A 72,089-nucleotide genomic window follows, 5' to 3' on the forward strand; every position below is an offset into this window, starting at 1 on the left:
GTCTTCTTTTTCTCCCAAGAATCCATTTGTAGCATACCCTGTCAATTTGGGCCCTGATGGGGATGAAAGACCTTGAATTCCCACCCCTCTCCCAGACCAAGCCCTCCTTAGGAAGGCAGAATAGGTTTAGTCCCACCAGCACCATTTTATCCTATAATGACAGCGATTTATGCCTGTTTAAAGGGAGTTCTGACAGAGAATTTAAATTTTACTCTCTTGGACTATAGAAGAAAGTGAAACAAAACCTGTAGTTCCCCCCACCCCCCCTCCTGGGGAAAATGTCAGAGAAAATCCAGCACAGATAGTAAAAGATAACCTTGCTCCAGCTACTCTTCTTGGTTCTCTGCAAGTAACTGGAGAACAGAGCATTCCTAAGCAATCTTGGCAGAGGAAATCTGTCCCATGGCATTCCTAATGCCCCCACCCCACCCTATCTGAAACAAAAGAGTGAACCAACAGCTCCACTTAGTGGAAAAGGAAAACCCCAAAGGGATGTGGCTGGTGTGGAGGAAATAACCCTAACCAGCCCAACAGCCCAAGGCATGTCACAGTGAGTAGTATGATATAGCAGCCCCATTCCTCAAAAGTACTGGGAGATAATGTTTCATGATTTTCTGCATCCAAGCCTGACCTGATTCCCAATCAGGAAAAAGGGTTAAAAAGCCCTAGGCAATTTCCCCCACCTGGCCTTGCTGAAGCCTGCACTGGAATGTAGACTGCAGCAGTTTCAGTGAGGGATCAACCTGAGACTGAAGAAAAAGAACTGTCCATTTTAAACTTCTCCTGGGCTTCGACACAGAACTAACTCACTGTCCCTCTCCCTCTCCGTCCCTATCACCCCTTCTCTTTGCCTTCCTCTTTCTCACTCTCTCATGCTATAATTAATGTTCATTATCATTTTTTCTTCTAGGATTCTTATTTTGTTTTGTTTTTCTTGAATGCTATATTTTTTGAGCTCACAATTTTGATCCTACATACCTAGGTTAATGATTTGTTCATCAGTGCTATTTTTTTATTCAACTCTAGAGTTATTTTTGTACATCTGTTACATTGCAATGGAGATAAACGTTACAAGGCCTTTGCTTTTGTGTTATATGTATATCATGTTGTCTGATGTCATGTTGTCTCTCTATGTACATCTAAATATCACGTACATGATATCAAAATTAAGAACACATAAAATTAAAATTAAGAAAATAGATCCAAATACTTTTAATTCACGTGATTTAAAAAGGTTCAGTATAAATTGGGTATAGTAATGAAAGTAAATGCCTTTAAAATTAACTCACAAGTCTCTAGGTGGTCAAACTAATAAAATGTTGATGTTTATAAGTGTCTAATATCAATTGTTTCTAGGACTTTTCTTCAACAGGAAAGAGCCAGCAGATACTATTCAATACACTTGTCTAATATCTTGGTTTTACAGTAAAATAAATAAATTAGACTTAACATATATAAGATTACTCAAATGTGTTTCTTAGAGGCATCTGATTAATTTGCAAAGTTAAAATGCTAATTATTAAATAACATTGAGTACTCTTAACTCCTTAAATTCCAGGGGGTAACATACTTAAATGTTATTGGTGTTTTCATAGATTGGTGAATAAAAAGGGTTTAAAATTGCTTTGTGTTATCACTAAAAACAAGGTAACTAAGAGTTAAGTCCTAACAGGTACAATTCTACATACAAAGGGCTCCAAAAGTTTCAACTGTGTTTCAATTAGAGTACTATAAACAACAAAATATTTAATCTTGTTAAAATGGAGTAATTTATCTAAATTCAGATATTTCATAAGAGTTATTTCAGGATGTGAACAACAAGGGGTCAACAGATAGGAAAGAAAAAATAAAAGGTTCTACATATGGAAATAAATTTGATGAAAAAAATGTTTCTGGGTAAGAAAATGCTTATGTGGTAAACATGAGGGTCTAAGTAAGTGCTAAGACAAAGTGTGTGTAAGTAAAGGGCAAATTTCAACAAGTTTTTGTGTAACTAAGTGGTTATATGTATGTGAGACAATCAGTTAAAGCTATTTAAGATTTTTCCTAAATTCAAATACTAATATACTGATATAAAGCAAAGTTTAATCTATATGTTAAAATGAAAGGATTTCTTAGAAACACTAATTTACTCTTGACATCATGTCTGTTAAGTTTTATTCTTTAGAACAATTACTCTTAAAAATTGGGGTTTATACAATTATGATTAAACAACAACTGTTAGAGTATTGTACTATGTTACAGAGTCTAAAGTTGTCTTTAAAAACTAAATTTGGTTAATATAAAAGTATCAAGGTAATTGGAATGGTCATTATTTGTATATTAAATATGTTCATTTCTTCCAGGTATACAAGTCTTTAAAGCAGAAATTTATCAATTCTATTCTCCAAATTAAACTTGTCTGTAATGGTAATTTTAAACTTATAAAGAGTAAATTTTATTGGGTATTTGTTTCTATCATTTAATGTGCTATTACGGGACCTGATATCACTAGACAATATGTAAAATTTGTTACTATTACACTGAGATAAAAAATTTTAAATGTAAATGCATTTCTAAAAGTGAGAGTCTGAGCAAATGGCACTAAAGGAACTAAGAAGCTGCACTCAAATTACCCATGAGTGACCCCTGTGGGAACTCAGCTGACTCTTAACAAGACAGGAACAAGTCAATTTGACCAGCTTGATCTTAAACATCTAACAAAACAGTTAAAACCAAAACATAGCCATTCTTGGGCATTTAAAAGAAACAATAGTTAAATGTAACTTAAAATATACACTTGTGTTAGCCCACTAGAATAAAGACTGGAAGCTACAAAAGAGAGATTCTTAGGCAAATGTGCCTGATAACTATCAAGAGAAACTGCCAGAGTCAGAAGTTTTTAGTCAGTTTAAGGCCTACACACCTTCCTAAGCTACACAGTTAGGCTTAATTTATGTCCACTAGTGTGATTATCTAGCCCTAAGTAACTGAAATATAGAGATCTCTACTAAACATTGGTTATACCAATAAAAGGATATTTTACAAAATCAGTTGACATTAAGTAGCTTAGTTATATTTTCTGGGGACATCAATGACATTAAGAGTTAAATGATGTATTTACATTACTGATAACATGGACAATGTTAAGGTTCCCAAATAAAGGCCTTGTTCTCTCCAGCCTTTATTAGGCCTTGTTATGGGAACAACTTCTCAGTTCTTCCACCTCCTGGTGAGGAATTATTGATTTTTGTCATCTTCATGACATGTCCCAGATGCTGCAACATTTATTTTGTATTAATCTCATTTAAATACTCATGTCTTTTTGTTTCTCTCTCATAGAAGCACCCACCCCCAGATGACTTTACAACCTGCTCTTCCGCAACTAGTCTTCTACCATGGACTATTCCAATGACCTGATTTCTAAAAGTAAACTCCAAACTGCTTGCCCCATGCTGCCCTCTTCCAGCTCAAAGCAGCCAGAGCGGTCACTGTCCCCTTTCCTTACAGCAGTAAAGAGTTCCTAAAGGAAAAGGGGGGAATGAAGCCAGAATTGGGGACAGGCACTTAGTGTGAAAATAGAGGATTGGGTCAAATGGAGGCCATGAAAACCATCTGCCTCTGGAAGTTGGAGACTTCCTTTAGGAGAATGGAATGTCAAGGATCTGCAGAGCCCATTATTACCATATTTACCTGCTCTTATCAAGGACTGCAGAAAAGGAGCTGCTAATTAATGCCCCCCTGGGCCCTTACCTGGCTGAATCACTTTGGCCCTTCCCCTGCCCATTTGCTTCTCACTTTATGCATCTCACCTGCAAAACCAGGCCTAGTCACATAGTCAGGAAGTAGAGATAAGTGGGTAGAGAACTGGAGAACAAAAGAGAACTTAACTTATAAAAGATGTATTGTATGCTCACCCCTTGGGACTTTAGAACATCAGCTGTGGCCCCCTTCTCCCTCCCTGGAGAAGTCTGTGTTATTACCTTTAAATAGAACTTGCTTAATATGCTAAAACCTACTATCATGTTAGGATTAGCCTGTATACACTTTCTTATAATACTTGAAATTCTTAAATGTTTGTGGTCCTTTTTCAACAAAAAAATCAAAGGGTTCAGGTCAATCAACTCCTCCTGAAGGAATCCCTTGTCCAAATTAATAAAAATGGGGGAAATGTTTGGAGAAATCCTGGTTCTTGGCTGGCAACAGTGAATGTCTCAAGTGTGTAAGGAAAACTTGTGGGGAGGAGCATTCTGCTTGGGATACCTAGGAAAGTACACAACTCCCCCAAATTGACTCAGTGTTACCAAGGGAGCCTGTACAGTTACCTGGTGGTCTGATCCCCAGTGGCACACTGTGATTGTGCAAGAAACCTATAAAATGTATAGCTATTCCCACAATAAACAAATTTGCAGGCTACTCACCACAAGCCTACTTCCATCCAACTCCCAGAGTCTGGGTCGTGACTCTGCGTCCTCACCCTCCATATGAGCTAGCCTGGCACAAGAGAACTTACAAAGCAGTCTAATTTTGAAACTACATGAGCTCTATGATGAAAATCTCCCACAATGGGTCCCTGTTTAGCATGTGTCCACCAGGGGAAGACTTCTGGTTTGGATCCCAGAAAGCATTTTTTTAATTTATTTTTATTGTAAATGAACGGGATACATGTTGTTTCTGAATGTGCATGGAGTAAGCGCATACCATTTGCATAATCATACACTTACATAGGGTAATGATGTTTGATTCATTCTGTTATTTTTTTCCTTCCCCCCCACCCCTCCCACCTCTTTTCCCTCTATACAGTCCCTCCTTCCCCCATTCTTCCCCCCTCCCTAACCCCCCATTACATGTCATCATCCGCTTATCAGTGAGATCATTCGTCTTTTGTATTTTAAAGACTGGCTTATCTCACTTAGCATGATATTCTCCAATTTCATCCATTTGCCTACAAATGCCATAATTTTATTATTCTTTATAGCTGAGTAATATTCCATTGTGTGTGTATGTATACACACACACACACACACACACACACACACACAAATATATATATATATATATATACACCACAGTTTCTTTATCCATTCATCAATTGAAGGTCATCTAGGTTGGTTCCACAGTCTGGCTATTATGAATTGAGCACCTATGAACATTGATGTGGCTGTATCTCTGTAGTATGCTGATTTTAAGTCCTTTGGGTATAGGCTGATGAGTAGGATAGCTGGGTCAAATGGTAGGTCCATTCCAAGTTTTCTAAGGAATCTCCACACTGCTTTCCAGAGTGCCCGCGCTAATTTGCAGCCCCACCAGCAATGTATGAGTGTACCTTTTTCCCCACATCCTCTCCAACACCTATTGTTGCTTGTATTCTTGATAATTGCCATTCTAATTGGGGTGAGATGGAATCTTAGTGTAGTTTTGATTTGCATTTCTCTTATTACTAAAGATGATGAACATTTTTTCATATGTTAGTTGATTGCTTGTAGATCTTCTTCTGTCAAGTGTCTGTTCATATCCTTAGACCATTTGTTGATTGAGTTATTTGTATTCTTGGGGTAGAGTTTCTTGAGTTCTTTATAGATTCTGGAAATTAGTGCTCTATCTGATGTATGAGTGGCAAAGATACTCTCCCACTCTGTAGGCTCTCTCTTCGCATTGCTGATAGTTTCCTTTGCTGAGAGAAAGCTTTTTAGTTTGAATCTATCCCAGTTATTGATTCTTGCATTTATTTCTTGTGCTATAGGAGTCCTGTTAAGGAAGTCTGATCCTAAGCCAACAAGGTGAAGATTTGGACCTACATTTTCTTCTATAAGATGCAAGGTCTCTGGTCTGATTTCAAGGTCCTTGATCCATTGTGAGTTGATTTTTGTGCAGGGTGAGAGATAGGGGTTTAGTTTCATTCTGTTGCATATGGATTTCCAATTCTCCCAGCACTATTTGTTGAAGAGGCTATCATTTCTCCATTGCATATTTTTGGCACCTTTGTCTAGTATCAGAAAATTGTATTTATTTGGGTTTGTGTCCATGTCCTCTATTCTATACCATTGATCTACCTGTCTATTTTGGTGCCAATACCTTGCTGTTTTTGTTACTATTGCTTTGTAGTTGAAATTCTGGTATTGCGATACGCCCTGTTTCATTCTTCCTGCTAAGGATTATTTTAGCTATGCGGAGTTTCTTATTTTTCCAGATGAATTTCATGATTGCTTGCTCTATTTCTGTAAGTTACATCATTGGGATTTTAATTGGAATTGCATTGAATCTGTATAGCACTTTTGGTAGTATGGCCAGTTTGACAATATTAATTCTGCCTATCCAAGTACATGGGAAATCTTTCCACCTTCTAAGGTCTTCCTCAATTTCTTTCTTCAATGTTTTGTAGTTTTCATTGTAGAGCTCTTTTACCTCTTTGGTTAGATTGATGCCCAAGTATTTTATTTTTTTTGAGGCTATTGCTAATGGAGTTGTTTTCCTCATTTACCTTTCAGCTGTTTTGTCACTTGAGTATAAAAATGCTTTAGATTTATGCGTGTTGATTTTATAGCCTGCTATTTTGCTGAATTCATTGATGAGCTCTAGAAGTTTTCTGGAGGAGTTTTTTTGATCCTCTAAATATAGAATCATGTCATCAGTAAATAATGATACCTTAAGTTCCTCTTTTCCTATTCATATCCCTTTAATTTCTTTAGTCTGCCTAATTGCTCTGGCTAGAGTTTCAAGGACAATGTTGAATAGAAGTGGAGAAAGAGGAGATCCCTGTCTTGTTACCATTTTTAAAGGGAATGGTTTCAGTTGTTCTCCATTAAGAATGATGTTGGGGGCTGGGTAGATAGCTCAGATGTGCTTGCCTCACAAGCACAAGGCCCTGAGTTCGATCCCCAGTAACACACACACACAAAAAAAAATGATGTTGGCCATGAACTAAGCATAAATAGCCTTTCCAATATTCAGGTATGTTCCTACTATCCCTATTTTTTCTAGTGTTTTGAGCATGAAGGGGTGTTGTATTTTGTCAAATGCTTTTTCTGCGTCAATTGAAATAACCATATGATTCTTATCGTTAAGCCTATTGACATGATGGATTATGTTTATTGATTTAAAAATGTTAAACCATCCTTGCATTCCAGGGATGAACCCCACTTGATCGTGGTGCACGATTTTCTTAATATGTTTTTGGATACAGTTTGCCAATATTTTGTTAAGGATCTTTGCATCTATATTCATCAAGGATATTGGTCTAAAATTTTCTTTCCTTGATGTGTCTTTTCCTGGTTTGGGTATGAGGGCGATATTAGCTTCATAGAATGAGTTTGGTAGGGTACCCTCCTTTTCTATTTCCTGGAATACTTTGAGAAGTATGGAATGAGTTCTTCTTTGAAGGTTTTGTAGAACTCGGCAGAGAATCCATCTGGTCCTGGGCTTTTCTTGGATGGTAGATTTTTAATGGCTTCTTCTATTTCATTGCTTGATATTGATCTGTTTAAATTGTGTATGTCCTCCTGGTTCAGTTTGGGAGGAGCATATGTCTCTAGAAATTTGTCAATGTCTTCGGTAGATTCTATGTTTTTGGAATACAGATTTTCAAAGTAGCTTCTCATTATGTTCTGTATCTCAGTGGTGTGCGTCATGATATTTCCTTTTTCATCATGAATTTTAGTAATTTGAGTCTTCTCTCTCCTTCTCTTTGTTAGTGTGGCTAAGGGTTTGTCTATTTTGTTTACTTTCTCAAAGAACCAACTTTTTGTTTTGTCAATTTTTTGAATAGTTTCTTTTGTTTCAATTTCATTGATTTCAGCTCTGATTTTAATTATTTCCTGTCTTCTACTACTTTTGCTGTTATTCTGTTTTTCTTTTCTAGGGCTTTCAGCTGTAATGTTAGGTCATTTAGTTGTAGACTTTTCATTCTTTTCTGGAATGTGCTCCATGCAATGAATTTTCCTCTTAGTAACACTTTCATAGTGCTATGTTGTATCATCATTCTCATTGATCTCTAAGAATTTTTTTATCTACTCAGTGATATTTTTGTTATCCATGATAGCATATTATTTAGTCTCCAAGTGTTGGAGTAATTTCCTTTTTATAGTTTGTCATTGATTTCTACTCTCAGTCCATTATGATCTGATAGAACGTAAGGCAGTATCTCTATTTTTTTGCATTTCCTAAGGGCTGCTTTGTGGCATAACATATGGTCTATTTTCCAGAAGGTTCCATGTGCTGCTGAGAAGAAAGTGAATCCACTCGTTGATCGATGGAATATTCTATATATGTCTATTAAGTCTAGTATATTGATTGTGTTATTGAGTTCTATGGTTTCTTTGGTTGGATTTTGTTTGGAAGATCTATCTAGTGGTGACAGCGGTGCATTAAAGTCACCCAGAATTATTGTGTTGTGGTTTATGTGATTCCTGAAATTGAGAAGGATTTGTTTGATGTACAGGGATGCACCATTGTTTGGGGCATAAATATTTACTATCGTTATGTCTTCCTGATTTATGGTTCCCTTAAGCAGTATGAAATGTCCTTCTTTATCCCTTCTGACTAACTTTGGCTTGAAGTCCACTTTATCTGATATAAGAATGGAAACCCCCGCTATTTTACTGAGTCCATGTGCGTGGTATGTTTTTTCCCACCCTTTCACCTTTAGTCTGTGGATGTCTTTTTCTATGAGATGAGTCTCTTGCAGGCAGCATATTGTTGGGTCTTTCTTTTTAATCCATTCTGCCAGTCTATGTCTTTTGATTGATGAGTTTAGGCCATTAATGTTCAGGGTTATTATTGAGATATGATTTGTATTCCCAGTCATTTAGCTTATTTTTGGTTTTTAACTTGGCTTGGTTTCTCCTTTGAGTGGTTTTTCTCTAAGGTAGTTCCTCCCTTTGCTGACCTCTATTGTTGTTTTTCATTTCCTCCTCATGGAGTATTTTGTTGAGAACATTCTGTAGCACAGGCTTTCTATTTGTAAATTCTTTTAACTTTTGTTTATCATGGAAGGATTTTATTTCATCTTCAAATATGAAGGTAAGTTTTGCTGGGTATAGGATTCTTGGTTGGCAACCATGTTCTTTCAGAGCTTGAAATATGTTGGTCCAGGCCCTTCTAGCTTTTAGAGTCTGGGTTGAGAAGTCCGCTGCTATCCGTATTGGTCTCCCCCTATGTGTAATCTGATTCTTTTCTCTCGTGGCCTTCAAAATCCTATCTTTATTTTGAATGTTAGGCATTTTCATTATAATGTGCCTTGGTGCGGATCTGTTGTGATTTTGTGCATTTGGTGTTCTGTAAGCCTCTTGAATTTGATTTTCCATTTAATTCTTCAGGTTTGGGAAATTTTCTGATATTATTTCATTGAATAGGTTTTTCATTTCTTTGGTTTGTATCTCTGTGCCTTCCTCAATCCCAATAATTCTTAAATTTGGTCTTTTCATGATGTCCCATAGTTCTTGGAGATTCTGTTCATGATTTCTTACCATCTTCTCTGTTTGGGCAACTTTATTTTCAAGATTCAAAATTTTGTCTTCATTGTCTGAGGTTCTGTCTTCTAAGTGGTCTAGTCTTTTGGTGATGCTTTCCATTGAGTTTTTTATTTGGTTTATTCCCAGAAAGCATTTTGAAAGCCTAGCATTCTCTAGATACTTTATTTAGGCACTTGAGAGAGAGAGAAGATGAAAGAATGGAGGTTCAGTAGGACATAAAGAGAAATAGAGAGTAACCAGAGTATCAAGGTATACATGTGGAAGAAGCATCTTTGCAGAGAAGGAGAGAGACTCCTTGGCTCATGCTCCAGAGATTAACGGGTCACCTCTTTCTCAAAGACCTCAGATCAGACTAAGATTTCATTTCAGGATCCAGGGTTCATCATGTGAGGGTGCCTTCCCACACTGGGCTACGTCAGCCTGAAACAGAAAGACAGTGGTTGATCTTTGATATCCCTAAAGGCTGTCAGTGTCATACTCAGGACATGAGACCTTCATGCAGCACCAGGGAGTTGCCCTGGTCTTTGTGTTCAATTCTTTCAAGCCTTCCTATCTTCCATGCACCACTTCTGTCCCACAGAAGGGAAATAGAAACAAGTCAGGATCAATGCTTGCAATACCTATGTGAAGGGGATTGGCTTACCTGTGTAGCAAGCTGTTACCTTAGTCTTAAGAATGTCAGCTGTGCTAAACATTTCTAACTGGAAGAGAGGAGCCTAGTATGTAAACACAGTTTTTCCAATAAGAAAGAGCACAGAAAAGAGAAATAAGAGCTCCTTTGTTCATATTACTTACCTTTCTGTGAATCCTGGACAAGCCCCTATAAATGTAACACAGAACACAGATGAGTGGTTTGTCTCATGAATATAAAGAAAGAAATCCATGGACACAAGGGTGAGAGCAAAGTAACAGGATTTATTAAAGTAATAGAAAAAAGAAAGCAGAGTTCCTGAAGGGAAGGTGACCCAAGAGAGGGGTGCCAACAGGTATTTTTGTCTAGGGGTTTTTATGGGCTTGGTATGTACCTATAGTTGATTGGTGGCCTGATTCAGAAACTGGCCAATCAACTTTCTCTACTTCATTCTAAATGGTGAAAAACTGAAAGCATTCCCCCTGAAAACTGGAGCAAGACAGGGATGCCCTCTTTCACCACTTCTATTCAACATCGTTCTTGAGACTCTAGCCAGAGCAATTAGACAAACCAAAGAAATTAAAGGGATACGAATTGGAAAAGAGTAACTCAAACTATCCCTGTTCGCTGATGACAGGATTATATATTTAGAGGAACCTGGAAATTCCACCAGAAAACTCTTAGAACTCATAAGTGAATTCAGTAAAGTAGCAGGTTACAAGATCAATGCTCATAAATCCAATGCATTTTTATACATAAGTGATGAATCTTCAGAAAGAGAAATTAGGAAAACTACACCATTCACAATAGCATCGAAAAAAAAATACTTGGGAATCAATCTCACAAAAGAGGTGAAAGACCTCTACAATGAGAACTACAGAACACTAAAGAAAGAAATTAAAGAAAACCTTAGAAGATGGAAAGATCTTCCATGTTCTTGGATAGGCAGAATTAATATTGTCAAAATGGCCATACTACCAAAAGTGCTATATAGATTCAATGCAATTCCATTTAAAATCCCAATGACATACCTTACAGAAATAGAGCAAGCAATTATGAAATTCATCTGGAAGAATAAGAAACCCAGAATAGCTCAAGCAATCCTCAGTAGAAAGAGTGAAGCACGGGGTATCGCAATATCAGTTCTTCAACTCTATTACAAAGCAATAGTAACAAAAACGGCATGGTATTGGTACCAAAATAGACAGGTAGATCAATGGTACAGAATGGACACAAACCCAAATAAATACAATTTTCTCATACTAGACAAAGGTGCCAAAAATATGCAATGGAGAAAAGATAGCCTTTTCAACAAATGGTGCTGGGAAAACTGGAAAGCCATATGCAACAGAATGAAACTAAATCCCTATCTCTCACCCTGTACAAAACTCAACTCAAAATGGATCAAGGACCTCAGAATCAGACCAGAGACCCTGCATCTTATAGAAGAAAAAGTAGGTCCAAACCTTCAACTTGTTGGTTTAGGATCAGACTTCCTTAACAGGACTCCCATAGCACAAGAAATAAAAGCTAGAATCAACCACTGGGATAGATTCAAACTGAAAAGCTTTCTCTCAGCAAAGGAAACTATCAGCAATGTGAAGAGAGAGCCTACAGAGTGGGAGAATATCTTTGCCACTCATACTTCAGATAGAGCGCTAATTTCCAGAATCTATAAAGAACTCAAAAAACTCTACTCCAAGAATACAAATAATCCAATCAACAAATGGGCTAAGGGAATGAACAGACACTTCATAGAAGATGTACAAGCAATCAACAGATATATGAAAAAATGTTCAACATCTCTAGTAATAAGAGAAATGCAAATCAAAACTACCCTAAGATTCTCACCCCAATTAGAATGGCAATTATCAAGAACACAAGAAACAGTAGGTGTTGGCGAGGATGTGGGGAAAAAGGTACACTCATATATTGCTGGTGGGGTTGCAAATTAGTGCAGCCACTCTGGAAAGCAGTATGGAGATTCCTCAGAAAGCTTGGAATGAAACCACACCATTTGATCCAGCTATCCCATTCCTTGGCCTATACCCAAAGGACTTAAAATCAGCATACTACAGAGATATAGCCACATCAATGTTCATAGCTGCTCAATTCACTATAGCCAGATTGTGGAACCAACCTAGATGCCCTTCAGTTGATGAGTGGATAAAGAAACTGTGGTATATATGTACAATGGAATATTACTCCACCATGAATAATGATAAAATTATGGCATTTGCAGGCAAATGGATGAAATTGGAGGATATCATGCTAAGTGAGTTAAGCCAATCTCAAAAAACTAAAGGACGAATGATCTCGCTGATAACTTGATGAGGACACATAAGGGGGTGTAGGAGGGGTGAGTGTTAGGGTTAGGGTTAGGTTTAGGGTTAGGGATAGGGAGGGTGGTAAGAATGGAGGAAGGAAGGACTGTATAGAGGGAAAAGAGGGTTGGGAGGGGTGGGGGGAAGGGGAAAAAGTAACAGAATGAATCAAACAACATTGTGCTATGTAAATTTATGATTTTTAATTAAAATAAATTTAAAAAATGCTATACATCTGCAATTGAGATTAGTGCTACTTCTGGCTCCCCTACACACTACACATCCCTAAGAGGGCCTGAAAGTGATTAGAACACTTTGAGATCACATATTGCAGATCCTGCTGCTGAGAAAAGTAACAGGACTTATTAGAATAGCCAAGCAACAGTGAATCTCACCCCACACATGAGCTAATGCCACCTGAGCCTAAACATTACTTCAACTCATAGAATTGTGGAAGAAAAACACCAATACCAGGCCCCAAGCAGAAACAGAGGGGAACTTCTTGTCCTACAGCTTGACATCTACTCATATACCAAAAACAGAAAAGTCCTAGAATAAAAAATAACTACATATGTAAGTATATGCATATAAAAGAGGAAGGTGAATTCATATCAATTGATGCACAAATCCAGCACCTCTGAATACATGAGGAAGCAGGCAAACAAATCCTCCCCAAAATTCACAATCCTTCAACAAATTACCCCACAGATATAGAAGAGGATGAAATTCCAGAGGAAGATTACAAAAAACTAATCATTAAAATGTTCAATGAATGAAAAGAATTACGAAGGAATGAGTTAAAACAGCAAATACAGAAGATGAAAAACTACTTCAATAAAGAGATACTGATAATAAATAAATCAGAATTCCTATAAATTTTATGCTAAATGAAAAATAAGGGTTGAATGTTTTCTCTCATATGTGGAAGCTAAAGCAAAATAAGGGAAAGAAGTCAGTGGGGGAGGGGATGTGATAACACAAATATATAGGGAAGATCAGTGGAATAGAAGAGAGGAAAATGGGAGTGAGGGAGAAAGGAAGGAAGAGGGTAAGAAATATGGAATGAATCTAACAGAATATATATCTCAAAGGGAATATTTCCTTTATGCATATGTAGAAAGTACCAAACAAAAATAAATGAAAGTGTGGAAGGAAGGTAAGTAGGAGGGTGAATAGGGAGAGGGAAGATGGAAGGAAAGGGGGGAAAATGGGGATTGAAATCAAATTTCTTATGTGTATAATTATGTCAAAGGAACCCAAATAAATAGATGTATATATATGGTTGGGAATATAGTTCAGTGGTAAATTGTCCCTGGGTTAAATCCCCAGTACCAAAATAAATAAATAAGCACACACACACACACGCACGCACGCACGCACACACACAAACAAAACACATGACCCAATTAAAAACAGATAATAGATAGAAATGACATTTCTCAAAAGAATACATTCAAATAGCCAACAGGTACATGAAAAAATGCTCAACATCACTAATCTCAGGAAAATGCTAATCAAGACCAAAATGAGATATCAGTCTATCCCAATAAGAATGAATAGCATAAAAAAGACTAAAGATAACAATTGCTGGTGAGACTGTGGAAGAAAGGAATCCCTTCCATGCTGTCCATGGAAATGTATATTAATGCAATTACAGAAAATAGTATGAAGTTTCCTTAAAAATTAAAACTAAAACTACCATGTGATCCAACAATCCCCCTATTGGGTATACATTCAAAGGAATTGAAATTAGTATGTCAAAGAGACATTTGCACTCCCATGTTCATCACAGTACTATTCACAATAGCCAAGAAATGGAAACAACCTAAGCACCCATCAACTGATGAATGATCAAAGGAAATGTGATATATGTGCATAATGGAATACTATTAGCCATTAAAAAATAATTAAATCCTGTCACTTCTGACAACATGGATGGAACTGGAGATCATTAAGTTAAATGAAATAAGTCAGGCACAGAAAGTGCCACATGACCTCACTTAAATCTAAAAAAATGATCTCATATAAGTTGAGAATATAATAATGATTATCAGAAGCTCGGTAGAATAGGCAGAGAAGGAATATGAAAGGTTGGTCAAGGAGGACCATGATAGATAGGACAAGAAGCTCTGGTGTACTTTCACACAGTGTGGTGACTATAGATAATAAAAAATACTGCATATTTCAAAAAGCTAGAAGAAAAGATTTTGAAAGTTTTCACCACAAAGAAATGATAAATGTCACACACAGCACAAGATGGCTGGAGAAGCAGCACCCCGAGCTGTCAGACATTTTGCCACAGCCAAGGAGCCTTCTGGCTGGCCGGGAGTTGTACTCGGGTGGCCTGGAAGCCCGCAGGAGCTGGGAGGCCATGGCTGAGATGAGGCGGGCCTTGCACAGGTGCCGGAGCTCATGGTCGAGGCACCCAGGACGACCGGCCCACGATGCCAAACGTCGGGCTGCCGCAGTGGCTGCAGAAGCACCAGGGGTCCCTGCAATTGGACAAGGTGTGGGCAGGAGGCTAGTGCAGGTGGTCAGTCCTGGGTCTTGAAGGTGGGAGACCAGAAGGTGCCAGTGGCCATACTCGTACCCGATGCCTTAGGATTTTAAAATTAATTTGCCAATGGTTCTGAACAAATGCAGTTCTTTTATCCCAGGTGTGTCATTTTGAAGACTGACATTGTGCTTTTATCTTTGAGGATGAAGGAAATCTTTGGGAAAGTCTGTATTTTATCTAAAGTATGACTCCTCAAACTGAAAAATCTAAGGGCCCATACAACATAGTAGACATTGGTGGAAACATTTACACCCAGTCAGCATGAAGAGTATCAAAGGCACCCTACCACTGAGAAATCAAGATGGCAGTCCAGCTATAGGGAAATGAGGAAAATGGTTTAATACAGGAGTGCTGTGATAAAATACAACCAAGACAGGATTCTTTTAACATGGATTCCATGAAATGAATGAAAGAAGATAAAGGTTTCTTACCCAACACAAATGGACAGTGGATTTGATTTTCTAAAGACTTTTGTATTATTAAAACCTGTGCATTTTTGACCTTTGGAGAAGACAGCACAGTAGTTTGCATATTTGGAATTTTTTGCAGTTTGATTTGTTTTGAATATAACCGTGTGGAATGTTAACTTTAATAAAATTTCTAACACTTAAAAAAAAGATATGATAAATGTTGGGGAAAATGAAAAAAATGGAAATACTGGGTAAAAAGGGAACTTATGATGAAATCTCCTTATTGGAAATTTTCTTCTCTATTGTATCACAGATGAATAGCATATTATAAGATAAGCAGGTTTTTTTTTTCCCCCATGGTGCTGGGGATCGAACTCAGGGCCTTGTGATTGCCAGGCAAGCACTCTACCAGCTGAGCTATCTCCCCAGCCACCTGAATAGCATATTAATGGTATCACACTCTACTGAAGGGGCCAGTGGCTATTACAGGACTGGGATCAGAGCAAAGGCAGCAGAAATGTGGTTTCTATTAAGATAACAAAATATATTCTATATTTTGGGCATGTAGAAAATATGAGTAAAAAATAGAAGCAATGACCAATCCTCTGCTGAGCAATAACCTCTATGAGGCTTGTTCCTGAGAAACTGTAGTAGACAGGGACAAGCCTAAATTTGGACTTGGAGAATACAAGAGGAGCAAATACAGTCATCCATCTGCTTCTGTGTGGAAGAAATTTGTCATTAGGTTTCCTCCATTCCTTATCACACCTTTTATAATAAGTATTACCACTGTCCTACCTACAAGGGAGGGAAAAGTTGGTTAGTGAGAGTTGATTCGTGATTTGCTACAGAACACAATAGTAGGAAAACTGAAACCAGGAAATCAAATACTGGACTTACATTAAAGCCCAAGTTATTTTTAAATGTCTCCTGGAGCCTCCACTGTAACTAATGTTGTCTTAACACTGATCAGTCCAGAGGTTGGAATTCTAAGACCTCCAAATATTTCTCATTAACTTTTTAAATACTGAACCATATGACTTCCTTAATCATAACCATCTAATTGAAAAGTAGTTTTCTTGCAAAAACATAAAATGTACACAGAAAACTGGGAAGAAAATTGACACATATATTACAGACAAAATATTATTGTTCTAACATAGAAATAACTAGAAAGTAAGAAAATGATATCAAACTAGAATTCACATTAAGAGCAACAGAGCTGGGTGCACACCCATAATCCCAGTGACTTGGGAGACTGAGGCAGGAGGATCACGAGTTTAAACCCAGCCTCAGCAACTTAGTGCAGCCCTAAGCAACTCAGCAAGACCCTGTCTCTAATAAAATATGAAAAATGGCTAGGGATGTGGCTTGTTGGTTAAGCGCCCCTCAGTTCAATCCCTGGTACCAACAACAAAAGAGCAACAGAAATATAAAACAAAGCCATATTACCTTTAGTAATTATAAAACACAACTTGAGATAACATAGTAAATGATAATATAGATTTTTGGAAGTGTAAAGGAAGAAGATGTACTATTTTTTTGGATGGGAGGAGTGTTGGGAAACGAGCCCTTCTCATATACTGTGGGTTTTCACATCAAACTTCTATGAGTTTAAATTTCACTTGGCAAAATCCATTCAAATTTAAGATGTTCATACTATTTGTATAATATTTTACATGTTTTGTCACTTTAGGAAACTTTGATAATAGAGAGAGGGTCCAGCACAGCATGGAACCCTTTAGATACTCTTTATGCCTGATATTCTTACTCACATTGACTCTGCTACCAAGGATTAGGCAATACATTTTTTCCCATTGTGCTAACAAAATATCCTACATGAAGGAACCCCTATAGAGACTGACACTCAGATCCCATAACTGTACAATCCTTTCCCCCAGAGCCTCTATAAAACAAACCTCCTCCCCATGTTCCTTTTATGAGTTTGGCATTCACTCCATACCTAAAGCCCTAATGGACTTTGTAGTCAGCAATGGCCATGGTATTATTTCCTTGTTTGCAGGCTGACTCTGCTCTGCATTCATTGAAATTAAAGCTCTGTCACCACATTAAGATATTCAGTTTACACTTCCCTACACATAATCACACAGATGGAAAGGCTGAAAGGAGATCAAGGGACTTTATGCTCAGTGAAGATGGAGGTATATTAATAGTGGCCCAGATATCTGCTGTAGGTCCCCAGTTGATACTTTTTCATGGATCACAGTCTGCATGGGGTGCAGGTACGAACACTCACGTTGTTCCATGTAAAATTGGAAATAAGTGTTTGGGATTGAGAAGAGGGCAGTGGGAATTAGACTAGTGCTTTCAGGGTCTGGCATTTTAGGTGATACAGTTTGTTAAAACTGTTAACACTTCCACATGCTCTATCTTGAATTCTGGAAAGAGTAGGTTGGTTTTCTGCCTGAAGATGCAGAGTGCCAATTAATTGTGAACACTGAAGATGGTTGCCTACTATAGAGACCTGTTTAGTTGAGAGATGTATGAGTAAACCTTTCAGACAAAGTCTTGCCTGGGTATTTCGGATACTGAAATAAATAATGTTAATTAGCATAAGCACTATTCGGACTTAAGGATTCTGAAATATGTGACATCAATTCCTTGTCATGTGGGCCTCTCCAAAGGTTGCTTTAATGTTCACATAAATGTTAGTTAGCTTTCCCCAGAACAAATTGGGAGGGGCAGCACCTTTTTTGACACAGTCTCTAAAGTGGCACATTGTCATTTTTATTCATTTTTCTAAAATTACTCCCACTTCCTATAAGCACCTAATTCAAAGCAAATCCTCATTTCCTCAAACCCTCCACAAAATCAAAAATATAAATCCCAAATCCTAAAACATGTCAATTCTAACACACCCTTACTAGAACACCCCTTGAATCTCCACCATTTATATTCTCCTTCACTGCAGTGAGTAAAAATTCAACTTGGTTGGCTATAGGTGTGTTCCTTATGGTTCTGTGGTTAGAGAATACTGAAAGCAGGTATACTCATAGTTTTTTGGCTGGAGAACAAAGAAGAATGGACCAAAATTGGTTGGACACTCCACGGTGGGAAAGCAGAGCTGTCTTAACCTCATTACTCCTTTTTCAATCAGTATTTGGGTTCCATGCTGATCAGTAATCTGCAAGAGGTAGAGTCTATCACAGATGACTATACCAAGGTGGAGGCAGACTGTTGTATGGTGTCGAAAGGAGTGTGGGGTGAAAGAGCTGATTAGGACAGAAGACAAACAAATGGCAGCTATGGCCAAAAGCATCCAACTGCACTTTCTCTGTTCATTTCTCTGGACCCTGGTACACTCTGCTTAGTTAAATGGTGGGAGGAAGACTGGCACTATGGAACTCAAATGAGCTTAACTCCAAAAAGAGGTATTATTTTCCTATTTCCCTTTCTGACCATCATGTACAAAGACATCAAATACATGGACATCTATGATTAGTTTCACTTCTTACAAAGGTTGTTGGTGGGGGTGAGTAGTTAACCTACCTCAATGGCCCATAAGAACCCTCGAGCTTCTGTTGGGAAGGAACCCAAGAAGCAGTAGCAGGAAATCCAGGGGTATATCTTTTGCCATTCTTCATCTCCTACTAATTTGAGTGTCTTTCCTCAGAATATCTCTGCCTTCTTGTTATTACTCTTCATTCCTAATACACTCTCCTAGAACTTGTCTCCAAACTGATCCCCTTACCCCTGGGATTCCTATCTTTAGTCCTCACCCTCAGCCCTAGTCCACAGCTGTATATCTCCCTAAATATGGATTCCTCTGACTTTATTTGGCCTCTCAAGCAGCTTTAAGGCCATCACTTTCTTAATGATTGCTGAATTGCATTCCAGGTACTACCCCTTATGATTCTATCTCCTGTAACCCCTTTTCTGGAGAAAGCTGGTGGCTAGATATGAACCCTCACCTCCTCAGTGGCCATATATAAAGGCAGAAACTTTAAACCTAGATCATACGAATTTAGACACTCTTCCCCACCCACCCCCATCAGAATAAAATGAATGTGGGAAGAGGTGTCTGGGTGTTCTTAGAAACCATAAACTTCATCTAAAACAGAAGGTGATATAATAGCAGGAGGACATAATTTCAATGGATTGAGAAGGGGACTGATAAAGGCATGACCTGAGAACAACCAGTAGCCAGGGATCCTAGGATCTGATTTACTCCCTGCTCCTATCCTGGAGCAATATCATTGTTGAATATGAGATCTGCAGGAATGACTCATCTGGATTCTTGCTGGCAACTAGGAGTTTCTTGGTGCACAAATAAATCCTTAGTTATCATCCAATCCAATTCCTTTGTATTCAGCAGTACATTATTGCATTAGAGCTGATATAAAACGCCAGATACTGGGTGACTTAAACAACAATAATGTATTTTATTTCAATTCTGGAAACTGGAGTCCAAGATTAAGGTGTTGGTATGTTTTCCTGAGGCTTCACTTCTTGGCTTGCAGATGACTCCCTTCTTGCTGCCTCTTTACATGGTCATCCCTCTGTGCATGTAAATATCTAATCTTGTGTGTCCTAATCTCTTCTTACAAGGACACCAATGAAATTGGATTAGAGCATATTCTGAAACATAGTTTTAACATAATTACCTCTTCAACAGTCCTATCTTCAAATACAGTCACATTGTGGGGCACCAGGAGTTAAGGTTTCAACATATGAATTTGAAGGAAACAAAATTTAGTACATAAAAATTGGTGACAACAAAGCACAGAGGAAATGACTTGTCCAAAGTTGTAGTGAAGAAGGTTCTCTCATTTCTAGACAATTATCTCCTAAGTCAGGCAAAGGCCCTGATCTTGCCCAACATTCCTCTTATCAACAGTCTTACTCTATTTAGCAAACTTTATCTAATGATTTATCTGAAATTGCTACCAGTTTTCTTCCTTGGAGCACGTATGCTCTTCCTCACAATAGATTTGCTTTCTTCAGATTTTTGCTCTAGCTTATTTATGGATGCCACAAACCTCTGAAAAGGAAGTACATCCTTATTCACATCATCCACAGTGAGATGGAAGATAAATGACTGAGTCCATGAAATGAGAATGCTCTCTGATTATGGATTGGATTGTGTCATCCCACAAAAAGGTGTAAGTTGAAGTTCTCAGCCACAGTACCTCAGAATGTCACTTTATTTAAAAATAGAATTGCTGTAGTTGTAATTAGTTAAGAGGAGGTCATATTATATAAGCCCCAGTCAAATATAACCAGTATCCTTACAAAAGGATAAAATGTGTATAGAGACACACATCAAGTGAGGATCATGTGAAGAAACACAGGGAGAAGACAGATGCCACAGGGAAAAGATAAATTAAGAAAACTGACCTCAGAAACTACCTGTGAGGTATACTCCTCATAGTTTTTTGGCCAAAGAACATAAACAGAAGGAATCAACTGTGCTCACACCTTGATTCCAGATATCTAGCTTCTATAACTTCGAGAAAACCCATTTTCCATTGTTTAAGCCACTCGGCTTGTGTGCTTTATTATGGAAACTGTCAACCTAACTAATATTCAGAGATTTTTCAAAAGAATAGTGATAATTATTTGAGGTTACTTTAACATTGCAATGGCAATACATATGCCACAAACTATGAACACATCCAAGGAGGTTAAAGAAAGGAAAGTTTTAAAGGCAAAAATGAAGATTATTATGTAAGATATTGTGAAATGATAATCCTTGCCTGCAAGGATTTATAACACAGATGGTGCCAGTCCAAGGTTGCACAGACAGTTGTGGAGCAGATGACCTTATAGAAGTCTTCCTTGTGTGAGGTTGTAATGGCCTTTATTCAAGGTTGTGATTCTGGCAGTTTTTTGTGATAGTTACTATCAGGAAGCTGCATAAGAATCATAACCTCCCAGCTTTATTTTGTATTAGGGTTGACACAAATAACTCCATTTTGATTCAGAAAACTTTCACATTGCCCTGGAAAATTATATCTTCTTCAAATACACCTTTTCTGCAAAGTTCCATGTTACCCTCAGAATACTGGGGAAATGTTGTTCAGTGTCAGGGAAAGTAACTATTCACAAAAGGTCTGTGGCTCTGAGGGCCCAGACAGCCCTTGGCATACCCAGCATCAGTGGGAACTTATGTGCCCTAAACCTTTCCACTTACCTTTTGTCAGCAAGGTGGTCAGGCTCTGGTAATATACTACCTCTGTTTTATTCTAGGCTCTATCATTCACTAGCTCTATGATCTTATACAACTTAACCTTGTGCTATCCCTCATCTGTAAAAAGAGGCATGTAATACAACCAATCTTGTGGTGGTGTTTTAAAGATTAAATGGGCTGATTTCATTATAGATCATATAACTGAAGTTCACATTTTCAGTGTAATCTCTCTTGTACACAGTATGATTAGTCTATTTTTTGCATAGGAGTATGGTGATAGAACATGCATCTAAAAGTGAAGAAGCAGATCATACATTCCAGTTTTTTTTTTTTTTTTTTTTTTTTTTTGCAGTACTGGGGATTGAACCCAGGGCCTCGTGCTTGCAAGGCTAGCACTCTACCAGGTGAGCTACATCCCCAGCCTCCCAGATTCATTTTGTTGTGATATGTGTCCTCCCAGGATCTGACTTAAGAGATCATCCTGATTTAGGGGAAAGCACTTAAGGTGACCTATCAGCTAGTACTAAAGGTCAAGAAGTCCATGCCAATGGTGAACTCTACAGCTGGGAATCTTCCAAACTAGTATTTAAGCTTCGAGTTTGCCTGAAGAAATTGGCAATACATAGACTTCAGTTACCAGAGCTCTCTATCCCCTCTCCAAAACTAGGATGTGAGGTCTTGAGGTGTGGCTGAATATGAGAGTGTCTTCTTACACTTCCAGAAAATGTTCCCCTCAAAACACTTCCCTCATAACTACTTAACCTACTGCTAAGGTCCCTTGCCTTAAGAGGGTGGCTGCAACTCCAGTACAGAACACACAACTGTCAGCCACAGTTCTTTGCTCAACCTCAGTCCCTGGCTGAATTCATCATATGGCCAAGGCACTGTGAGGCTCCAAGGAACATGCCTTATAGCGCCGCCACTGGTACTATAGATTAGTGGATGTCAGGGCCAGGGTCATGAGAGAAATAGGACTGACTGCTTATAGGTATAGGATTTCCTTTTAGGATGATAGAAATTTTATTGAATTCAATTGTGGTGATAATTTCAAAACATAATGAATATACTAAAAACACTGAGTTGTGCACTTTAGAATAGGGAATTTTGTCATGTGAATTATATCTCAATAAAAACACAACAGGCAATCTTAGAGAATGTACCTAAATTTTCACAGACTGCTGTTAGAAATATTGACATTATAGGCACTACAGGTAAGGGTTCAGAAGGAAATAAGAAACATGGTTTTGGAACTTGGAAGAAAGGTATTCTTGTTTTGTGGTGACAGAAAGCTCAGCTAATTGTGTCCTACCTTTGGACAGGAAGCAGAACTTTAAAGAATGAACTTGAATATTTATTTGAGATTTCCAAGAAAAAAGGTGAAAATGTGACCTGGTTTTATCTTGTTGTTTACAGTAATATACAGTAATAAAGAAACAAATTGAGAAAAGAGCTATTAAGCATGAAGGAACCAAGACTTCATGATTTGGGAAATTCTTAGTCTGTTCAGATTACACAAGATACTGAAATTAGATTCATTATCAGAAAATAGTGTCCTAAATAGAACGTCAGTGATATGGCTGGAAAATGTTGCTGGAGCTTTGAAAAGATAAAAAGGTCAGAATGTTAAAATTTAAAATTTAAATTAGGCATTTGATTCATAAATCCCATATCAGCTGTCCAGAAATAGATATAGGAATTATTCAGGGAAGATGTGTGAAGGATCCTCTTGTCGAATGGAATGAACTATACAGTAGAAACAAGATATTTTGAAAGAATGTTATACTAGTAGAAATACTGCCAACTTGAACTGAAAAGGACAGAGAGAGAATGAAATAAAAAAATGAAATGAAATAAAGGAAGGCTGTTGGACTCCCAAAATTCTACACTTAGGAATCAAACTGATAGAAGTCTCTGCTGTAAACATACACTATCCTTCAAGAAAAAATGAAGACCAACTCTGAGAAAAAAGCCTTGGATCAAAATGGCAGGCCCACAGGAACAGAGGACAGAGCCTCCAATCAGATAGGAATATTCCCAGACCTTGAAATTAATGGAGTTTGGTTGGATTCCATTCTTCCTTTCAATTTCTACTATTTGGAGTAAGAGATGACTGAAGCAAGATACTATGCTGCTAATTTGGCTGATGGAGGAATGATAACTCTGGAAGCACTAATGGAAAATCCATTGCTTTGCTAAGGAATAAAGAATACAGATAAAGAAGCTAGATGGATTCTCCCCTACAACTTCCAGAAGGAGTGCAGCCCTGCTGATACCTTGATTTTTGACCCATTATAACTGATTTTGAACTTTTGACTTCCAGGATTTATAAGAGAATAAAGGCATGTTGTTTTAAGCTGAGAAGTTTTGGGTAATTGTTTACAGTAGCCATAAGAAAAGAATTCAGGAACCTTCCGAGATCACCTCCTCTAGCTGTTTTCAGTTCTCAAAACATCTTTCATCTCTGCTTCAACTCAAGCTATATAGCTTTGGTCTCTAATGTTTAAGGCCTTCTGGAAATATTTCAGTTTTTGAAAAGTGGCTATATGGAATTAAACAATAAAATCATTGACTTACTTCAGTACACCATTTTATATATAAAGAAAAAGCTCAGAAAAGTAAAATGATTTTCCCTTACATACTCAACCAGAGAAGACGAATGAAAAAGTAAAACACAGGTTTTTACTCTCAATTAAATCTTCTAGTATCACACTGCTCTAGAATCAAGAAAGAAGACTGAAGATAAATTGTTGAGGAATAAATGAAATAATATATGTAAAAAGCTTAAAAAAGTCTCCGGCACATATACATGCACAAATATGAATTATTATTAATAAATATATAACATAAAATCTATTTTATGATGTATTATTATATATCATATTTGTATTTTATGAAGCCTAATAAATGTTAATATATTATTATAATGTGTACCTGAGTACACACAGAATATTTTGGGAAGTAAACACAAATATGTCTGGTAATAGTTTCCTCTGGATATGGAAAACGAGACACAGAGTGAGAGAGAAACCATCTTCACTATATGTCATTTCTAACCATGCACGTGTTCCATTTATCTATCTATCTATCCATCCTTCCATACTTCAATCCATTTATCCCTCTCTTTCTAAAGGATGAGCAGGACTAAATGGAATTAGCTTTTCTTGTTTAATATCCAATTCCTATCTCCTCCATATGGAAGCTCAAGAGAACCAGTCCAATTCCTTAAGAAATCAAACATGTCAGATTTTAATTATAAACTATAAAGCAAAGCTTCACTGTAGCACAATATCTGTATCCATCAACTCCTCCATGGTCTCCACAGAGATCCCTTTAAGCACAGTTGTCTCTTAAGATAATGTTACTTCCAATATTAAGATTTTTTAAATTGGTGGGCTGGGGTTGTAGCTAAGTAGTAGAGTGCTTGCCTAGCATGTTTGAGTCACTGGGTTTGATCCTCAACACCACATATAAATAAAATAAAGGTATCATGTCCATCTATAACTAAAAATATTTTTTAAAAAGTTTTTTAAATTGAATTAATACTGGAAAATCAAATTAGAAAATCCAATTAGGCAAGGTTCTTTGCCTATTTATAATCTCTTCTTGAGACTATCCATTCATATGATTGGAACACTTGATTCATTCCCCAGATTTTTTGTGTGGCCCACTTCTAACCAAAGTGAAAATATCACTCTGTTTACATTTCTTCGGTTTGAGAGTATGTATTTGTATACTTTTATTCTTCTTATAGTTACTTTGTAGTTTTATTCCATTGTGATCTGAGAAGATACATGATATGATTTCAGTTTTTTAAAATTTATTGAGCATAAATTTGTGGCATAACTTATGATCGATCTATCCTGGAGAATGTTCCACATGCTAATGAGAGGAATGCATACTCTGTTGCTATTAGATGAAATGATCTATAAATATCTCTTAGGTACATTTGCTCTATAGTATAGTCCACTTCAGATGTTTATTCGTTAATTTTCTGTCTGATTTATCTGTACATTGAGGAAAGTGGTTATTAGAGTTTCTCTCTCCCTTTAGACCTAATATTTACTTTATATATTTGGATGGTCCCATGTTATGTGTGCACATATTTACAATTGGTATTACTTCTTGATGAATTGATCCTTCTACTGATGCATAATGACCTTGTTTGTCTCTTTTTTACATTTTTTTTTATTTAAAGTCTATTTAATATGATATGAATCCTGTCAGCTGCACAACATGGATGGAACTGGGGGTTTTTTTTTTTTTTTTTTTTTTTTTTTTTTGGGCAGTACTGGGGATTGAACCCAGGGCCTTGTGCTTGAGAGGCAAACACTCTACCAACTGAGCTATATCCCCAGCCCACTAACTGGAGGTCTTTATGTTAAGTTAAATAAGCCAGATGCCCAACATTCTCACTTATTTGTGATAACTAATAAACCTATCTCATAGAAGAAAGGAATGAAAGAGTGCTCACTAGAGACTGGGAAGGGCAGAGGTAGTGGGGATGGAAAAAGGGTTCAAAAGGGTACCAAAACACAGAGTGAAGGAATTACTTCTGGTTCTTCTTCAGCACTTCTGGATAATTATTGGATAAAACAATCTATATTTCAAAATGACTAGAAGACTACAAAATCCCCAATACATAAAAATGATTTATGTTTGAATAGACAGAAATGCCTATTATCCTGATATATACATTGTATATATGCATTGAATTACTATTATGTGTCCTATAAAGATGTACTGATATTATATCTCAATTTTAAAATCACCCTGTTCAACTTACCTTGTTGACCATGTGAATCTACTGTCTGGGGAAATCAATTAGAAATTTACCATGGGACTATCTAAAATCAAATCTCATCTCTTGGGCAAAGTAAATTGTACACAGCTTCCCCCAATTCCCTGAAATGGTAAGGATATTTCTTCACCCAGTTAGGAGATAAATCCTATTTTCCTCTGTTCATTCTAAATAAGTCCAAATTCAAATCTAGTTTTTTTCCCCTAATTTCCTATACTGATTTTGGTAAGTTTCACTTTGCCTGGGAACAGGGTGAATATCTACAACTTCTGAAAATAAGACCGTGTCCTTGTGAACCTAGAACACTTGTCATTTGTGATGCTTAACTGAGCTGATAATAATAACCTGGCAGTTGGAGTCCTAGACTAGAAGTGGGAAAAAATATGGTGGTTGCCCCAGCTTTGAATACTTACATCATCTGTCAAAAATGGGGGGTTCTGCTGGCACAGTGGTGCATGCCTGTAATCCCAGCAACTTGGGAGGTTGAGGCAGGAGGATCATGAGTTCAAAGCCAGCCTCAGTAACAGTGAGGTGCTGAGCAACTCAGTGAAACCCTGTCTCTAAATAAAATACAAAATAGGGCTGGGGATGTGGTTCAATGGTTGAGTGCTCCCGAGTTCAATTCCTGGCATCCCCCCACAAAAAAATGGGGTGTTCTTAGTCTAGAGATGTGTAAACAGAAGATTCATTTCACTATAAAACAGGACAAGGGGACTGGGGTTGTGGCTCAGTGGTAGAGTGCTCGCCTAGCACACATGAGGCCCTGGGTTTGATCCACAGCACCATATAAAAATAAAATAAAGGTATTGTGTCCACATGCAACTTAAAATATGTATGTACATATAAATTAAAAAAAAAAAAACAGGAGAAAGAATAATGCAAGTCAGTGACTGACCTAACTACCTAACGGTTTTGAGTGTGATATCACTATCAAAGACTACAAGCCTAGCAAGATCACTTGAGCAAGAGAAAGTCTATGGAGACTGAGGCCTATCCTTAGCTGAATGCATACTAGCAGACAATACCAACTCTCATCTAGTGTCCATTTTGCATTCTGCTTCAAACCAAATGCTAGAACAGAAGTTAAGACCCTTACTATTGCCATATCTTTTTTTTATTATTATAAGAAAATTTAGGCCAGGCTCAGTGGCACATACCTATAATCCCAGCAGCTAGGGATGCTGAAACAGGAAGACTGCAAATTCAAAGACAGCCTCAGTAAATTAGCAAGGCCCTAAATGACTTAGCAAGATCCTGTCTCAAAGTTTAAAAAAAATAAAAAAGGGCTTGGGATGTGGCTCAGTAGTTAAATGCCCCTGGATTCTATCCCTACTACCAAAATAATAATTTAATTTAATTATAGGAAAATTTAGTATCAGAAATGTGGTTCTATATCCTCTTTTTTTTTTTTTTGGTGGGGGGGGGGGTATCACGGGATTGAACTCAGTGGCAGTCAACCACTGAGTCACATCCCCAGTCCGATTTTGTGTTTTATTTAGAGACGGAGTCTCACTGAGTTGCTTAGCGCCTCACTGTTGCTGAGGCTAATTTGAACTCTTGATTCTCCTGCCTCAGCCTGCCGAGCCACTGGGATTACAGGCATGTGCCACCACACCTGGCTCTACATTGTCTCTTAACCTGTAATTCAGTAAAATTTCTGACTTTCTGGAGACCTTATACTCACACTCTGGTTAACCCCACAATTTTCACAGCCCTTAGGAAAATGATTTTCCACCAAAAAAAAAAAATTGCTAGCATGTGACATTATGCTGCCTGCTCAAACCAGAATGCCAGGAGTGATCAGCCAGTGAAGGAAACTTAGGGCTCACCATTTCTCAAGTAGTAAGGGAATGAGACCTGGCTTCAGATGTTTCACAGAAGGAATTGAGGTTTCCTCGCAGCTCAGAAATTTATTAAGGGAAGGTGATTGGGCCATTTGGTGTTTATATATTTGACTACTGTAGCTGTAGTAAGGAAGAGAGCTGCCTGCTTTGCTGGCTATAGGTAATGTTATCCCAGGAACATGCTGAACCCTCTCTTCTGGGTCCCTCTGTGCTGGGTCCATCACAATTAGACGCTACTTCTGTTTCTTGTGCCTGAGCAGGAAGGATGACATTATTTAGGATCTCAGTATAGTACGGGCTAAATACTTGCTGATTGTGATGCATCAGAGTGATAAACTTCCAACCCAGTTCTGCCAACTCCCCATCAATGAAAAGAAGGCCTCCAGGGAAGTCTAGCAAAGACTCCTGCATGCCACGAACCAAACAGCATTTCAGAAACAAATGGATCCGCTGTTCTGTGAGCAGGGAAAAACAATGGAAAGGGGAATGAAAATTTCTAATGCAATCTCTGCTCACTAAAGTTTTAAGCTAACTGAGTTATTAACCACTCTACCCACTCATTTCCATAAACCATATTAATGAGATTTCTGTAAGCTCTGTTTTGGGAGAGAGAATGCCATCAAGCTTCAAAAGATAATGCATGATTAAAAGAAAGTGATCTAGGGCTGAGGGCCTAGCTCAATGGTAGAGTGTTTGCCTAGCATGCTCAGGGCCTTGGGTTTGATCCCAAGTACCATAAAAAAGTTAACTAATAAATTTCTGTCTCTTCATAAGATTACTTTAGGTATCCATATGTGAGCTCATAGTGCATATTTGACCTAAGAAGAGGATTCTAGACATCATACCCGTAACTCCAAAGACACATGTTAAAGTTAGTGTAGCAAGTTCAGACCATAATACCCAAACAAAACTCTGATAAGATGCTGCATTTCAAAGCGAACTGGCCAAGTTAATTTTTTTCCATTCCTTAGTGGAACATGTTCTACCGTCTCACTATCAATCCCGTGGAAGAGAGTAAGGGCCCACATGGTAGCTTAAAGCATGGGATAGAGACAGGTTTTTCCAACATATTCCAACATAGATCTTGGACTAAAGTTAGAGAATTACCAGTATGACTTAATAGGGTTGGTGGGACAATACATCACATCTTTGAGTTATTTTGGGTGTGCAGTCAACTTAAAACCATATATTCACTCCTCGTATTGAAAGAGGTCTATTTCAACCCTGCACATAATAGATGAGGAAGCTAAAGCTAAAATATTTACCAAATTATCATGATGTTCCATTCCCCAGTCAAGTTTACCTATCCACCCCACATACTATCACCGCTCTTCCCCACCATTATTACAGGAACTCTTACCAATGATGCTACGAATGCAATTCCCTTTCTTGGCAATGTTCTGGAGCTGGACTATAAGAGATGCTGTATTTTCATTACTCAGAGCAGTGAGACCCATATTCTTGAGACCTTTATGAATTTCCTGAGAAACCTGTTCACTCACATTCTGCATAGTCTCTTCAGGCCTAGATAATGAAGGGTAGAAAACAGAGCAGTCCTACAATAGGGGCAAAGTCCAGAAAGCCCCACAGCAAAGGCTAAGCTATTCAAGGGAGAATTCTATCTCCCTACCTCCAGCAAGTGAAATACTTTTGTTGTTACTTTCAAGATACCAATTAATTCATACATACTGTATCATATGCCAACTTCAAAGGAAACAAACTGGGCCAGGGTTTGGTTCCATTCTTGGATTCACTCAATTTTCTTTAGTTTTGTAAACTTTAAATCTGTTTTAATATTTTCTTGGATATTTGTCATGGTTGTTTTCCCACTTATTCAATTAAATAGCAAATAGAGTAAGAAATGTTTTCTATCCCAAGCTTCAATATGACTTATCAAAGACTCCACCTATCTTTGTAGATGGTTCCCAAAAGTCTCTGTGTGGTTTGTAATGAATAATATTATATTGCATACCTGTATCCAAAATGCCCCATTATTTTCCATTTAAGAAAGATCTATGAAACATACCTGGAGTTAAATTCCTCAGTCAGGGCCTTCGTTATGTATTTCAGTTTATCCACAAATTCAGAGGAGCTGAATAAAACACTGCCAGAGAAACTTTTTGCCACCAATAAGACTGAGGCCAGGATAGTTAAGTGGTGCAACTTGGACTCCATCTCTTGGAGCCGAATTCTGTCCATCAGCAGAGTCTGATGTGATAGGGGAAAAAAAAAAAGCTGTCAGTAAAAGAGGCACAGAACACAAAATAAGAAGACAATGACCCAACACAGAATCCTACCTCAGGGAATTCTTCTTTTCCATGATCCCAGAGAAGGAGGTTCAAGTACCCCTGGTATAGCACCATTGTGAGACTGGGAGGCTCTGGCTTGTTTGGTTCCTGATCTGAAGATGAATATTCTATGCTGGAGGAGGAGCTGGGAGAGTCAGAACTTGGAAATGGTGTAGTGAGGTCTATTGCTGCTTTGGTTAGCCATTTTGTGGTAGAATTGAGAAGATCTATGAAAGAGAAGGAAATGTGTATCTTCAAACTCCAAGGCTTGAAGATTAAGGTTTTGAAACATAATTCTTGGTGAATAAAGAAGTGATATTGTAGGTCTTTCTGATTTAGAGAAATGATCCTTATCCCTACTCATTCCCTAAGGAATAAACTTTCTATTAAAAAAAAAAAAAAGACAAAAAAATCACCGTAAGAAAGCAAGCCCAAGGTCAAATTTTCCCCTCTCTTGCTCTTAAATTTTAAACATACTGGGCTGCTTGTCAAGGAGTTCCTGAAATTTAGCTCGTTCATACTGGACTGAATGTTCCTGGAGGTAGGGTCGAAGGCTCTGTATAGTATAGTTTACCATGTCCATCTTCATCAGGCCCAGAACATGGAAGATGCTCCTGTCATAGGGAGAAACAGAATATTTACAGCATGAAAGGAAATTCTAGTATGGAGAGATGGAACTCAAACAAAGAATCATAAAATCATAGTACTTAAGAGTTAGGAAAAGCCTTTAAGACAATGGTCATATTACAGTTTATAGTTTGCTATGGTTTGAGTGTGTCCCCCAAAAAGCATGTGTTGAAAACTAAATCCTCAGTGCAACAGTGTTGGAGATGTGGCCTCATGGAAGGTGTTTTGCTCATGAGGACTTCACTGTCATGAATGGATTAAAACTGATTGTAAAAGGGCTTGAGGCTGTGAGTTTGATCTCTGGTTCTCTCTGGCCATTTGATGTCTTGTACCATGGTATAATACAGAAAGAATACCATCAGCTGATACAATCCCTCAATCATAGACTTCCTAGCCTCCAGCACTGTAAGAAATAAATATCTGTTCTTTATAAACTACCCAACCTCAGGTATTCTATTACAGCAGCATAAAACAGACTAAGACACAAAGGCACTGGCCAGGGACCCAAGGTCACAGACTGAATTGGTGGCAGGGATAAGAACAGATACATTTGACCTCCTAGATACCAGGCCAGAGTTCATTGAACTGTAGTTACTTTGTCGCTTTAGAAAAAGGGTAATCAGGAGAAAGAATATCACCAAAATACTAACAACTATATGTGGGTAGTTGGAATATAGGTTGTTGAATTTCTAACCCAATGGGAAAATCAGTTTGCTTTTGTGGATTTTGGTTCTTCTAGCTAAGAAACAGGGATAACCTTCATTTCTGTTCCCTCATAGAGTTTGATTTGGACAAAGAGCAGAACATCTGGGAAAGGGTGGTTTGAAAGTTATAGAAATAAGAATTACTGTACTTTAATGTCTTGACAGTATCATAATAAGTTGTCATGTCATAAATGGGGCCATAAATGTTCTAATGATCATGAAAAGAACCATGAGACACTATCCTTGGAAAATAAAATTCAACAGTCTAAGAAGAAAAGAGATGTTAGTCAGGTCTTCAGTACAGAAAAGCTAAACAAGATGGGAGTTATATCATAGTACCTGGTTGAGAGTTTTCTAGCATGTTGTCCAGATTTCAGGAACAGTACATGTTATGATTTGTGTATGGTTTGCCTCTAAAACTCATGTGAAAATTTAATTTCATTGTGAGGTTTAAGAGGGTGGAAACTTAATCCAATTATAGTGTTTATAAGTAAGGCCTTTGGAGGTGATTAGGATTATATAAGGTTATCTGAGGGAAGCCCCAATATTTGACAATTAGTGGTTTTGTAAGAAAAAACAGTCAGGCTCAGTGGCACATGCCTATTATCCCAGTGACTCGGGAAGCTGAGGCAGGTGAATTGCGAGTTCAAAACCAGCCTCCCACTAAGCAACTCAGTGAGATCCTGTCTCTTAAGTAAAATACAAAATAGGGCTGGGAATGTGGTTTAGTGTTTAAGTGCCCCTGAGTTCAATCCTCAGTACCCGCCCCCCCCCAAAAAAAAAGGAAAGAAAGAAAGGCAAGGACACATAATAATCTTGCTCATCATGTGGTACCTACACCAATTTTTGCCTCTGCCAACAAAGCCATCACCATATGTGACCCATTAACATTGGACCTCCAAGCATGAGGCAAAATAAAATTCTTTTCTTTGTAAATTATCCAGTCTGTGGTATTGCACACAATAATTACAGAAAACAGATTGAGACAGCATGTCTGAATTCCCACCTAAGCAATTGTACTGAATCTGTTATGCTCTTTAGTTTCTGCACTACTTCATCTCGAACTGGTGCACATAGCAGGCTCATCAAATTGAGAATGTAGTTGGAGAGATGATAAACATTCAGGGCTCCATGCTCTGCTTCCTGTTTGAGGAGATCCATGTCCAGAGCTTCTTCAATCTCATTTCTTAAACGATTCTGGCGTGGTAATAGCAGTGATAGCAAGATCTGCCCAGAAAAGAAAATCAAAGAAATCAAATTCCCTTTAAAATCATGAGCTCTCTTCAGTGAACAAAACTTTTAGGCCAAAGGTCTGACTATATATTGTTTTTTTGGTACTGGGGATTGAACTCAGGGGCACTCAACCACTGAGCCACATCCCCAGCCCTATTTTGTATTTTATTTAGAGACAGGGTCTCACTGAGTTGCTTAGTGCCTCACTTTTGCTGAGGTGGCTTTGAACTCCCAATCCTCCTGCCTCAGCTTCCTGAGCCACTGTGATTACAGGTGTGTGCCACCTCACCTGGCTTGACCATATTTTTTAGGGGGGTCAGTAAAGTGGATCTCTAAATTTCTTAGTATTGTTTCTTTCTGCTTAGGGTATAATTACAATGTGAGGCTTCATTGAGTCATTAATAGTAGTAATTATTTTCAAGGCAGAATGAGATAAAGATATGAACAAAAGCAAGGATGTGATAAAAAGGAATGAAGGACATGAGAAATACAAAATTCACACCACAACAAAGTGATGAGGTTTTCTTAATAAAGGATAATGACATTTTAAGTTGTTTTATTCTAAAATGCAAGGATAGAATAACTCAAAAGTATAAGTTCCCGGTGAACAAGGGCATTCTTATTCATCCCTGTGTTTCTGAAGCACATAAAACATAGTAAGAGTTCAGTAAAAATTTATTTCATTGAAAGATATACGATGTTTTTACAGCAATATCCTAACTGTCCAGATTCATTTTGTACAAATAAAAGGAAGTCACTCTATACTATCCATGTTCAGAAAGTATGCTGCTTAGGATATTAGTAGCCATTGACAATCTAAGTGTCTAGGATGCCCAGGAACTTTAAGTCATCTAATGGAAGGAACCAGACACAGTGGTACACACCTGTAATCCCAGATACTGGGGAGGCTGAGGTAGGAAGATTGTAAGGCCAGCCTGAGAAATATACCAAAACACTGTCTCAGAATGAAAAATAAAGTGAACTGAGGATAGAGTAGAGTGGTAAAGCTACCCCCAGGTTCAAACTCCAGTGCAAACAAACAAAAACAAACAAACAAAAAAGAATGTAATGAGAGGAAGGTTGATTACTCACCTCCTTAATATTTTTTAGAAGTTCAAGAGCACAAGAGAAGTCAGGAGGAGTACTTGATAACTGCTTACGTAGATGGTCCCAAAAAGCATTGTACATTGTCTCCACAAACCTGCTTTCCAGACTATGAAGAAGGTAAATATTCAAATTCCTCTTTATTTAGAAAAATAAAATAGGATAATAATTTCCCAAACAGCATTTAAAAATCACAAAAAAACATTAAATCAGCAGGCCAGGAGGAGCTATGTTTAGACTGGAAAAGGGTTGAATAAATTTAAGTTAGTCTCAGATGCAAACATGGCCAAATCCTCTCACAAGGGCAACTCATAGTTCCAGAGATGCACTCTTTCAGCAATAGGAACAACTATGAACTAGGGGCTGAGATCCTGAGTTCTGACCCTAGTTCTGCATCTAACCTAGATGTGGGACATTTCTATTTCCACATACTTACACCTTTGAACTAGATGATCTTTTTCCTTTAGGCCTGAAATGTGGGGAAAGGTTTTCCTTCTTTATGATACTGAAAACTCTTTCAGATACTACAAACTCAGCCAGCCTAAAAAGGAGCTCATTATTTTCTTGCTTCAAAACTATCCTTCATTTATATTTGGTCCTGAAAACCATAAAGCTTAGCTTTTTCCCTGACAAAAACACTTTTTTTTTTTTTTTTTCAGTACCGGGGATCGAACTCAGGGCCTTGTGCTTGTGAGGCAAGCACTCTACCAGCTGAGCTATCTTCCCAGCCCAAAAATACTTTTTAAATAAAAAATAATGGTTTTGTTTAAAAAAAAACAACAATACAAAAATAAATGAAATAAAATATCAAAATTCATCCTTTAACATGGCAATCTAATTTGTCTTCAACTGTTATCTGTCTGGTATATACTGGAGTCCTTAATTCCTTTCCCCTCATCCCTTTTACCCACTTTGTCACCAAATTCCAGAGATTCTGCTCCTTAAGTATCCCTGAAATCCATCCCACCCTACTACAATCTTCTACCTGGACTATTGCAACAATCCTCTGTATGGCTACACTGCCACACACAGTCTTACTCCCACCATACAATGCCAAACTCAATAATTTTCCCCAGATACGAATCTGACTGTGATGGCATGCCCCTTTAAAGTCCTTCAGGAGCTCTCTACCTGCTACCAGCAGAACACGTGGTCTCTAATAACCTTCATAATCCTATTCTGCCACCTCTTCTAACATTTTGTGCTCCAATAGTAACAATCTACTAACAAGGAATACATAACTGTTTTCTACCATTCTATGCCTCTACAGAGACATTTCCTCTTAAGAGTCCTTCTCTCTAGATCATCTAAAAAGTACCTATTCATAACCCAGGATTAAATTCAAATATTGTTACCAGAAAAGTGTTCTCTGACATTCTCTAGGCAACTGAGCACTTAACATAAAACTCCATAACTAAATATGAGAGAATTTATCACTTTGTACAATAACTAATTTACCATCTCCCCTATAGAAGTTTCTTGATGGCAAAGACAGCATCTTACCCATCTGTATGTACCCAGCATCCAAAAACTGCCTTCCACCTAATAAGTATTTAATAAATGTTTATTAAACGAATGTATGATGATGCAGGTTCCCTTAAGAGCCTATTATTGTATAAATATATCAAAATAGATTCTACTGTCATGTATAATTATAAAGAACACATACAAATTAAAAAAAAATACAAAGAGCCTATCATTGTAATTAGTATTGTCTTATAAGCCCAAAAGTAAAATCAGTTGTCAATATCTATAGATAATAGACGATTCCAAACTCTATTTCATGTCCGGAACCGGCAGGTCACGCCCCCTGCCTCACCTCATGTTGAGCTAAGATGGCGCCTACCAGATGCTGGCGGGACCTGCCTCTCCCTGCACACATAACAGTCAGACAATACCAGGTGCATCAGACTAGATTGTGTGGTGCTTCACGACTGGCCAAATACACTTCCTTATTCGAGTTCTGGCGTGCAGGCTAGTTTTGCCTTCGCGTGCTTTCCCTGATTGGTTTTTGTACTTTATATTAACTGGGTTTATTCCCCTAATAAATGAGACTTGATCAGGCTTTTGGCTTGTCTCCATTTCTCGTGTCTCTTGTCTCTCCCAATCCCCGCTCCCCCCTCCAGGTTCCCGTTACAGTCCTGTGGGTTGGGACAATTTCAGCCTCTTTTGTAGTATACCTTGTGCATTACTATATTTGAAAAAGGCTGTTAGTAACAAAATAATGAAATTCAAGCTCTGGATAGTGTTATTCCACCTGCATCATGTGTTGACACCTCACCAACACCACAGGTCCTAACCACTTAACAAATCTTCACTTTCCTACATTTGCTTTTTTGTGCTAGTCTAATTCAGACTCCAGGGACTATGAATGCAATGAAGATGATGCTAGGAGATCTATGTTTTGGTGAAAAGTTCTTTCAGGGAAATTGCTTGGCCTGGGTCACCGCTGGAAACTGGCAAGACAAATCTAAGATATGTGAAGATAAAGAGAACCACTGACAGAGCAAGGTGCTTCAGTAACAGAGTCCCTAAAGTAGAAACATAACAAAAGCATTTAAAGTGGTAAATTATAACTTTTACACAATATAGATTCTTATGAAGATTCTACCCATATATTAATAATCCATTAGAGGCATTCAGTTCAGACTTGCTGAATAACTCTTATTCATATTGAAATTTCAACATAATTAAAAGAAACAAAAAAAAGGCCTAAATTTATTTTATCTTATTTATTTTTATTTCATTTTGTTTTATGGTGCCAGGAATTGAATCAAGAGCTTCACCATGCCAGGCAAGCACTCTCTCACTGTGAGTCATACCCTCAGTCCCAAAGCCTAATTTTAGAAGGGTATTATCTGTCAATGGGGTTCTGAATCTGATTCACTTATTTCTTTATTAAATTAGTTATGAAGGAGAAATGTTCCATAAATTCTCTTATCGCATGAAGAGTAGAGAATACCACTATTGGAAAAACAATTATTCATATGTACCTGTTTAATCTACAGACAACTGAAAGAAAGACTACTAGAAGCTATACCTTCCAAGTCTGTCTAAAATGATCTGAAATTCATTCTATATTTCTTTATTAACTGAGAGTCTGGAGTGAACATTTTTTTGGTAATTGCACTGGTTTATTCCCTACATATCTACTTTAGCCCTTTTAAACTAATAATTACACTGGATGATCTGCTGTTTCATTTGTTGATACTACTTAAGACATAAACAAACATTAAAGTCATTCATAAAACGCTTCAAAAATGTTCAAAAACCTTTGTGCTATGTACCTATGCCAGGAAATATGAAACAGAAAAATAGAGTCTGTACCTGTTTGAAGGTAAATTTGTATCTTCCATGTAGATATCTTTGTTCACCACATCATGAACAATGCTCAGGTTGGAAACTTTACCTGTCTCCGTAAGAGGAGTGACAAAAAGTGCTTCTGGTTGACTCTCTAGAAAAAAAGTGTAGCAGTCATAAAAAGGGAATCCACACAAAGGAGAATTTGTACTTTATTAAGAGATTCATTAAGACAAGTAAGGAAAGCCTTCAAATTTAGATTCATCAACTGAATCTTACACAGGTTAACTCAATCATTTCAGTATTTAGGGTTTTAACATCATTGAAAACTCAAGAGAAATCAGGTATGGGAAGAAGTTAGTTTATGAAAAACGGAAAGTGAAACTGCCTTCAAAACCTTCCATTTGAAATGTCAAAGTAAGCAAAATATTGCAAATGGATAATGAATGCATTGTTGCTTGTAAAATAATTTTTTTAAAATTTATAGCTTTCCCACTATCCCTTTCCTACCTCTGAAGCTACCCACAAGATGACAGTTAAAGTCTCCCTATAGATAATACTGTAGTTCTTCGAAGATGGTTCTAAAGCTGAATCATGCTTTTAAAATAGTAGTTTCAAATCTAAGGATTCAGCAGTGGAATAAAATTTCCAAAATAAATAAATAAATGAGTAAAGATTTGTCCATTTTTCCCCATATATTGATATTCAGACAAAAAAAAAAAAACTTTACCCCATCTCTCACCCTGTACAAAATTCAATTTAAAATGGGTCAAAAAACCTAAGTATGAGCCCAGAAACGTTGCAAATTCTAGAAGAAAACATAGGGGAAACACTTTAACATAAAAGCACAGGCAACAATTTCCTGAACAGGACTCCTATAGCTCAGGAAGTAGTAGCAAGAAATAAAGATCTTCTGCAAAGCAAAGGAAACAATTAACAGAATGAAGAAAGAGCCTATAGCTATTCTTCTGATAGGGGACTAATGATCAGAATGTATAAAGAACTTAAAAAATTCCACACATTCAATAAATGGTCAAATGAACCAAAAACACAATTCTCAAAAGAAGAAGTAAATATGGTCAAAAATTGTATGAAAAAGAGGGGGGGTTTCAAGATGGCGGCCTAGAGGGTGACTGCATTTCATGTTGCTCCAGGACTCAGGATGCAAAAGAGGAGATATTGAGACGCTTGGGACCAACTCAAAGCAGCCGGGTGACTCTCACCCCCTGGGGAGGCATCCCGGATGGGACATGGTCCCGGAGCGCAGGAAACTTTGTGAAGTAGAACTGCCGGTGAGACGCCCCTCCCCCCGCTGGAGCAGTGAACTCGGACAGCTGGGAGCGCAGTAAAGGAGGCCGCTCGGCACAGCGCTGGGACTCGGAGCAACCACTGGGGCTCCGGCGGCTGCCCAGGGGAAGAGTGGCGAGGAGAGCTGTGTGGACTCAGGACACTGGGGCCGGCCCTGAGGAGGAGGAGGAGGAAGAGGAGTGCGGCCGCTTGGATTCGGGGTGACTACACCAGAGCTACAGGCGGTTGCCAGAGAAGGGGCTGCGTGGCGAGCTGTTTGGACTCAGAACGACGCTTCTGAACCCCGGGGCCTGCCCTGAGGACCAGGAGGAGGAAGAGGAGCGCGGCCGCTTGGATTCGGGGTGACTACACCAGAGCTACAGGCGGTTGCCAGAGAAGGGGCTGCGTGGCGAGCTGTTTGGACTCAGACCACTTCTGAACCCCGGGGCCTGCCCAGAGGAGTAGGAGGAGGAGGAGGAGGAGCGCGGCGGGTCCTTTGGACTCTCAGTGACTGCATTAGCGCTCCAGGCGGCTGCTCAGAGGAGAAGGCGAGTGGTGAGTTGTTTGGACTTAAAGTGACAGCTCCTGAACACAGGGAGGCTGCCTGGAGGAGAAGCGTGGTGGGACGCTTGGTCTTGAGTGGCCGCACCAGAGCTCCGGGCGGTTGCCCAGAGGACCCGTGCTGCGGGTCACGTGGACTCAGAGCCACTCAGAGCGACCGCTCCTGAACACCCCGGGGGTTATCCGGAGAAGGAGGAGGAACGGGGAGGGTCACTTCGACTCGGAGTGATTGATTGCCCAGGGCTACGGGTGGTTGGTGGAGGTGGAGGCACGCAGTGAGTTTCTTGGACTCCTAGTGACCGCACCGGAATACTGGGCGGCTGTCTGGAGGAAGAGGCGTGTGGCGGATCTCTGGGATTCAGAGCGATTGTACAGGGCCCCAGGTGGCTGCTCAGAGGAGGGGCCGAATAGCCAGGCGATTAGGTGCAGAGCAGGGTCCCAGGATCTAGGAGGCTTCTTGGTGGAAGAGCCGCACAGAGACAGGCTTAGGGCGGAGCGAAGGTTCTAGGCCTGCAGGCAGATTCTCTGAGGAAGGGCAGCCTAAGGAGAGTCATCTGCAAAGGGTGGGGCTCCCAGGCCCAGGAGGTAGGGCCGGGCCCCTGGGAACTTTGCAGAGGAAGGCAGCCCAGCCCAGGTGGTAGCTGTAAAATTGAGGGGAACCTCTAGGAGGGAACTGACCAGCGAGACCTCCCCACCGGGTGAGTCTTCCCTGCTGGGTGAGGTTTCCCCACAAGGACAGTAAAACCAGAGACTCAGGCCCAAACAGGCCTTGCCTCAGCCCGCAGCCTAGGTCCCCTTTGGATGACCATTGGTCAACAAGTGGAGGCACCTCTGCCCACTAGCAGGGATTATACCCCACCTGAAGGCCACCACTCCTAGAGAGGCAGCTTCCTTGTGGAGCACCGCATTATCAACTTCCTCCAAGACTTCAGCCTACTGAAGGCTAAGGGGGGATATATATAGAAATCTTCAGGGACATTGTAAGTCAATAGAGGAGATCTGCAATATCTCAGCGGTCCTCTGATACCTGAACAATATGAGAAAACAAGGAAAGAAAATGCTGCAAACAAATCTAGATGTTACATCAATAAAACCCAATGACAGCATGGCAGAAGAAATGACAGAAAAGGAGTTCAGAATGTACATAATTAAAATGATCAGAGAAGCAAACGATGAGATGAAAGAGCAAATGCACGCACTGAATGATGAGATGAAAGAGCAAATACAAGCATTGATTGATCGCACCAATCGACAGTTAAAAGAGCAAATACAGGAAGCAAAAGATCATTTCAATAAAGAGTTAGAGATATTGAATAAAAACCAAACAGAAATCCTTGACATGAAGGAAACAATAAACCAAATTAAGAACTCCACAGAAAGCATATCCAATAGGATAGAACACCTGGAAGACAGAACCTCAGACATTGAAGACAAAATATTTAACCTTGAAAACAAAGTTGAACAAACAGAGAAGATGGTAAGAAATCATGAACAGAATCTCCAAGAACTATGGGATATCATGAAAAGGCCAAATTTAAGAATTATTGGGATTGAGGAAGGCCTAGAGAAACAAGCCAAAGGAATGAACAATTTATTCAATGAAATAATATCAGAAAATTTCCCAAATCTGAAGAATGAAATGGAAAATCAAGTTCAAGAGGCTTATAGGACTCCAAATACACAAAATTACAACAGGCCCACACCAAGGCACATTATAATGAAAATACCGAACATACAAAATAAAGACAGAATTTTAAAGGCTGTGAGAGAAAAGAACCAAATTACATTCAGGGGGAAACCAATACGGATATCAGCAGATTTTTCAATCCAGACCCTAAAAGCTAGAAGGGCCTGGAACAACATTTTTCAAGCCCTGAAAGAAAATGGATGCCAACCAAGAATCTTATACCCAGCAAAACTTACCTTCAAATTTGACGATGAAATAAAATCCTTCCATGATAAACAAAAACTAAAAGAATTTACAAAAAGAACGCCAGCATTACAGAACATTCTCAGCAAAATATTCCATGAGGAAGAGATGAAAAACAAACAAGCAAATCAGCAAAGGGAGGAATTATCCTAACGGAATTGTCAAATAAAGGAGGAAACAAGTAGTGTCAAACAAATAAATAAAAAAAATTTAAAAAATGAACCAAATGACCGGGAAACCAAATCATATCTCTATAATAACCCTGAATGTTAATGGCCTGAATTCATCAATCAAAAGACATAGACTGGCAGATTGGATTAAAAAGAAAGATCCAACAATATGTTGCCTGCAAGAGACTCACCTCATAGAAAAAGATACCCATAGACTAAAGGTGAAAGGATGGGGAGAAACATACCATGCACATGGACTCAGCAAAAAAGCTGGAGTATCCATCCTATTTTCCGATAATGTGGACTTCAAGCCGAAGTTAGTCAGAAGGGATAAAGAAGGTCATTTCATACTGCTTAAGGGAAGCATAAATCAGCAAGATATAACAATCATAAACATCTATGCCCCAAACAGTGGCTCATCCATGTATGTCAAACAAATCCTTCTCAATTTCAGAAACCAAATAGACCATAACACAATAATACTAGGTGATTTTAACACGCCTCTCTCACCACTGGACAGATCTTCCAGACAAAAATTGAACAAAGAAACCATAGATCTCAATAACACAATCAATAATTTAGACGTAACGGACATTTATAGAATATACCATCCAACCAAGAGCGAATACACTTTCTTCTCAGCAGCACATGGATCCTTCTCTAAAATAGACCATATATTATGCCACAAAGCTAATGTTAGCAAATACAAGAAGATAGAGACACTAGCATGTATTCTATCAGATCATAATGGATTGAAGTTAGAAATAAATGAAAGAGTAAAACACAGAAACTATTCCAACATCTGGAGATTAAACAATATGCTATTGTATGATGAATGGATAACAGAAGATATTAGGAAGGAAATTAAAAAATTCTTAGAGGTAAATGAGAACAAAGAAACATCATATCAAAATCTCTGGGACACTATGAAAGCAGTACTTAGAGGGAAATTTATTTCATGGAGCGCATTTAATAAAAGAAGTAAAACTCAACAAATAAACGACCTAACACTACAGCTCAAAGCCCTAGAAAAAGAAGAACAGAACAGCACCAAAAGTAGTAGAAGACAGGAAATAGTTAAACTCAGAGCTGAAATCAATGAAATTGAAACAAAAGAAACAATACAAAAAATTGACAAAATAAATAGTTGGTTCTTCGAAAAACTAAACAAAATTGATAAACCTTTAGCCACACTAACAAAGAGAAGACGAGAGAAAACCCAAATCACTAAAATTCGGAATGAACAAGGAAATATCACAACAGACAGGATTGAAATACAAACCATAATTAGAAGCTATTTTGAAAATCTATACTCCAAAAAAATAGAAAATTTTGAAGGCATCAACAGGTTTCTAGAGACATATGAATTGCCTAAACTGAACGAGGAGGACATAAACAATTTAAATAGACCAATTTCAAGTACTGAAATAGAAGAAGTCATCAAAAGCCTACCAACAAAGAAAAGTCCGGGACCACATGGGTTCTCAGCCGAGTTCTACAAAACCTTTAAAGAAGAGCTCATTCCAATACTTCTCAAAGTATTCCATAAAATAGAAGAGGAGGGAACCCTCCCAAACTCATTCTATGAAGCCAATATCACCCTGATACCTAAACCAGACAGAGACTCATCAAGGAAAGAAAATTTCAGACCAATATCCTTAATGAACATCGATGCAAAAATTCTCATCAAAATTTTAGCAAATCGCATACAAAAACATATTAAAAAGATAGTGCACCATGATCAAGTGGGTTTCATCCCAGGGATGCAAGGTTGGTTCAACATCAGGAAATCAATAAATGTAATTCACCATATCAATAGACTTAAAGTCAAGAATCACATGATTATTTCAATAGATGCAGAAAAAGCATTTGATAAAATACAGCACCCCTTCATGCTCAAAACACTAGAAAAAATAGGGATAGGGGGAACATTCCTTAACATTGTAAAGGCCATTTATGCTAAGCCCATGGCTAATATCATTCTAAATGGTGAAAAACTGAAAGCATTCCCCCTAAAAACTGGAACAAGGCAGGGATGCCCTCTTTCACCACTTCTGTTCAACATCGTTCTTGAGACTCTGGCCAGAGCAATTAGACAAACCAAAGAGATTAAAGGGATACTAATTGGGAAAGAAGTACTCAAACTATCCCTGTTCGCTGATGACAGGATTATATATTTAGAGGAACCTGGAAATTCCACCAGAAAACTCTTAGAACTCATAAGTGAATTCAGTAAAGTAGCAGGTTACAAGATCAATGCCCATAAATCCAACGCATTTTTATACATAAGTGATGAATCTTCAGAAAGAGAAATTAGGAAAACTACCCCATTCACAATAGCCTCGAAAAAAATAAAATACTTGGGAATCAATCTCACAAAAGAGGTGAAAGACCTCTACAATGAGAACTATACAACACTAAAGAAAGAAATTAAAGAAAACCTTAGAAGATGGAAAGATCTTCCATGTTCTTGGATAGGAATAATTAATATTGTCAAAATGGCCATACTACCTAAAGTGCTATACAAATTCAATGCAATTCCAATTAAAATCCCAATGATGTACCTTACAGAAATAGAGCAAGCAATTACGAAATTCATCTGGAAGAATAAGAAACCCAGAATAGCTAAAGCAATACTTAGCAGGAAGAGTGAAACAGGGGGTATTGCAATACCAGATCCTCAACTCTACTACAAAGCAATAGTAACAAAAACCGCATGGTATTGGTACCAAAATAGAAAGGTAGATCAATGGTATAGAATAGAGGACACGGACACAAACCCAAATAAATACAATTTTCTCATACTAGACAAAGGTGCCAAAAATATGCAATGGAGGAAAGATAGCCTCTTCAACAAATGGTGCTGGGAGAATTGGAAATCCATATGCAACAGAATGAAACTAAACCCATATCTCTCACCCTGCACAAAACTAAACTCAAAATGAATTAAGGACCTCGGAATCAGACCAGAGACCCTGCAGATTATAGAAGAAAAAGTAGGTCCAAATCTTCACCTTGTTGGTCTAGGATCAGACTTCCTTAACAGGACTCCCATAGCACAAGAAATAAAAGCTAGAATCAACCACTGGGATAGATTCAAACTAAAAATCTTTCTCTCAGCAAAGGAAACTATCAGCAATGCGAAGAAAGAGCCTACAGAGTGGGAGAATATCTTTGCCAATCATACTTCAGATAGAGCACTAATCTCCAGAATCTATAAAGAACTCAAAAAACTTTACTCCAAGAATTCAAATAATCCAGTTGACAAATGGGCTAAGGAAATGAATAGACACTTCACAGAAGAAGATCTACAAGCAATCAACAAACATATGGAAAAATGTTCAACATCTCTAGTAATAAGAGAAATGCAAATCAAAACCACCCTAAGATTCCATCTCACCCCAATTAGAATGGCGATTATCAAGAATACGAGCACCAACAGGTGTTGGCGAGGATGTGGGGAGAAAGGTACACTCATACATTGCTGGTGGGGCTGCAAATTAGTGCAGCCACTCTGGAAAGCAGTGTGGAGATTCCTTAGAAAACTTGGAATGGACCCGCCATTTGACCCAGCTATCCCACTCCTTGGCCTATACCCAAAGGACTTAAAATCAGCATACTACAGAGACACAGTCACATCAATGTTCATAGCTGCTCAATTCACAATAGCCAGACTGTGGAACCAACCTAGATGCCCTTCAATTGATGAGTGGATAAAGAAACTGTGGTATATATATACAATGAAATATTACTCAGCCATAAAGAATGATAAAATTATGGCATTTGCAGGCAAATGGATGAAATTGGAGAATATCATGTTAAGTGAGATAAGCCAATCTCAAAAAGCCATAGGACGAATGATATCGCTAATAAGTGGAGGATGACACATAATGGGGGGAGGGAAGGGTTAGTGTTAGGGTTAGAGTTAGGGTTAGGGAGGGGGGCAAGTATGGAGGAAGGAAGTACTGTATAGAGGGTAAAGAGGGGTGGGAGGGGTGGGGGGAAGGGAAAAAAATAACAGAATGAATCAAACAACATTACTGTATGTAAATTTATGATTACACAAATGGTATGCCTTTACGCCATGTACAAACAGAGAAACAACATGTATCCCATTTGTTTACAATAAAAAAAAATTGTATGAAAAAAAGTGTTCGTTCATCCTTAGCTGTTGAGGAAATGCAAATCCAAACTACGCTGAGATTCCATCTTGTGACTGTCAGACAGCAATCAACAAAAATACAAATAACAATAAATGCTGGAAGGATGTGGAGGAGAAAAGAACTCAAATACACTGTTGATGGAATGTAAATCAGTACAGTCACTATGGAAATCATTATTGATGTTCCTCAAATAACTAAAAATAGAACTACCACATGATCTATCTTCTACTTCTCAGTGTTTATCTGAAAGTCAGGATACTTTACAGATACATGCATACCCATGTTTATTTCAGCACAATTCACAATACCCTAGGTGTGTCTGTGAATAGATGAATGGATGAAGAAAATGTGCTATATATACACAATGGAGTATTATACACCCATAAAGAACAAAATTATGTCATTTGCAGGAAAATGGGTGTAACTGGAGATTATCATGTTAATCAAAATAATCCAGACTCAGAAACAAAAGTATCGCATGTTTTCCCTCATATGTGGGCACTACAGGAGATAAAAGGACATCATCAAGGTAGAAGAGAAATCAAGAGTGTAGAGAAAGAAGATAAGGGGGAGGCAGCAGGAGGAAGGTAAGGAGGTTACTGAAGAGTGAAACTGATCAGATAACATTATACATGCTTGTATGAATAGGCCATAATGAAACCCATTATTCTAGACAAGTAATATGCAACAACAAAATTCCTTTATTAAAAAACTAAACCTACCATCAACAAAACAATCATTTCATATAAAGTATATTTTAATATCTCAAAAAGCACAAAGAAAATAAAATCAGTCTTAAAATAGTCTTTAAATTGAATCAATTTAACATTATTTTTAAAATTCATTACAGCATCTTTATTATCTTATTTCATTCAATTATGGTAGTAACTCTGCCACAGACAAAATTGAAATTAGGAAGGCCAAGTTTCTAGGTTTATTCTACAAACTATTTTCTTACAGGAATAATAAACAACAAATAAATACAGTAGTTATAATTATTACTCGGTATATAAATTAAAACTATTTTCTCATTCACTTTCAATGTAGATTCATAACTTGTTCAGAGAAACTATTTGCCTCCAAGATATAATAAAACTCACACATAAGGAGCCTAAAATGCCAGGCGCGAAGGCACATGCCTGTAATCCAGAGGCTCCAGAGGCTGAGACAGGAAGATCGCAAGTTCAAAGGCCACCCTCAGCAAAAGTGAGGCACTAAATAACTCAGTGAGACCCTGTCTCTAAATAATATACAAAACAGGGCATGGGATGTGACTCAGTGGTCGAGTGCCCCTGAGTTCAATCCCCGGTACCCCTCCCCGCCAAAAAAAATTCTAAAATGCCTCCAATATGGTCTGTTTATGTACATTTAATTTTCATTCAATTAAAGCCTTTATAGAGGCATGGTAGCACATGCCTATAATCCCAGAAACTTGGGAGGCTGAGGGAGGAGGATTGTAAGTTCAAGGCCTGTCTCAGCAACTTGGTAAGGCCCTGAGCAACGTATCGAGACCCTTTCTAAAAATAAAAAACAAAAAATGGCTGTGGATGTGTCTGAGTGGTAAATACCCCTGGATTCAATCCCTGGTACCAAAACAAACAAACAAAAAGTTCTTCAACATAAGTCTCATCCACTTACATTTCCTTTCTACCCTAACAACTAAAAAGCTACATGTGTTAAAATATACCATCTAATCAATTCATTTAGATATTTAAGAGGCATTTTGAAATAAGAATTATGCTACTCCAGTATTCTTTTAATAGCAGAGAACTTAAGTGCCCACCAAAGAAACGTTTCCACATAATAGCATCATGACCTCCAACTCTATTTTTTCCTCATTTCAATCTTCAAGAATTTAGACCAAATTGTTACCTTTGGACGGTCCTGCTCATTAATGTTCAGTTAGGTTCACTGAAATTATTAAAGGATTACGATTTGAGTTCTTGGGAGGTTGAACTATCAAACCAAAACCTCAAATGCCTAACAAGACATAAAAAGACCTCATGTTCCAATATTTACATGAAAATACTGTTATTATACACCTAAAATACTGATTCACTCTTAAGTCTTATCAAACACAAATAATTATGCTTTGTTGGCCTCTTTCTCTGGAGTCAAAACTTTTAATTTTACTTGCCAAATCACAGGCCTAAATCCTATCCATAAAGATAGAAGGGGCAAAAAGACAAGGAAAAGAATAATCAAAAAAAGGACTAGCAGAAAAATGAGGAAGAAAAATACAATATTGCAGAAACCGTCTGTATCCTTTGAAGGCACATAAGCAGTGAGTTACCTATTCCTTTAACCTAACTGCTATGAAGCAGCACCTAAGGAAGTGATGACAACATTATTCTAGACCTACCTAGAGAGTGGTCACCTAAATGTAAGATGTCTTCCAGGCTCTTTTCTGGTGTTTTAGGCTTATGAGCCCCACTCTCTGTTTCACTAGGGTCATTCTGGAGCACAGCTTTTTCAAGTTTTGGCATCTTGATGTTATCTGGAATCAAGAAGAAAAGAAGTAAGTTAAATAAAATCTGACTCTGACCCAGGGACAAGGAACTAAAGGGCTCTGCAAGTGCTATTGTATGCCCTGGTGCTCTAAGTCGAGGGGGAAAAGTGCTTCAAGGGCCTCTAAGAGGAACAATTAGGGTCTTCAAACATGCCTTGAGAAGAGGAATCTGGGACTAGTGGGACTGCCTCTACTGAAACTAGCATTTCACCAGCAAAAGGTAAGTCAAGGTCCAGAAATAGACAATGCCTCCCCTGAAGGAAGACACACTGCAGGCTATGAAAGAGATCTTCCTCAACTCTGGCTACCTTTAATTATTCCCATAACACCCCTTCCTTGAGAAATTCCACATCAGATCTGCCTGAAGAGAGCTAGTGATCTGAACTCAGGCAACAGAACACTTCTCCCCATCTCCCACATCCTGGTCCCTCACCTCTTCACAGTCCTTGACCAGCTGGCCCAGTGGCTGCATCTGGATTGTGAGACCCCTCTCTGTATTCCCTATTTGATCTTGGGATATACCATGGTGTCCTGACAGACGGGGAAGATAATCAGGGAGAGGTGGGACAGAACCAAGGAGATGATGAGGTCTACATGAAGCACACCCCTACCCATGATGCTGGATAAGAGAGTCCATAATATGAAACAAAGGATGGTAGGTTGCCTGGGGAGCAGTGCCTCCAGGCTTGGGAACTAAGAGAGTCAGAAAGGCAAGGAGGGTAAGACCACTAGGTGATAGAGGAAGCAAGCAGAGGTTACACTATCAGAGATTTCAGACTCATACCCTCCCTTCAATGCTGGAAGCCCTTCAGGAGCTTGGAATTATTCTTCCCAAACCCTTCTCTTCCCTCATAGGAGAGGAAATGTTCAAAGCTTTTATCCCTTCCCCCGCACCCCACCAAAATACCATTTACATACCTAAGAAGTAAAAGGAACATAACATTTTTGTTTGTTCCACTTTATGCTGTTCATGAAGTCCCTCTCTCTCAGGTCACCATAGTCACTAATAGTGAAGTGCCATCATGATTATGAAATTCTAGAATTCTGTTTCATGTCTTTTTTTCATTTAGGTAAGCAGATCCACACAAGGTGAGAAAGGTGAAGTGATATAACTTTCCTTTTATAAATATAGAATCTAAAAATCATTTAAAAGGGCTGGTTATAGAATTTATGTAGTGAAAGGTCAAAACTCTAAGTCTGAGTGAGAACCTAAATTTTGGTTTGGGTTCTTCCAGCTGAATGCCTGGCATGTTCTTCATTACAATCCAATTGTCAACATAGGAACTGATGTGTAATCTCAGGGTGCTGGAATAGAAGAGCCCTAGGGTCTTGTTTCTTACTTTTTACTTTTAGTCTTTATTGTCATTCCACTTGCTTGTTACCATTCTGATATGAAGAAACTTAATTGGTCTGTTTACAGTTTTGGGGAAAATATGTTTATAAAAAATATGTTACCACACTACACTATTCCATCCCTCTCTTTTGCCCTAACTTGATTTCTGAACACATTAATTTTTTTTCGTAAAATGAGTCTATGCTTTGGCCAAATTCTCATCTCAGTCACTTGTTAGTGACAATAATGTAAATATATTATTGCACAACATGTGGATTTTGAAGAAGTTATGGAAATAGTTTCAAGAATTTTCCAGTCTAAAGAAAGTTCATGATACCCTCCAGGCATAAGGGAATATGAGGGAAACTGATTGGTAATGTTAGTGGAGACTGTATCATATTAATAAATATTAAATATGAATCCCCTCCTCACATACTCTTGGTATTAAACATTTTAAAAAATGCTCTCAAACCAAACCCAGGAGAAATGTTTAAATATATTTTATTTGGTTTGGATATCAAATTCTATATCCCATAGGGTGTATCTTTCACTATAACAAAAGTTGATTTCTCATTTTAAAAATATCAGAATTAAATTTGGTCTGTAAGAAAACATTCCCAGAATAGCATCAATTCACTTACTCACAAAATTGCATTGTGACTATCCCCAAAGATTCCTGAAATTGTATTGGTATTAAATTCAAATAAGCTAAACAGTCACTTTAAGCATCTGGATATCAAAATCATCTGGGAGAGAAAATTGTGAAAAATGAGAGTGGGAGCAATAAAGGAGGAGAAATAGAGGATAATGGCAAATTACATTTTGCCTAGGGTTGACCCAGATGGTGTGTTTAATAATTGGTATCATAAGCAGTTTTCAAGAACCAATTAGACAAAAATTATAAATTGAGAGAAACAGAAAGATGCACTCCTTCCCTCTAAGTCTTAGTTAATAATAACTGATTTTATGTACCTGTATACATTACTCTTTTACATTCCTTATCTATATATTCTACACAGAATACTACCTAAACAGTAGGTAAGATGGATGTTATTTCATACTCATTTAATAAGCAAACAAACTGGGGATAAGAGAAATTAGGTAAATTTCTAAATATCACAAAGCAAGCAAGGGAAATAAGTCTTGAATATATTAAATACAAGTTGTCATCTTCTTCTCTCTCTCTCTAGATATATATATATATATACATGGATATGTATGTACCCATATTATCATTAATAGAATATATGTACATATAATATATGCAAATATATATATTCTCAGCCATAAATGCAATATATATACATATATACACACACATATATATATATTCTCAGCCATAAAGGTAGTATTTATTATATATAAATTATATTGCCTCTTTCTACATACATATATATATTTATAAAATTTATTACCTCTGTGGTCGAGAACCTGTATACCCTAATTTTAAAGAATACAATTTGCATTGTTGTGGTAAGTGTCAGAAGTGGGTTATATAATAGAAAGTGATAGGTAGTCAGGAAGAGTGATAGGTGGTTCAAATGTTTGAAATTGAGTATTAACCCAGCCTTTAAAGCCTAAGCTCTAAACAAGATCATGCGAGAAAACCTGGACTTTCAAGATGGAGCATCTGTCTCTCTAAACCTTCATAATGGATGATACAGTATTTACCAGACATACTTCATCATTTAGCAGGATTTCCCCTTCTTGGTAAAATAATACTCTGTTAAAGTGCTTATTATCCAAAAGGCAAATCGTTTCAATCTATCCCAAAAGCAGATGAAAAATCCCTAAAGTTGGGTCCAAAGATTTCCTTTGTAGATAATATTTTATAATGTATCATATGACCTTTGTTAACTATTAATAATATACTTGTGGTGTTTTTTTTAGTTGTAGATGTACACAATAGCTTTATTTCATTTATTTATATGTGGTGCTGAGAATCAAACCCAGTGCCACACACATACTCGTCAAGTGCTCTACCACTGAGCTACAACCCCAGCCCTACTAGTGGGCTTTTTAAAAATATAAAGCCAACTCCAAATCCTTGAGTAAATATTTTGTTAAGGAGAAATAAGCATATATATTTATTGGTTTTCTTTCCTCCTTGGCACTCTTCTGGTTTCCCACTCTGGGTACACATACTGCAGTTTATAAGGCCATTTTAGAGAATTTCAGGCTTATAGCATGAAATTTTTAACCATCAATTATGTTCTGACCCAGGCCTAATACTGCAATATATTATCATATCTTAAATGCTGTCTTATGTATACCACTCCAAAAAAGAAAATTATCTAGAGTTGATCTCATCCACAAGGACATAAAGGAGGCCTAATTAAAAGAGAAATAGTTACAGAGGCTCTAAGGGACACAAAACTTAGGAGGAATACTGGATAAGGAAAATGTAGTTAACACATACGAATTAAATATTTCACTTTACAAAGAAGCATTTGAGGCTCAGAGATTTTAAATGACTTATCTAAGGCAACAACCAGTTTAACAAAAAGTCAGGGTTAGTGTGAGGATCCTCTTTGCCACGTACTAGTGGAGGAGAAAAAGGTTAACCTCGGGAGGAGGATGTTGGTGGTTTTTCTATCTATTACCCAAAAAACTTATCTATTCAATGAACACACAAGAGCTAATACTCTTTTCATATGAGAGGGGGCATGACAGGCATGGCCATACCAGCTCTGGCCTCTTATAACAACAACTTGCCCAACTCTCTTTTATTTATAATATATAGGTAAAGGGGGAAAGGACCAGGAGGAGCTTCTTCTGTGATGGACAGGATAGGGTGGGGTTAGGAAAGCCATTCTCTTAGGGGAAAATTCCAGAAGGAGACAGGGAACCACTCCCATGCAGCGCCACATGCTTCCTGGCAGTTCCTAGAAGCCAGGCCACTGTGTCCCATGGTTCAACCTAGTCTGATTCTGCTAAATAAGGACGACTTCCCACAGGCTAGAATTAATGTCTCAGAGTGTTTATTCCAAAATGGAGTCATGCAAGGGCAAAAAACCTAATAATTTTACTAAGCATTTACATTTTCTTAAAAACATGAGACTGATAGGTATGGTATGAAAACCTATAATAGGTAAAATTACATAAGAGCAAAGACCACAATAGTATAGTGTAGTGGAAGATAAACAGCTAATTAAAGTGATGGGGACATGTAAACACAGGGTGGTACCCTCAAATAAACCCAAGATTTAAAGGAAAACAGATTTTATTTCATTTCAGTCTCATTTATAGTACAGAACTATACATTAACATCTTTTCCTTTTTTTATTTTAGCCGATGCACTTAATTCACAGAATCCAAGAGAATTATCAAAAGATTCTAGGTACTCTGGTGAAACCCATAAGTAAACTTCAAGCTAAAAGTGAGGCATGATGGGTAGAGAAGCCATGAGAGATCTTTAAAGAAAGGAATTTCGAAGCAATGAAAGATAAAGCTTCTTGTAACAGCACAGAGTATCTACCTCTCTATTCATGTCTCACTCTATTCTTTCCCATAAATACTGGATTTTTGTCGTTGTTCCTGAACAGATCTTTTACCTTCCTACCACAGGTTTTTAAACATGTTGTTTGTTCTCCCCGTGATTCTTCCTAGCTTCCTTAGTCCCCTTTCTCTGGACTAACTTTCCATTGTTCAAGTGGCAGCTTCTAAATCCTCAGAGAACCTCCTATGGCCCTCCATAATAAACAAGCTCTTTTCTGTTAGTATCTCTCTTAACATTTTGTACTTTTAAAAACAGGAATTACCAGAGTTGGCAGTTATATATTTATTTCCATAAATAATATTTATTGAATATTGAATTATGCTATGAGATTAAGCTTTCTGAAGGTAAGGGTGATATTTTTTTTCCTCACTGTGCCTAGAATATACTAGATAACTCAATACATTACTTGTTGAATGAATGAATATGCATAAATGCCTTGACTCCCCAGGAAAACAGCAGTGTTGGAAGAATTACACAAAATGAGATCCCCTCCCTTGTCAGTGCTGTTGAACCATTTTATGTACCAGAATCAACTTTTCACTCTTTATCTCAGAAACATTCCCAATATTCCATGTCTCTCTCTCAGTTCTTGAGTTTCAGTGAGACACTGAATATACAAATGGACAATGTCCAAACCACAATGGATAATGTCCAAAGCACAAGATGGAGCTACAGGCAATCTCCACCCAAAGGCACTAAGACTGATTTTTAAAAAGTTCTACCAAGAGCTACATCACAAACAGTGTCTTTGATGCCAAGCATGGTCAAGTTCTGGAAAAGTCCCTCTTGTAGGTTGCAAACTGTCAACTTATTGTAACTTCACACAGTAGAGAACAAAGAGCAAGCTCTTATGTCTCTTCTTACATGGGCATTAATCCCATTCATGAGGGCTGAATGGAAGGGAAGACACATGGAAGACAAAATCTCAGATAATGAAGACAGAATATTTAATCTTGAAAATAAAGTTGACCAGAGAAGATGGTAAGAAATCATGAATGGAACCTCCAAGAATTATGGGAAATCATGAAAAGACTAAATTTAAGAATTATTGGGATTGAGGAAGGCACAGAGATACAAACCAAAGGAATGAACAACTTATTCAATGAAATAATATCAGAAAATTTCCCAAACCTGAAAAATGAAATGGAAAATCAACTACAAGAGGCTTACAGAACACCAAATGCACAAAATTACAACAGATTCCCCCCTGCACCAAGGCACATTATAATGAAAGTGCCTAACATCCAAGATAAAGATAGAATTTTAAAGGCTGTGAGAGAAAAGCATCAGATTACATATAGGGGGAAACCAAAACAGAGATCAGCAGATTTCTCAGTCCAGACCCTAAAAGCTAGAAGGACCTGGAATGACATATTTCAAACTCTGAAAGTACATGGTTGTCAACCAAGAATCTTATACCCAGCAAAACTAATTCAGATTTGAAGATGAAATAAAATCCTTCCATGACAAACAAAAGTTAAAAGAATTTACAAATAGAAAGCCTGCACTACAGAACATTCTCAGCAAAATATTCCTTGAGTAAGAAATGAAAAATAACAATGTAGGTCAGCAAGGGGACTACCTTAATGAAAAGTCAATCAAAGGAGAAACCAAGTCAAGTTAAAAACCAAAAATAAGCCAAAATGACTGGGAATACAAATCTTATCTCAATAATAACCATGAACATTAATGACTTAAATTCATCAATCAGAAGATATAGACTGACAGATTGGATTAAAAAGAAAGACCCAACAATACAATGCCTTCAAGAGACTCATAGCAAAAGCATCCACAGACTAAAGGCGAAGGGTGAAACATACCATGCACACAGAATCAGTAAAGAAGCAGGGGTTTCCATCCTTATATCAGATAAAGTGAAGTTCAAGTCAAAGTTAGAAGGGATAAAGACATTTCATACTGCTTAAGGGAACCATAAACAAAGGAGACATACTGATCATAAATATTTATTCCCCAAACAATGGTGCATCCATGTACATCAAACAAATCCTTCTCAATTTCAGGAATCAAATAGACCACAATACAGTAATAGTGGGGGACTTTAACACACGGCTGTCACCACTGGATAGATCTTCCAAACAAAAACTGAACAAAGAAACCATAGAATTCAATAATACAATCAATAACTTAGACTTAATAGACATATATGGAATATTCCATCTATCAATGAGTGAATACACTTTCTTCTCAGCAGCACATGGATCCTTCTCTAAAATAGACCATATGTTATGCCACAAAGCAAACCTTAGTGAATGCAAAAAAATAGAGATACTACTTTGTATTCTATCAAATGATAATGGAATGAATAGAAATCGGTGACAAAATAAAAAGCAGAAACTACTCCAACACCTGGAGACTAAATAATACAATATTGAATGAAGCACATATAACAGAAAACATCAGGGAGGAGATAAAAAAATTTCTTAGAGGTAAATAAGGATGATGATAAAACATATCAAAATCTCTGGGACACTATGAAAGCAGTATTAAGAGGAAAATTCATTGCATGGAGCACACTCAAAGAAAGAATTAAATGTCAACAACTAAACGACCTAATATTACATCTCAAAGTCCTAGACACAGAAGAACAGAACAACACCTAAAGTAGTAGAAAACAGAAAATCATTAAAATCAGAACTGAAATGAAATTGAAACAAAAGAAACAGTCAAAAAATAGACAAAAAATTTCAATTTCAAATGAAATTGAAAAAGTTCATTCTTCGAAAAAGTAAACAAAAAAGATAAACCCTTAGCCACACTAACAAAGAGGAGAGAGAAAACTCAAATTACTAAAATTCGTGATGAAAAGGAAATATCACGACAGACACCACTGAAATAGATAACATAATGAGAAGCTACTTTGAAAATCTATACTCCAACAAAATAGAAAATACCGAAGACATTGACAAATTTCTAGACACATATGATCCTCCCAAACTGAACCAGGAGAACATACGCAATTTAAACAAATCAATTTCAAGCAATGAAATAGAAGAAGCCATCAAAAGCCTACCAATCAAAAAAAGCATGGGACCAGATGGATTCTCAGCTGAGTTCTATAAGACCTTCAAAGAAGAACTTACAGCAATACTCCTCAAAGTAGTTTATGAAATAGAAAAGGAGGGAACCCTTGCAAATTTATTCTATGAAGCTAGTATCACTCTGATACCAAAACTAGACAAAGACATATCAAGTAAAGAAAACTTTAGACCAATAACCCTGATGAACATAGATGCAAAATCCTTAACAGAATTCTGGCAAATTGCATACAAAAAATATTAAAAAGTTAGTGCACTGTGATCAAGTGGGGTTTATCCCAGGGATGTAAGGTTATTTCAACATCAGGAAATCAATAAATGTAATTCATCATATCAATAAACTTAAAGTTAAAAATCATATGATTATTTCAATAGACGCTGAGAAAGCATTTGATAAAATACAGCAACCCTTCATGCCTTAAACACTAGAAAAACTAGGGATAATAGGAACATACCTTGACATTGTAAAGGCTATCTATGCTTAGCCCATGGCCAACATCATTCTAAAAGGAGAAAAACTGAAAACATTCCCTTTAAAAACTGTAACAAGACAGGGGTGCCCTCTTTCACCACTTCCATTCAACATGGTACTTGAAATACTAGCCAGAGAAATTACACAGACAAAAGAAATTAAAGGGATATGAATAGGAAAAGAAGAACTCAAACTGTCACTATTTGCCGATGACATGATTCTATATTTAGAGAATCCAAAAAACTCCACCAGAAAACTTCTAGACCTAATAAATGAATTCAGCAAAATAGCAGGATATAAAATCAACACACAGAAATCTAATGCATTTCTATTCAGAAGTGATGAATCATCTGAAAGAGAAATGAGGAAAACAACTCCGTTCACAGTAGCCTCAAAAAAATAAAATACTTGGGAATCAATCTAACAAAAGAGGTGAAAGACCTCTACAATAAAAACTACAGAACATTAAAGGAAATTGAGGAAGATCTTAGAAGATGGAAAGATCTCTCATGTACTTGGATAGGCAGAATTAATATTATCATAATGACCATACTTCCAAAGATGCTATACAGATTTAATGCAATTAAAATTAAAATTCTAATGACATCTCTCATAGAAATAGAGAAGCAGTCATGAAATTCATCTGGATGAGCAAAAGACCCAGAACAACCAAAGCAATCCTGGTCAGGTAGAGTGATGCAGTAGGTATCACAATACCAGGCCTTAAACTCTACTATAGAGCAATAGTAACAAAAATGGCATGGTAATGGCACCAAAACAGACAGGCAGACCAATGGTACAGAATAGAAGACACAGAGACAAACCCACATAAGTAACAGTTATCTCATACTAGACAAAGTTGTCAAAAATCTAAAATGGAGATAAGAGAGCCTCTTTAACAAATGGTGCTAGCAAAACTGAAAATCCATATACAGTAAAATGAAATGAAACCCCCATCTCTCACCCTGTACAAAACTCAACTCAAAATGAATCAAGGATCTAGGAATTAGGCCAGAGACCCTTCACCAAATAGAAGAAAAAGTAGGCCTGAATCTTCATCATGTTGGCTTAGGTCCAGACTTCCTTAACGAGACCCCCATAGCACAAGAACTAAAAGCAAAAATCAATAAATGAGATAGATTCAAACTAAAAAGCTTCTCCCCAGCAAAGGAAACAATCAATAATGTGAAAAGAGAGCCTACAGAGTAGGAGAAAATCTTTTCCACACACACTTCACACAGAGCACTCATCTCTAGAATCTATAAAGAACTTAAAAAACTTTAAACCAAAAATAGAAAGAACCCAATCAATGATTCAGCTAAGGAACTGGGCAGACACTTTACAGAAGAAGATATACAGGTGATGAACAAATATATAAAAAAGGGCTCATCATCTCTAGTAATTAGAGAAATGCAAAATAAGCCATCTTAAGATTTCATCTAATTCCAATTAGAATGACTATTATCAAGAACACAAGCAATAAATGTTGGCAAAGATGTGGGGGAAAAGGTACATTCATACATTGCTGGTGGGGTTGCAAATTAGTGCAGCCACTCTGGAAAGCAGTATGGAGATTTCTCAGAAAACTTGGAATGGAACCACCATTTGACCCAGCTATCCCACTCCTTGGCCTATACCCAAAGGACTTAAAATCAGCATACTACAGAGATACAGCCACATCAATGTTCATAGCTGCTCAATTCACAATAGCCAGACTGTGGAACCAACCTAGATGTCCTTCAATTTATGAATTTGCAGAGCTGAGGAGAAGGAAGGGAAATGGTGATGAGAAAGATGGTGGAATGAGAGGGACATTATTTCCCCATGCACATATAAGATTACACGAATGGTGTGACTCTGCATCATGTGTAGCCACAGAAATGAAAAGTTGCACTCCATTTGTGTACAATGAGTCAAAATGCATTCTGCTATCATGTGTAACTAATTGGAACAAATATAAAAACTGTGAATATGCTAAAAACCACCAAAGTGAACATTCTTAGATGATGAATTTAATCATATGTGAATAATTTCTCAATTTAGAAAGTTAATCCCAATCACCATCAATATTCTTTAAGTCTCACATGGGCATCAGTGTCCCAGATATAATTCTGTATCTTTCACTGTTGATATGTCCACGTGTATGTAATTATAGAAATGTTTTAGATACATAGGACATCAAATTCCATCCTATGACTATATGTAGATACATCTTAAATCCAAACTAAAGTTTCATAACAGGTTCTATTGTAAATGTGACTACATTTTTGTAACTTGTATTTATATTGACTTCTTATGTAATGTTCCAAAATTATCTGAGTCTCACAGATTTTAAAATAACATCTTATCTCCCAAGTTTTATTTCACTAAACATAGTGTGTTGTCCCTAGTAGTATACTGAAAATGGTCTGTACTTAAAACTGTTTTATTTGTTTGGTTGGGTTATTTTTTTAAGTTTTCTGCAGTTATTTATGCAGCTATCCCACATTTTAGGAATCTAACAAAATAATTCCATCAGTTGTACAGCATTCCAGTGAAGCAAATCAGAAAGATTACATTAACTTTACTTTGAATTTAGAGACAATGCTGATGCTTCCCAAGCAAACCAGCAAAAGAGGCATTGCTAAAATTTCAGCTTTAAAAAATCTGCAGTGAATATTCATCCTCCTTTTCTGTTCTTTCTGGAGTTGTATAAATAGAAAATAAATACAGTAAAATCTAATTAATTTAAATTCCATTCCTTATACATTTTTGCAATTGTGAGAATGAGGTATTCCTTTTAAACTTTGCACTATTTCTGGTTTTAGTGTTTATTTATAACAAAGAATTGTTTTAACTAACAATCAAGCATTTTATATCCCCTTTTATATACAAATATTTCATATGGTGAGGACATATTTTTATCTGAACATGAAAACATATTTTTCATAATTCTTAATTAGATTCAACTTTGATCAAATTACTGATACAGTTATTTAAATGTCATTTCAAAGAGATTTTGTATGATTTCAAATTTTTAAAAACTGGGACTGACTTTCCCATTAGTTTGAACTAGTAAAGATGAATTAATATAAATTCACTTTTGGATTCTTACTGGATGATTAAGACAGAGTGTGGTGTCAGGCCAGCTGGAGACAAAACTTTATTTCATTTTACATAAGTTTGGTGACCTCTTAGCCAAGTGACCTAATGTCCCTATGATTCAAGTTTCTCATCTGTAAAATTGGAATAATATAATCTAAAATTAACACAATTAAATGAGCTAACATTTTTAAGTGCCTGATACATAGCAATCATTATACACTTTTTTCAGAATAATAATTAAAACTGACTTATTAGATCTGCTTTAATTTCCTCTAAACCTGCATATAATTAAGTTGACAATACTTTTATATACCAACTTCTTATGTTCTTGCAATACTTCCTGTTTTGTGGTTGTAATTTTATTAAGAAACTGTTTTACTATTGACTCAACATTTCTATACATTAAATTTAAGATTCATAAGAAAAAACACAAAAATTTTCATATTAAAAAGGGATGGGGGAACTGGAATGTAGCTCAGTGGTAGAGTCCTTGCCTACCATATACAAGGTCCTGGATTTAATCCCCAACACCACAAAAAGGAGATGGGATGATGGGAGAACTAAAGTATAAGTTTATGTGCTGTCAAAGGTCACCAGGAGGCACCACCAACACTAGGAATTGCAGTAATGTGAACCATGAGCAATCTAAGATCTCCAGGTCTTGTGAATAGGATGGACCCCTGAACCATTCAGATCATTAGGATTCTACTGTCACTGAAAGGCAGAAACAACCTTTCCAGACAAATGAACATTACAGGTTCCTAATACTATCCGTCATGTGAATACTGCAGTCATGGAGCTCCTACCATTATGTGACAAGTAAGACACTCACAGTTATTTGAGCACTATAGGTACACTACTGCCATTGGTAATGTGGATTCTATATGTCTTTAGATTGTTTGAACTGCTTGAAGAATGTTCAATTTTAAAACGTTCTTTACAAAGATCTCACCAGATTTGCCTTGGTGTAGGCAAAGCACCAAAGGTGGTAACAATACTTCAAGCAATGGCTAGTTGTTATGTCCCTAACATGAAAGCTATAGGACAAGGAACCTCTACAGAGACCCAAAAGGAGAGGGTTAAATGGAGAAGACCATCTTGATAGGAGTTGTGCAATTCAGTAGAGGCATTCAACCAACAGGAAGCAAGCCTGTAATGAAGAACCTTAGTAATTAATTAATTAATAACTGTACTTTATTCTTCTTCCTCCCACCATCTCTTCCTGGGGCTTTCCATTGACTGACCAGACCAGGAGCAAAAGGGAAAAGTGAATATATTGCTTTGGTTTATATAGATGTGCTTCAGGTAGAGAATGAATTCAAATAGAAAAGAGAATGGATAGAAAAGAAGCCATAGCTCCATGTTTCAATCAGAGTGTTACTGTCAGGGTGTCCAGTTGGGTTCCAGGTCCTTGGTGTCCCAAAGGGTTCCAAGTCCTTGGTGTCCCAAAGAATTGAGTAAGACACATACAAGTAACAGACCAAGTACAGATATATTGAAGGTGAAGGTGGTAGTAGCACTCCATTAGCTAAAGCATAGTGGGCAGGGAAAGAGAGGAACTCAAGGTCCCAATGACTTGAAATGAGTGTCTTTTATGTTGAGCTGTGAGACATTCTTTTCCCTATATCAACATGATTGAAGACTTTACCCCATTTCCCCCCATTGGTTACCTTATGATACCTGATTAGAATATTGTCCAAATTGTCTCCCATTGGTTACTTTAGAGGAAAACCTAATTAGAATACTGCCCACTTGGTCATTTTAAAATACTGAACCTGTGGCAGGAGTTGTCATGGTGATAAGTCCTCAGTGGCAAGAGTTGTCATGGTAATGGGACTTATCATAAACAGGGACATGATTCTGCAAGGGGAAAAAATGCAGCTCAACTTGGGCCACCACGACGGTAGCCACCACTGTGTGCTCCCGAGATGTAAGGCAGCTGCCACTGTGCGATCCCACTGAACTGCCACTCACTCACTTGGCTCAGTTGTGGCTCACCAATAGTTCCCAGAAAAAATGCTCCGCAGACACGAGGTCTCATGCAAGAGACTTTATGCAGATGATTATCACGTCCGCTCACGGCGAAAAGAAGGAGCAAAAGAGAAAGATGGTGTGTGGCTTCTCCCAGATATTGGAATCTCATGGGCTGGAAGGAACCAATAGTGGAGGAGAATTCTTGCAAGCTGACTGATCAACCAATAGCATGTTAGGACGTAATGTAGGAAGCAAGAAAATGGTGACAGCGTAAACCAGAAATTCCTGTAGTAAGAGGCAAGCAGAGCGCAGATTGACAGGTGGTGGGGAGGCTGCAAATTCCTGTAATGGAAGAGGCGGGCAGAGTGCAGATTGACAAGTGGTGGGGAGGCGGGCAAAATGGCTGTACCTGGTGGGTGGGGGAGCAGCTTTATGCATTACATTCCCCCATTTCTTTTTTTACAAAAAAAAATCTTGCTCTCCGGTTCTTTTTGAAGCCTTCTCTCTCCTTCCTGCCTAGGTGACTGGGGTTGGTTTTGCAGGTGAGATGTAAAAAGTTCATTCTTCTTCCAGACTTCCAAAGGCAGATGATTTTCATGGACTTCATTTCCTCGATTTGAATGATCCCCTATTTCTACACTAACTGCCTGTCCCCAATTCTGACTTCATTCACCCCTCTAATTTTAGGAACTCCTTCACTGCTAAAGGGAAAAGGGCTGATGACTGAGCTGGCTTCTTCGAGCTGGAAGTGGGCAGCATGGGGCAAGCAGTTTGGAGTTCCCTTTTTAGAAATTGGGTCAATTGAGGGGTCCAAGGTAGAAGTCCAGTTGGGGAAGAGCAAGCTGTAAAGGCATCTGGGGAATGAATGCTTCTATGAGAGAAGAACAAAAAGACATGAGTACTGAAATGAGATTAATACAATATAAATGTTGCAGAATCTGGAACATGCCAGTGAATATCATAAAGATGACAGAAGTCAATAATTCCTCACCAGGGGATGGAAGAACTGAGAAGTTGTTCCCATAACAAGGCCTAGCAAAGGCTGGAGAGGACAGGCCTTTATTTGGGAACTTTAACATTGTCTAGGTTATCAGGAATGTAAACACAACATTTAGTAGAGATACTAACAAACATAGATTAAGCCTACCTGTATCTGTAGGCCTTAAACTGACTAAAACTTCTGACTCTGGCAGTTTCTCTTGATAGTTATTATTATTTTTAAATGCCCAAGAATGGCTATATTTTCATTTTAACTCTTTTGCTAGGTGTTTAAGATCAAGCTGGTCAAAGTGACCTGTTCCTGTTAAAGAGTCAGCTGAGTTTCCACAGGGGTCACTCATAGAGAACTTAAGAGCAGCTTCTTATCTCCATTAGTGCCATTTGGTTAGGCAGGATCTTCTCGATGAGGTGGCTCCCCTTGAAAGCATTAGGGATGTCTCCCTTTTTCCATGACCTTCCTCTGCAGCAGGTGCACTGAGTGGCTTTTCCTCTAGTGGCCTCATCAATCTCCTTGTTCAGGAGATTGTGTGACCCAGAGTTGCAAAGCTCCTTGGAGACGTCCTCTTGTTCCCTGGGTTCAGGCTGACTTTGAGGGCAAGACCCAAATATGGACTTTTCTTGACCTCTGTATTTAATCTCTATCTCTAAGTTTGATCTTAACCATCAAGCAAGTCAGTCTCACCAGTCATAAAGAGTACTGGGCTTTAGCTTCAATGTCTATAACTTTACAGTTATTTACCCCCTTTTATTTAAATGGGGTTTACATTATCTGTTCTATAGGTGATGGCTTACTATTCCAAGTTAATTTATGATGTTCGCTCTTGAAGCAGTACTTCTGCAAAATATTGATCAGGCAACAAGTAGAGTTTACAAGGAAAATACAAAATGGAATCATCAACAGTAAAACATTCAGTTTTTGCAATAGCTATCTTGAATTTTGGCTGAGTTCCCATTTGAGATCACAGTACCACAAATATCAGACTTTTGAACACAACTTTAAATGAGTTAAAGTCAGGCTTACTTTGGAGCCATTGTAATGTGTAGCAGGGTGGTGAGGCAGAGCCTTATCTCAGGTAACGTGGGGCTTTTCAGTGAGATGGGAGTGGCTTTATACATTACAAATTCAAATCCCTGTCTTGTCCTCCAACAGCATACTTCGTACACCCTACCTCTGCCATTTGGTGTCACTGAACTCCTACCTAACAAGAACAAAAGCTAAAGTCCTTCTCCTGGCCTACCAACCCCTATACAATATGACCCCATTCCCTGACCTCATCTTCTACAGCTCTCCCCCTTCTGACAGCTCCAAACACACTTCTTGTTAATACTCAAATATGTCAGGAACATCCCTTCTCTCTCTCTCTCTCCATTAATTACTTAGCTAAATGTTGCCTCCTTTAATTTTTAAATGCCATCCTCTCAATTAAGCCTATGAATTTTTGTTAAAACTATAATTAAAATTCGTAGAACACTGCATATCATTCTTTACCACAGGATGGGTAAAGGTTAGTAACACTGGATCAGGAAGACACATTTCCTGTTCACCAATATTGTAAAACTTAGTACAAGATGCTAAAGGCACATTCCTTATATCTGTTACTCCTCCACCCCATTTTCCTCTACACCATCCAAAGTTAATTCATTCTTCTCTGCCCCCCGCCACTCCCCCTCTTTATGTATTGTCATCCACTTATCAGAGAAATCATTTGGTCTTTGGTTTTTTAGGGCTTGGACTACTTCACTTAGTATGATATTCTCAATCCCATCCATTTACCAGGAAATGCCATAATTTTATTATTGTTTATGGCTGAGTAATATTCCATTATGTATATATACCACAGTTTCTTTATCCATTCATCAGTTGAAGGGCATCTTGGTTGGTTCCACAATCTAGCTATTGTGAATTGAGGAGCTATGAACATTGATGTGGCTGTGTCACTGTGGTATGCTGATTTTAAGTCCTTTGGGTATAAAACAAGGAGTGGGATAGCTGGGTCAAATGGTGAGTCCATTCCAAGTTTTTTGAGGAATCTCCATACTGCTTTCCAGAGTAAGCCAAGAACATCCGTCTCCTCTTTGGGGAAGGTGTAAAAATACTTCCATATCCCATATTATTAGCCTTTAAATTCACCAGTATCTCCTGAATGTCCTCTAAAAATATAGCTGTTTACTTCTTACTACAGAGAGTGATATAAAAAGTTCATAACATATTTATTTAAAATATTAAATGATATAATTAATTTTTTAATTTATTTGTTATTATTATAGAAGTTTGAAAGAGACAATTATTGAAAAAGTTTTAGTTTGGGGAGCATCAGCTTAATAACATGTCCCTGTAAATCTAATATTTTAAAGATTTCTATATCTGGAAAACAAGAATATAATTAATGTAATAAGTACTAATTACCATGGTTAATTAAAATATAGCCACTGATATTTGTATATTAATCAGATTTGACTTTTAAAGAGAAATTTGAAATTTGGAATGCAAGGTGGTATTTTAAAATAAGTTATTTTTAACCCAAATTGTATAAACCATAATGTCTTTCATAATGTCTTTTTTAGACTTTTTTAAAATAGAAATTCAACAGGCATAAGAAATTATTTTATTAGAATGAGAAAGTAATGTCTTAGTATTTTCTTTTTCTTCTATCCTTTAGTTAGAAGGTCCAATTAATAGGGGTTTTTGAAAAGATCTTATCTAAATTTGTAAATAGCCTTTATGATAGAAACTTAGTAGAATTTAAAGAATAAAAACTTTTAATAATCTTAGCTGATTGGGTTAATTATATATAGCCAATTTAATTATATATAGCCAATTTAATTACATGTAAATCTTTTGAAAATCACTTTGTACAAATTTTGTTTTAATTTATTCAACATGTTATAGTCTTCTATTTTATCAGGTGAAAAAAAAACTTTAGGCACTTACATATCACACCTGACAGTTTAAGTACTAGTATCTTGGTTTTCAAGATAGAGAATAAAGGAATTTTAGACCTGTAAGGAAATCCCATGAAACCACACCAGACACGGGAAATCACATAAGGGAATTTATTAAGCAAACAGTGTCTCCTGCAGGGTAAGAGAGAAAATGAGAGGAAAAGAGAAAGGAAAGGAGAGGGCATGTGCTAGAGAGAGTGGAAAGCCAGGAGGATAGAGAAAAGAGTGTAGGACAGACAGAAGAATGGGAAAAGATGGCGGGGAAGCTATAGTAAAACAGTTGAATTCTGCCAGGCTAACAGGGGACCAATATCGGAGAAGGATACTTGCAAGCTGACTGATGAACCAATAGCTAGCCAGGATGTTCACAGATTGACAAGTGGTTGGGAGGCATGTTGGGGGCTGCGCCAGGGCGGCGCCTGATCACATCGGCAGCGAGGAGGTTAATTGACATAGGCACACTCAGGTGATTTATCATCTACGCACACAATGTATGCACATGTGTTCTCAAGCACTCTTAATTGTGCCTGCTCGGACATCTAGCGTCTTGCTAATCTTTGCGTAAGAGGCGTGGCCCTGCTCTCCGCCTCCTGAAGGTGATATAAGCGTAGGTGGAGCAAGACAGCGCGACGCGCGGCAGCAGCTAGTAGGGAAAAGCGGAAGCAACTAGACACGCAGCAGCAGCTAACAGGAATAGGGCAAGAAGAAAGAAAGGAACACGGTGGCAGCTAGTAGAAAGAAGCGGTGGAAGGCAGATCACAGAGCAGAGAACTGAGACGCATCACTAAAGCACCTTAGGTAGACATACCCTTAGTTCACAGGATGGAGGACACATCAGTAAGAAGCAGCAGAACTTAAGTGAGGCGTAGCAAGTCTCTCTTCCTCTAAGCTCTAAGCAAAGCCTGTCCTTCCCTCAAGGTCCCTCTCTCTCTTAAGCAAAGTCTCTCTCTCTCTCTCCTCTCAAAACAAGTAAGCCTCATTTCCTCTATCCTCTATAAACAAACAAGAAAGCAGCGCACTAAAGAGAAAGATAGAAGTAGCTCAGTTTCCAGTCCACCACCCATAAGACCCGTGCAAATTGTTGCTGCAAGCGGTGACAAATATCCACGGATTTTGTACCTCAAAGAGCCAGCGACAGAGGCAGGCAAAATGGCTGTACCTGATGGGTGGGGGAGCAGCTTTATACATTACAAGACCTTCGTTATATTAACCAAATTACAAATATGTTTAATGTTTAAATATATTTTAGTTGAATATCTTATGTTTTCATATTTAGTAGACAATGTTCCAATTGATGATCTTTTAGCATCCCATTCTTGTAAATCAATTAAGTATCTCCTATAATAAAAACAGATAATTAATTTTATTTACCTCAAATTAAGTTTATTTATTCTTAATTGCAAAAGTCACAATATCAAACAAATGTAAATAACAATATTAATAATTTCTTTCCTGTTTCAAAAATCATTAGAAATGAGGGGTGTAGATCTTAAATATTATAGAATTTAGCAATTTTATTATTTATTTGACTACCTGGAAAAAACATGAATTAATTGAAAAATCTTTTTACCTGGAAAAATATGAGTTAATAAGTATAAAGAAGACTTTTTTATTTTTAGTTGTTTACCCAATATGTATTAAATTTCATTAATGCACATGAATTAAAATTATATGGATACATTTTTATTTTAATTTTAAAATGTGAGTATGCTCATTGAACTGTAAGAAAGTTTTGAAGTCATGTAAATAGTCATTGTGTGCACACATTTATAGATCAGTCAAAAAAGGAAGTTTTTTTTAATTTACTGTAAGTGAAGCTGCATAGAAATGAACAAACATGCATTAAATATTGATTTAATTTATCTAAGAATTTAATGTATAAAAGAAAAACTTCTGAATAATTTCTGTTGCCTGCTTTTGTCCTGATGATTGTTATTCACCTTTAAAATCACCTCTAAAAGGTAAAAGATTAATCCAGCAAGAAGCACAATTAGAACATCTTTTATCAACTTTAGAACAAAAGAATTTTCCTTTTTTCCCCCTCCTTGGTTCTGAGTGGTTTCCTAGTCAGCCTGTAGACTTCTTCATTTACATTTCAATGTAAGCTTCACTGAGACCTGTAAGGAACTAAAAGAAAGATTATTGGTTTCAGCAAAACTTGATGCCAAGGGCATTTTAACCATTTCTTATTTTTAGAACAGGTTTGAGTGTCAAAGAAAATTATGAGACCTTCTTTTCTATTACTTTTGAGAATGAAGCTACTATGCTCCTTGGTGCAGAGGTTTTTTTTGTTTGTTTGTTTTTGTTTTTTTTAGGAGGCTGTTGTAGGACCCCCAAAAAGGAGACCCCAACTCTGTCCCACGGATCGATGGCTACCCCAATCAACCACAGGAGGCGTCACTTGATGCAAACCACAAGAGGGTTTTATTCCAGTATGCTGGGACCCAACTTGTGACTCATGCAGGAGTCGAGGAGTCGAGTCCCTAGCAGAAAATCTTACAAGTTTATAAAGGCAGAAACCACACATCGGGAGGGGTCGCACATGAAAGGGAAAAAAAGGAAAAAAAAAAGGGGAACAAAGCTGCCGGGAAATTCCAAAGGGGGTCTGAGTTGTCTGATAACATACAACATGTTTCACAATGTTTTACAACAGGGTGTAGATTCTGGTCAAAAGTTTCTGGTAATCTTACTGTCTGAGCACTATCTGGCTATCTGGCTCAATTTACTCTTTTACTCTCTGTTTGGGGCTGTTTCCTGGAACAGCTTTAAGGGCTTTGTTCCCATTACTGGGAGGGAGACCTTAGGGAGTTGAGATAAAATAGACAGCTTAAAAAAATGTCCATTCTTTCATTTCCCCATTTTCTTTTTGGAAAGTTCTAATCATGGAACTTCTGTCTCTATATACTCTTCTCCAAAGCTATTTCCTTGGCAGAGGGACTGATATTGTTGCCTGAGCATTAGTACTTGTACAGCACTTTTTCCCTGATGAAGGTAACTAGGCGATTTAGGATGCAGGACCCAAAAGTGAGGAGTAAAAGCAGTATAACAAGGGGACCCATCAGGGTGGACATGAGGGTTGGGACTACTTATCAGCAGGAGGTGCATCAACAGGATCAGGAACACGGTGGATGCGGAGCTTGAGGGGGTTGTCCAATTTTTCCACTTTCCATGTTGGGTCTGGTGGTGCTGCAGGCTTGACATGCGAAGCGTGAATCCAGGCGGTGATGCCATTGACTTTTACTGCAGTTGGAGAAGTGAGCAGCACTATGTATGGTAATGAGGGGAGTGAGTCCCATAAAGGATTTCAAAAGGAGTTAGCTTGAGGGAGCCAGGGGTATTGTGCACCCGAAACAAAGCAAAGGGAAGGAGGACTGTCCAGTCTGTTATGCCAGTCTCTAAGGATAATTTAGTCATGACCTCTTTTAAAGTTCTATTCATTCTTTCTACCTGCCCTGAGCTTTGGGGTCTATAAGCACAATGTAATTTCCAATCAAGCCCCAGGATTTTGGCCAGTCCCTGACTTACCTGGGCAACAAACGCAGGGCCGTTGTCTGACCTGATTACCTTGGGTACCCCGAACCTCGGGAAGATGTCTTCTAGTATTGTTTTGGCCACCACCTGAGCAGTCTCCTTCTTGGTAGGAAAGGCTTCAACCCATCCTGAAAATGTATCTATGAATACTAATAAGTATCTGTATCCATACCTGGCTGGTTTTACCTCAGTAAAGTCCACTTCCCAGTAACTCCCAGGACGGTCTCCTCGGAGCTGTTTGCCATGAGGTAGCTTGCTGGGCTGGGCATTCACCATCTGGCAAGACTTGCATTCTTTTACAGTTGTATCTGCGAGCTCCCCGAGCTTCATGATGTAATACGGTGAAGACTGGACAAGAGTTTTTAAATGTTTTGGGCCTAGATGAGTTAACTTGTGAAGGAGTCTGAGAAAATGATTGCCTGTTTTTCAGGGAGAATTCTTTTTCCTTCTGAGGTTTCCCGGATCCCCTCTGGAGTCTCCAGGCGAAATCCTAAACTGTCCATTTCCTCAAGGTCTAGTTCTGAATATTCAAAGTTCCTAATAGAGGGGTATACCGCATCCTTAGGGTAAGACATCGGTTTTTCCCCCCCGACAAGGATAGGACGTTAAGTCTCGCACCTGGCGGGGTGAGTGAGGAACGGGTATCTGAGTCACAGTTTGTTTTCTGGCCTCCGTTAGCCATCTCTGCCCCTCTTTGAGGGCGTACCCCAGGTACGTTACCTCCTTTTGGCAGATCTGCGCCTTCTTGGCAGAGGCCCGATATCCTAAGCAGGCAAGTTCTTCTAGCAGCAGTCCCGTGCCCCGTTGGCATTCCTCCTCTGTTGCCCCGGCCAGTAGTAAGTCATCTACATACTGCAGAAGTGTTACCTGGGGATGGCTGGCATGGAAGTGGGTTAAATCTTGGTGGAGAGCTTCATCGAAGAGGGTCGGGGAATTCTTGAACCCCTGGGGTGATCGGGTCCAAGTCAATTGACCTGTTGTCCCAGAGTCAGGGTCCCTCTACTCGAATGCGAAGATGTTTTGGCTGGAAGGGTGTAGTCGCAGGCAGAAGAAAGCGTCCTTTAAGTCCAAGAGAGTGTACCAAATATGATCCGGGGGAAGAGAGCTCAGCAAGCTGTAAGGGTTAGGTACGGTGGGGTGGATGTCCTGTACTCGCTTGTTTACTTCTCTTAAGTCCTGTACCGGGCGATAGTGTCCTGTGCCAGGCTTTTTAACAGGTAACAGGGGAGTGTTCCATGGTGACTGACACTTCACTAGGATACCTTGCTGAAGGAGGCGCTGGATATGGGGCCTAATTCCTTCCTGGGCCTCTTTGGTCATAGGGTATTGACATACAGCCACAGGAATAGATGTGGCCTTAAGCTCTATAACTATGGGTGGTCTTTCTGTGGCTAGTCCTGTTCCAGCCATTTTGGCCCACGCCCCGGATACCTGTTCAACCATTTATTTATGTGACATATTTTTGCTCCCTGTCTCTCAAAAAGTCTATGTTCATCAACCAGGTGCATAATCAGGGCAGTAGTTATTCTCTTGCTTCAGGTCACCTCTGGGCCATCAGGGGTGAAGGTAAACTGATCTCCCATTTTGGTTAGGAGATCTCTCCCAAGTAGAGGCGCAGGGCACTTGGGGATGACTAGAAACAAGTGGGTTACCCGTCCTGTTCCTAAGTCTACCATTCTTTGGATAGTCCATGAGTACTGCTGGTGCCCTGTAGCTCCTATGACCCACAATTTCTTGTGGGAGATGGGCCCTGTCGGTTCGAGTAGGACCGAGTGTTGAGCCCCAGTATCTACTAAGAACTCAACTGGCTTCCCCTCCACCTCTAGTGTTACCCTAGGCTCGGGGAGGGGTTCCGAGCCCCGTCCCTGCTAATTTTCTTCTTCTTCTAGGGCTAATGCTTTCTTGGAGGGCCCGGTCTTCTTCTTAGGACACTCTCTAGCCCAGTGACCTCTCTCCTTGCAATAGGCACACTGATCCTTGTCTAATGGAGTGCGGTTGCCCAGGTTACCTGACCCTTTTTTTAGCCCTGCCTTATGTTTGTTCCTGGCCTTTCTCACCTACTACTGTGGCCAAAATCCGTGTTAGGTTCTTCTGCTTGTGATCCCTTTTGTTTTCTCTTTCCTCTCTCTCCTTTTCTTTCCTTTGCTCCTTCTCTTCCTCAGTTTCCCTCTTATGAAACACTTTCTCTGCCTCCTTAACTAAATCCTGTAGGATATAATCTTGTAACCCTTCTATTCTCTGCAACTTTCTCTTAATATCTATTGCTGACTGCCCTATAAAAGCCATGGCCATGGAAGCCCTTTGCCCCTCAGAGGTAGGGTCAAACAGGGTGTAGCACCTGAAAGCTTCCATTAAGCGCTCGAGAAATACTGATGGGGGTTCCGTGGCCCCCTGGATAACCTCTCCTACCTTAGCCAAATTAGTGGGACATCTCGCTGCCCCACGGAGGCCGGCCACTAGAGTCTGGCGATAGACTGTCAGTCACTCCCTACCTTCTGCAGTGTTGAAATCCCAGTCAGGTCTGGAGAGGGGGAAGGCAGTCTCAATGATGTTGGGGAGCTGGGTGGGTCATCCATCTGCTCCTGGTACATTCTTCCTTGCCTCCAATAAAATCCTCTCCCTCTCCTCAGTAGTGAAAAGGGTCTGCAGTAGCTGCTGGCAATCATCCCATGTGGGCTGATGAGAGAACATTAAAGACTCCACCAGCCCGGTTAAGCACTGGGGGTCCTCTGAAAAGGGAGGATGATTAGTTTTCCAGTTATACAAGTCTGCGGAGGAGAAAGGCCAGTACTGGAGGGGCTGAAGAGGAGCTGGTCCACCATCCATTGCCACCGGCGGGGGTCCATAGCCCTTAGGGGAAGGGCAACGGTGGTGTCGGGAGTTACTCTGTGGCGGCTCCTGGTACCATGAGCAGGCCCCGTGGTGCCCTGCATGGGCCCCCGCAGAAATTCGTTAGGGGAGCAGAGGGGGTGACTGCAGGGGCTGGCGGTTCTTCTGGCTCTTCCTGACGCCCTACGGGGACCGAGGCGGGAAGGTATGGGGGAGGTGAGTCAAGGAGAAGGTGGTCAGCCTGGGTTTCGGGATAAATCTTCTTGGGGGGGTCTGAGTGACTGCATTTCCCCCCAGAACTGGGAGATTGGGCAGCTAGGATTTGTGCA

General features: G+C 38.3%; 1 protein-coding gene across 1 annotated transcript; it reads right to left on the minus strand.

The window, feature by feature from the left end:
- Positions 1-28,275: 28,275 nt before the first annotated feature.
- On the minus strand, positions 28,276-48,017 carry LOC306651087 (T-complex protein 11-like X-linked protein 2; the record flags this gene model as incomplete). The annotated part of the gene is made up of 9 exons (XM_079123612.1): positions 28,276-28,619; positions 29,525-29,688; positions 30,191-30,372; positions 30,462-30,679; positions 30,930-31,066; positions 32,790-33,010; positions 34,109-34,229; positions 37,448-37,574; positions 47,894-48,017. The coding sequence occupies 9 exons, from the start codon at positions 48,015-48,017 to the stop codon at positions 28,276-28,278; spliced, it is 1,638 nt and encodes a 545-aa protein (XP_078979738.1).
- Positions 48,018-72,089: the final 24,072 nt, after the last annotated feature.

This window comes from Sciurus vulgaris (assembly GCF_902686455.1).
Source record: "Sciurus vulgaris genome assembly, chromosome: X".
Taxonomy (NCBI): Eukaryota; Metazoa; Chordata; class Mammalia; order Rodentia; family Sciuridae; genus Sciurus; species Sciurus vulgaris.